Source organism: Sciurus vulgaris (assembly GCF_902686455.1).
Source record: "Sciurus vulgaris genome assembly, chromosome: 13".
Taxonomy (NCBI): domain Eukaryota; kingdom Metazoa; phylum Chordata; class Mammalia; order Rodentia; family Sciuridae; genus Sciurus; species Sciurus vulgaris.
In genome coordinates, this window is record NC_136474.1 from 86,707,646 (window position 1) to 86,765,874 (window position 58,229).

Genomic DNA, 58,229 nt, shown 5'->3' on the forward strand with positions numbered 1-58,229 from the left:
ATACCAAAATAACTGACTAAAAGAGCTTAAATGATTGCTTTTGAGGAGTGGGATATGTGAAATGGGAAATTAAGAGCACGTATGGCTTTAGTTAAAAATTTAAAAATAAATTACAAAATTGACACATAAGAACAGACCTGATGAATTTGATCTTCCTTCTCCCATTCAACCATTCAGCAACCAAGAAAACATGGTATTACCTGGAATTGGCCCTTCCCTTAAAAGAAATTAATTTAAACAAATGAACCAATGAGGATGAGGTACCACTTTTGTGACCCCTTCAGCATGCTTCATAATCCTTGGATACATAAGAAGTTTGTTGCTCCAGAAATAAGTACTGTTTGTTGGGGGAGAGAGAGAGAGAGAGAGAGAGAGAAAGAGAGAGAGAGAGAGAGAGAGAGAGAGAGAGAACAGCAGCTCTTGCTCTTGCCATTCAAAAACTGGGCTACATTAATTATTCTCCTGTTAGACTAAAACCATGTCAGAGAATACCAACCTCAGACAAGTTTATTCAATGATCACAAATAAGTTCATTCCATAATCTTGTCTAAGTACAGATAAAAAACAAGTTCACTGTCCTTCCCATATAATACCAAACATCTACTGTCTCTCAAAGATAATTAACACTACTTCTCTTCCATTTATAACTCTGTCCTCCTTGTAGTCTGCCATCCTTGTGGATGATGTATATTGAGATACCAGTTAAAGAATTACCCCCACTTTCTGGCAGCTCCCTCATCTATAGCAAGCTCTTCCATCGTGGGGATGGGGCGTTAAATACTGCCTAGGCTGAGGCGCCAAATGCACAGGAAGATCCAACTTAGCACACGTACTGAGGGCCTGCCACTTGTTAATTTCACTGCGAGGCTCTGGGAAAATCAGGAGTATGATTCTTTCTGTTATGGAGGTTTAAGCATTCCTTAAGCAATTACAGAAAGAGAAGAATGCATTTCTAAACTGGAAAGAGCATCAAAGGTAATATCAGTGAAAAGAGTGTTGACCTCAAGTAGTTGGGTTTAATCTGATCTTTCACCATTCATTTCCAGTTAGCCAAATCCTTCGACTATCTCTCTCTTTTTTTAATCTGTACAACATTCATTTATATTACTCACATGATTGTTGAGAATATTAAATAAGATAATGCACATTGGAGTGTTTTATAAACTTTAGGGTACTATTACAATGGAAAGAAAGGAAACTCAAAGAAGTGAAATGGCCTACCTAAGACTGCATATGGCTATTACCAGATGTTGGTGTAACACTCTAGTGGAAGTAACTACAGAAATACTTAAGGCAAGTAATACTATCAAGTGCTTATGATGATTAGATATTCTGATTAACACTGTACCTATATTACTTCATTTATAACAACAACTCTTCACTTTTACATGTGTAGGATAAGACTCTTTTCTCATCTGTCCTTCTCCATTATTTTATCCAGAGCGCTGGAACTCAAGATCACTGTTATATTTTAAGAAACAATATCAGAAGTTTTGGAAATGCAGAATGCAAGCTTAACTTTCTGTTATCAATTAGATAAGAAGAAAGAGGATCTTACTTCAGCATTATGATGCCATCTTAGGAATTGGGCAATGCTATTTCAGTTTGAGTCACAGACACAGAGGAAGGGACCATGACACTTCATTAGAAAAATGTGATGACCAAAGGTTCTTCATTTAAGCTGAAGTCTTCTGGGGGAAAAAAATTGAAGTGAGTTTTATTGCACTCAAGTCAAAGGAAACAAAATTCATTGTGGGGTCAGGGTGGTTAGGCATCTATAACTGAAAGAGATGGTCACAAAGATATACAGACTTGAGCACTGGGGACATCTACATCCCATCTGGAGCTAACTTTTGATTACTCTCCATGTCTCTACTCATTTGGGACTCTTAGCACTGCTTGAAGATATGTGAGATTAATACAATGTGTAGTCAATTCTGATGAGTCAGAGGCCTTGAACACAAAGTCACTGCTTCAAAAATGTTGAATTATCATATCAGTACTGTGCCTTGCCTGTGTGTGAAAAGAGGGAGAAGCAATTTCACAAGGCATAGGCGTATGGGTGTGGATACTGAAATCACCCAGAAATAGGGTTGAAACAGAGTTTCAAGGATGCTAAAAGTGATATTTTTCACTGAGAAATAATACACACTGAGGATAGTCATTCGTTTGATTCAGACTTCAGACAAACAAGAGCTTTGAAGGGACAGATTAAGTATCTAGAACCAAATGAAAAGAAAAAAGAAAAAGTTGTCACAAGTCCTGACCTGATTCGAATCTGAGATGTTCTGATCTTTGCATGATCTCATTAGCTCATCACTTCAATGCCAAACACATAAATCATTTGCACAATTTCTTTCTCCTAGGCTAATGCTCTTACAAATCCTATGTAATCTATTACCTGGTATCTGATGTTTAGCAGCATTTTCAACTTTATTTTCCTATAAAAAGTGTTTTTACTTCTGTTTGTAGCCACACGTTCAATTAAAAAAAAAACTTAGAAAATGAAGGCAAATGGAAGCGCCTCAGAGCAGTCAGCTCCTCTGACAGCCTTTAACCCTTGCCATCAACACCTCTGCCTCCTTCCTTAGGACTTGCTCACTGCTTAGAATTATTGGGGTCCTCACTGCTAACTGGAGCTTTCATGCCTGTTTCAGTAAGCCATGATCAAGGCTTCTGTTCCTTTGCAGAGAAGTCCTACCCAGAACTTGCCACTGCTGTTCCCTGAACATCCTGGACTCAAAATCTCAATGTTCATCTCACAACTGGTTCATGGGACCCCTCCTTAACTGTTTCCTGTCCTAAGAAGAGATTCCTCGATCCTCACAGCAAAGCGGAAGATCAGGAAGGCCGTGCTGTGAGACTAACTCAGTAGTGCTAGAAAGCATCAAAACTGGGATGCAAAAATTTGTTTTCAGTTTAGTTAAAAAAACATTAAGCAGGCATGTCCAGTGAGCCATAGTGTGTTAGGTCTTTGATCATTAAACATGAAATACACAGCTTCCGCTCCTAAAAGCCTTACAGAAGAAATAAATAGGTAAAAGCAAAACTTGGATACAGTTTTCTAAGTATATTAATAGAGGTAAAAGTAATTGTAATCATTAAGGCTAACAATTTTTGGGTGTTGACTGTGTACCAGATATTATGATAAAGACTTTGGATTATATGGAGTAGTTAATGAAATTGGAATAAGGTGAGTTCACAGATTGCCTTGGATTCATATGAACCCAATTAAGACTTCACCCTGTGTTTAATGAGGCCATATTAAAGAATATTAATAAGTCAGAACTGTGTTATATTTGCACTGTAAATAAATTGAATTTATTCATTAAGGGACAAGACTCTAGAGATCTGCAGACCAAGCCCAAGATGACGAAGACTAGGGCCAGGAAAATAATATTAGACACAAAAAGAGGAATACATGGACTTAAAACATATTTGAAATAAAAAGCAGTGGGACTTGATAAATAATAGCAGATATTAAAGTGTATTAAAAATTGTGAAGATTGTTGCCTTGATTTTTTTATATCATTTCATTTTTCACTGGTAATTGAAATCAGGAGTGCTTTACCACTGAGCTCCATCCTCAGCCCTCTCCTCTTTTATTTTTATTTTGAGGCCCAGCCTATCTTCAAACTTTTGATCCTCCTGTCTCCACCTACCAAGTAAGTCACTTTGATCTTAGCTTGAGTGACTGGTTGATGGATGAGAATTAGATGAGAGAAATAGGTCTGGGAAAATGCTGGAGACATGATGTGTCCAGCTCAGACCGATGAGAACTGGAGCATCATGGGAAAGGTAGGAGGAGACTCCTTGAGGAGGTTCAAGATGGTGGGCGAGGTCAAGGCTGGGGATAGAGCAGCAGAGTGAGGAGCCTTTCCTTTCTTCCTTCCTCCACCCCCACTCATCTTCCTACCTACGTACTCAGTGCGTGGTGACTAATCAATAGGGGAAAAGCTGAGCAATCGTTTATTCTCCCTCCTCATTTTTACTCAAGTCTAAATAAGGCTGTAGCGATTGGAAGGAGGTGCAAATTCTCTGGTCCAACCCTGAGATAAAATGCATGACTGCCTCACAATTCATTAAGATTTATCTTTGGCATTTCCTTCCTAGAAATCAAGGGATTCCCCCAGTGACTTTATAGAGGACCAAATCCAAACTCTGTGTGTGTGTCATGTTTGTATTTCAGTAGCAAACATTGAGTAGTCTGGTCTTTTATCTCCCCTTAACAAAAAGAGAGACAGAAAGTCACAAAAAGATCAAACTAAAGTAATTGACATCTGAATTTGGTTGGTATCCTGGTATTATTTGATTACATGTTTATCTTCTGAGTATGTTTTATGAAAGTTAACATCGAAATGTGCTGCTTTTAACATTGAACTGTGCTACTTTCCCTAAGCATAATGGGAGGAACTAGAAACATGCTAGATGGGACAGAGATTAAATCGGGCCTTGTTAATTAACTAATATAAATAATCCATTTACCCATAAGCAATCCACAAAGACAGTGAAGTGTTGAGTGAGGCACGAAGTTAAGACTCTCTGCGTCCGACACCATATCATCAGACCCTTAAGGAAAAACTTGGTTGTAAGTACCCGGTTTCACGTGCTGTAGCCAATGAGTGGTCCAGTAGTACTAAGGTGCTCTGGAAATGGCAGTCTCCTTTGCATGCTTTTGATCTGACAAGTCAGGACCTTTATTGGCTTTTCTCAAAAAGCTGAATCATATGAATCCTGGATCTGTGTTCCCACCGCTTAGCACGGTGTCTCTGTTGGGGTTATCACTTGGTAACAAGATAAATAGCTCCCTCAGAGTGTTACCCTCCCTAATGACGCTTGTTTGTCATGCACACTTTCTCACACTCGTGGCTGGCCTAGGGCTATGTCTATCGTAAAACAGTCAAGGTGTGCTTTCTGTTGCCCTGGATTTTTGGGAAGTTCCCTCTCTGTGGCCTGGGCTCACCTGCATGTAAAGCCTTCTCATTCTTAATCTCTTCACACGCCCAGAAACTCCTTGCCTGACCACTTGTCCCCACCCAAGCTCTCTCTGTAGGAATTCAGATCCATGTAACATTTCTCCCAGAGTCATTAACATGCTGTTCTGTTGGTCATGTAAAAGTAGATGTCTCTGCTCAGATAAAGATATTTTAAGTATATAGTGAAGGTGTTTTAGCCAAGGCCCCCCCAAAACACACCATAGAGGCAACTGCCTTCCCTACTCCAGCTTCCAGCCATAACTTCTTAAATTTACAGAATAAACCATGCTATATAAATGCAAAAGGTAACACATTATTCATGATCTTTGTTATAAATTAACAGTGTTTTCGTATATCTAACTGAATGTCATCAGTAAAATAAGATTATTGTATGGAATTTTATGTACTTCTTTTTTTTTTTTTTTTTTTTTTGTGGTACTGGGGATTGAACTCAGGGGTGTTCTACTACCAAGGTAGATCCCAGTCTTTTTTATTTTTTATTTTGAGAAAGGGTCTTGCTAAATTGCCCGGGCTGGCCTCCAACTTGGGATCCTCCTACTTCAACTTCCTGAGTCACTGGGATCCCAGGTGTGTGCCACCAGAATATATCTAATTGAATGTCATCAGTAAAATAAGATTATTGTATGGAATTTTATGTACTTCTTTTTTTTTTTTTTTTTTTTTTTGTGGTACTGGGGATTGAACTCAGGGGTGTTCTACTACCAAGGTAGAGCCCAGTCTTTTTTATTTTTTATTTTGAGAAAGGGTCTTGCTAAATTGCCCGGGCTGGCCTCCAACTTGGGATCCTCCTACTTCAACTTCCTGAGTCACTGGGATCCCAGGTGTGTGCCACCAGACCTTGTTTATATACTTCCTTTTTGACTGACAAATGTATCATTTGGATAATTTCAAAACATGACACTTTGATAATATAAGAATATACTTTGATAATATATTTTTAAAAATATTTTTACAGACTGCATTTTGATTCACTTTACACGAATGAGATACAACTTTTTGTTTCTGTGGTTGCACATGATGTAGATTCACACCATTCGTGTAATCATACCTGTACATAGGGTAGTGATGTCTGTCCCATTCCACAATCTTTTATGCCCCAGCCCCCTCCCCTCTCTCATTTCCCTTCACGTAATCCAAAATTCCTCCATTCTTCTCTCACCGCCCCCACCCAGCCACCCTCATTGTGTATCATCATCCACTTATCAGAGGAAACATTTTGTCTTTGTGTTTTGGGGATTGGCTTACTTCACTTAGCACAATATTCTCCATTTCCATCCATTTATCTGCAAATGCCATAATATTATTCTTGTTTATGGCTGAATAATATTCCATTGTGTATATATACCACAGTTTCCTTATCCATTCATCTATTGAAGGGCATCTAGTTTGGTTCTACAATCTAGCTATTGTGAATCAAGCAACTATAAACATTGATGTGGCTATGTCACTGTAGTATGCTGATTTTAAGTCCTTTGGGTACAAACCGAGGAGTGGGATAACTGGGTCAAAAGGTGGGTCCATTCCAAGTTTTCTGAGGAATCTCCACACTGCTTTCCAGAGTGGCTGCACCAATTTGCCACTATACCAGCAATGTACAACACCTCCACACCAACCAACATCTACTATTGCTTGTGTTCAAATAGAAGAAAAAGTAGGCCCAAATCTTCATCATGTTGGTTCAAGATCAGACTTCCTTAATAAGACTCCTAAAGAGCAAGAAATGAAAGCTAAAATCAATAAATGGGATGGATTCAAACTAAAACACTTTTTTTCAGCAAAGGATACAATCAATAATGTGGAAAGAGAGTGAGAGAAAATCTTTGCCACACACACTTCAGATAGAACACTAATCTCCAAAATTTAAAAAGAACTTTAAAAACTTTGCATCGAAAATACAAAGAACCCAATCAACAAATGGGCCAAGGAACTAGACAGACACGTTACAGAAGAAGATATACAGGTGATTAACAAATATATGAAAAAAGTGTTCAACATCTCTAGTAATTAGAGAAATGCAAATTAAAACCACCCTACAATTTCATCTTACTCCAATTAGAATGGTGATTATCAAGAACACAAACAATAATAGGTATTGATAACATCTTTCTGGTTTTTAAAAGTAATGCATATCTATTAGGGAACATGTGGAAACACTTTTTTTTCCCAACACTTGGGATTGAATTGAGGGTCCCTCTACCTCTGAGCTATGTCCCCAGTCCTTTTTATTTTATTTTAATTTTTAAATTCTGAGACAGTCTCAGTGACTTTTCCAGCCTGCCCTCAAACTTGTGTCTTCCTGCCTCGACTTCCCAAGTCGCACACCACTGTGCCCGGTGCGATCTCTATAAAGTCACCATCCAGAGATAAACACTGTGTACCTTGTGCGGTATTTCCCTCAAGTCAAATTTCTGCACCTATTTTATTCACATAGCGGAGGTCAAATTGCAAATGTAATTTTATGCCCTTTCTCTTCTTATCATTATCTCATGTGCTTTTTCCTAGGCAATTGGAAAATAAAGATGAGAGTCTTACTGTGTTGCTAGTCTCAGTTTCCCTAAAAGAGATCTGGCCTACCACGTGGCAGACAGTCCACATTACTTGGGGAATCCTAATCTTATTTATTTTATAATGATAGAGAACACTTGGGGAGACTCCACTCCTTCTCCTAGTGACATACTAGCTGGGTTGCTGCTGTGACCTCGTAAGTCTCCCACCTTGGAATTCTTTCCCTTCCAGGCAGTTTTAAAGACACCACTTTTTACAAGTCACTTCCCATCTCCGTCACTCTCAGTTGTCTGTCTTTAGATTAGATCTTAACACTACTGCACTCAGAGGCTCCTCTGTAAGATCCTTCTTTTGCTCCTTCCCTCCCCTGTTAACACCAACTCAGCTGCTGATGACCTCAAGAAGGCATTCAATGACGTAGGCTTCCCATTTTGGTAATTTTAGTGCCTTTTCCATTCTCTCTTTTCTTCTTCATATAGCTCCATCCTTTCCTCAAGTCCCTTCCCTCCCTCTCTCCCAGGATACCAGTCAGTTTGGCTCTTAGTTCTATATTGTCTTTTACAACTTTCTCTAGTTGTTAGGTGTGTGAAATTCTTGCTTTCTTATTCCAAGCTTGTGAAACCACTCTAATTTAGGCAGGAAGGCAACTCCCAAACCTGATCACCAAGAGCTACTTGGTTATCTGGCTAACAATATGGCGCACTTACCATAGAAAGGACAGTACCCTGAGTACTGGAAGGAGACCTTGTGGGTTTCTTACAAAACCCTATGTCACTGAGGAATGTCCTGCCTGCAAATGACCAAGGATCCAGGGTGCCTGACAATGCTTAACCAACATAGACTTATTATTATCTCACATAACAGGAGGAACAGAAACTGGAGGTGAGTAATTTCTGGCATTGGCTTAAGAGCTCTCTGATGTCAGGGCTCTGGTTGGGTATCTCTGAAAATTTCTCAGCCTTCCTCCATGATTGTAACATGGCTGTAGCACCTTCTTGGGTCACATCTTCACACAAGCATGCTCAAAGTGCAAGGGGGATGGTGTAGGATGTGGAAGTTCTTGCATACTCCCTTCTTATCAGGAGGGAAAAATTCCCCCAATTTCCCCCAACAAAATTCTCCCATAAATAATTTCCCAGAACTGGGTTTATCAGTCTATTATTCAGAGATCATGGTATCTCTGAATAATGTCAGAACAAAACCAGATAGATGGGTTGCAGCATGAGATTATTTGGTGTAGGCAATCAACAGTACCCGCTGTATAGAAGGTATTAGGAAATTAAAGTTTAGAGAGGCTGATGAATATGTGTGAGATTATCTGACTTGTAAGCGACAGAACAGTGGATTGAAATCAGACATTTCCAAGTATTTCAGAATCCCAGTCCTTACTCACCACACTTAATAGCCTCTCCAGAGGGTTTTCAGCATCTTACTCAATTTACTAAAAACCATTTAGCAAGAACACAGTTGGTCCTTAACTTTGTTCTTGCTACTGAAGGGGAACCAAGTGTATTACCTAGTTAAGGATACAAGCCTAACTCCAGGGACGCAGATAGGGTACATGAGATTATTGCATTGGAGACACAGTGATTGGTGCTGTGTTTCTATGTGGAAGGAGCTCGCTGAGGGCTACCAGTCAGAGCAGACTCGATGGGAGCCATGGGGTACAGAGAACCTCACAGATTTGGACGAGGGGGGAGAAGGATGGCTTGAGTGAGAGCAACCAGGGGGGAAGCGGCACCCTGGAAGAATGGCTGGAGCAAAGGGTGGCTGTGCTCTGGCTGCGTTGGTGGGATCTGCAGCAAACCATGGGGCTGCCAGCACATGGTTAAGAACAGTTGACCACGTTGGTCACACACACCTCCGGGCTGAGGTTGAAAAGGGAAACAGACCTATCTGCCTAGCTCCCTGGAGGACAAAACCGAGTACCGAGGGATGATAAATCTTGCAAAAGAATCAGTAGCTCCCTAAGAGTTTCCTTTGGGCTAATGGATCAATTTAAGAAGTGGAAAGATCTTCCAGAAATTAAAAATCAAATGAGACACATATGTTATCACACACCTGGGCCCGGTTCCTCAGGGGTTGAGGCAAGAGGATTGCAAGTTCAAGGCCAGCCTGGAATACCTAGGGGTCTAAAAATGAAAAAAATAGCTGAAAATATGGTTCTGTGGTAGAGGGTCACTGGGTTCCAGCCCTAGTGCTGAAAACAAAAAAACAAAACACCCACAAATAATTTGGTTCTTGAGTGCCAAGCAGATTTTGAAGAATATGCCTATCCTATCCAGCTGTTCTTCAAATAATAAAAGGGTTTGAATTAAGTTATCCCACGCCTTTGTGATCAGAGACTCACTTAAGGGTAGCATCCAGCACTGTGGACCAAAGCCAAGCTGAAGTGCTCACGCAGGGCTCAAACCCAGTCTTGGCCTCAGGGACACCTCAGTGTCATGCCGCTCTCCAGGAACAGGCAGGAGCGTGCCATGCCAGCTGAGGAGCACAGTGATATTACCGCTTTTCTACCCTGTACACCCAGTAAAGCCCAGAGAAGAGAGACTTTCTTTACGAGGTGTTGCTGACTCTAGCAAGATGAACGTTTTCAGATTTATGATTATATTTACTTATCCATCATTTTTTAAATCTATTTTCATTCCAAAATTCCTTTCGTTGAATCTAAAAACCTGGTGATTTTCTCAATCGAATTTTCAAGATCCTCATTTCCAATCAACATGTATGATTTGTCTAGAATTATAAATCAACATGAGCTGTGGATTGTCACTGTTTGCAACAGGATGAGATCTATGATTTAATTAAGAGAAAGTTCTTTGGGTGTGGCTCGTGACAGGAGGTTAAAGCAAAACCCAGAAATATTTAGGATATTATAGCTTGAGAAAATGTAAGAGTGTGACATTTCTAAGAAGGAAAAGTTGTGACTTTCTCTTTCTTTTCCTGTCCAAAGTGTCACTTGGTTCTGCCTAGATTCAAAAGAAAGATGGTATTGTTGCTATCTATTTCAAAGAGCTCATGAATCACGACTTTCCGAAGGTGGAAGGAGAACTGTGGGATTTGATACTCAGAATGAGCAGAGGGGAGAAACTGTGGGGGGGTGGGAGGAAGGTTTCAGCCAATTTTGACAGGCTCCTGTAGATGTTGCTACATTCTGACATTTCTCATTGATGTCATACCCTCAGTAAGTTTCTTCAGCTGTGTCTTTTACAGAAAGCATTTTTATTCCAATGAAATCTGAGTAAAATGTTGAATCACACAAAAGATACACATTAAAGAAAAAAAAAAAAAAAAAAAAAACGCTGTGTGGGAGGGGCAGAGCCTTATAAAACCAGTCATTACCGTGTCTAAGCTGTGACAACTCTCCAAGGAACACTTCCAGTCTGACGGCAGCTCAGAGAACAAGGTATTTCAGCCACCTCCATGGCCATCTCTATGGGCTACGTGGTTTCACTGTTTTCTTCCTAGAACTGGCATTGATTCAGATGTAGGATGTTTCCAGAGGGTTAGATTTGAAAAATATAGTCCTGTATTGATTAGTTGTTTGTTTAACTGAAAATATATTAGTTCAAGATCTGGATTAAAAATTTATAATAACATTCGACTTTGAATCTCAGAAGTCACCAAATGCCTATGTAGCATTAACCAAACCAAAATGTACCTTCACTCAAGTTGTGATGTCAACTTTACTGCACAGGTTAGAATATGCGTATTCTGCATGGGCTATTATGGTGGTGCTGAATCAGATGGAAATAGCTACATAAATAAAAATATTTTCACTCAAGCAATGAAAATATTTTTAAATAAATAAAAGGAAAAGAGGGTTCTGTTTCCTTCTAAAATTAACTGCCAGAAACTACAGAAATAAGGCAGAGATTTGAGCTGGTTCAATCCAACATCAGAATATGTTTCCTGAATTTAATTCAATAATGGATCAGTTTTGTGAAAGAGAAAATTGAGCTAAACAAGTTGTTGGGTTGACTAAGTAGGCTATTTCATACCTACAAACAGATAATTATTCATCACGAAAATTGTCAACCAACAGAAACGGCTTTCAATTTGTGGGGAAAATAAGTGGTAATTTTTGATGGGTTGTTTCCTCATAACTATTATGATTTTTTTTGTTTTTATTGGTTTTTGTGGTCAATTTCAAAATATTTGCATTAGGTAGTCATGCAAAAAAAAAATGTTTAAAATGCTGCAGCAAACTCTAACACCCAGACTTGGTGTCGTGTGCCTGCCACGACACAGAATAAAGAATCTGCACAGAGTTAAAGAATCTGTACCTGCCAGATTCTTTATCACCTCGGCCAAGTTTCAGTGGTGCAGTTGGCAACCTGCATTTCAGGAACTAACGCAAACATCAGGAAGCCCAGCCCTGCCCATGATTTTCATTCATTCATCCCAACGGCAATATTAAACATTGACGGGAGTATGTGTTTGGAGGTTGATGATGTGATGTGACTTACTCCACTGTCAAGCAGTTCACAAGAGGCTTCCTGTTCTGGGAGGCTCTGTAACTGAGATCATTCCATGATTTCCATTTTGCATTGCCTTGGCAGATTTCCATCTAAACATAAGGTGTGGGCTCGTCTGAGAGTCAGGAAATCGGGTATGCAGATGCCGTCCTAGGTTTCTAAATTGTGAGCCTCTCAAATCTTATTTGAGACGTTTGTAAGGAAGTCACTAGATTTGTAATCAGAAGACTGGGCCAGCCTGGCTCTGGAACCAAGTGGCTGTGTAATCTGCATCGTTACGTTTTCATTAAATTAACAGGAATTCCTAAGCTTTACCGGGCAAGTAATTGTGTAAATTAAACAGAAAAGGTAGCTGAAGAAATTAGGTAACTGCAACATAGACATAAAATAGTATTATTTATTTTCATTTTATTTTATTTTGCAGACCTGGGGTTTGAGCTCAGTGGCACTTTATCACTGAATTACATCCCCAGCTCTTTTCACTTTTTTAATTTTGAGATGGGTTCTCATTAAATTTCTCAGTCTGGCTTTCAACTTCCAATCCTTTTCCCTCAGCCTCCCAAATAGCTGGAATTGTAGGTATATGCCATTGCACCTAGCATAAAATATTATTTCTATGTTAAATATGATAAATGGAACCTAATTTAGAAATAGAATTCAGAAGAGTTTTTAGAGAAGTAAATGAATATAGGACAATTTGATTCTATTCTTATTAACATTTTGTTCTTTATCAATTTATCTGAAATCCTAACTTAGAATAAACTGCCCTTTCTGATAGTTTGTCTCAACACTTAAATTTTACTAATGTCAAAATGACTGGCTGAGCAGATTATTACAAAGAACTACTTTTCTTGTTCTAGTCTCTTATTTAAATTTTCACATGGAAATAGAGAAATATTTTATTTATGTTTTTAAGGCCCAGCTTGTTTCCAGAAGGTGTTGAGGATAATTCATCCAGAAAACGTCTATGTAAGTCTAGCTATAAAACTTTTTAATTAGTACAAGGAAGAAGAAACAAACCACTGAGCCCTCCATATCAATCTAGTCTAGGTGACGAAGCAAGAGAAAAGAATTAGTGCTTTTTAAAACTCAATGAACTTTCTAGGAGCTTTGCAGATTTGTTGCTTTCCTGCTTTTATTTCCTCTTTCCAGCATTTCTCAAGCTGTGACTTACCTAGCTCTGACGTGTCTCAGTGGAGGTGCGCACCAGCAAGCGAGAAGCCCTGGAAAGGGTGGCTTTCTGAGTGCAGCCTGGTCTTGGAGCCCTGCCCCGTTACAGACAAGCTGTGTGACCTTACCCGAGTTACTCAACCTCTATGAGCATCAGCACGTGATCCAGACACGAGGGGTACGATTACCTCATGTGGAGACTGTAAAGGTTGAAAGAGGAGATGAGAGGAGAGGACAAGTTTTTACTTAATTTACCATTTTGTCTTGACAAAAACAGGACTGGATCATATTTCAAATGAGAAATTTTGATACAAATTTCAATTACTTTCTTAAAAAAGAAGAACTTATCAATCAAGGATTGACATGAGACACACATGGATTAGAGAGACAAAGGATGACGGGTCCTGTTGGGAGCCCTGGTAGGCAAGGGGACAGCGGCAGGCATGGATCATCATGGGCGCCTACCGGGCCCCTCTCAGTTCTAGGAAGTCATTGTCACAAGAAAGTTTCCCCAGAGAGGTTGTGTCAGCATTGCTTGGTATATTTATGGATTTTGGTAATTATAGGGTGTGCTATAAACTGTGATGAAAGAAAGGCAACTAGAAAGATGATTGTCCCTCCGAACACACACACACACACACACACACACACACACACACACACACACCCCTTGGGAGTTTCCAAGCATTCAGTTGCACACAGAACCTTAGGCCATGGAGGTATGTCTGTCATTTATTTTCAGGTGGGTGATAAATCGAGTGTGCGTGTGTTTTCGTACACCTGGGATTATCCCTGCCTTCCTGCCTGGTCGACTTTCTACCTGGCGGTTGGGGAATGACAAAAGGGAGCCCTTTCTGTACTTCCAGTAATTAACTCCCCAGCACAGGAACTGCTTTTAAGGCAAAGCTGTGGTTATGTGTGTGTGTGGGGGGATTTGTAGGAGCTGGGTGACAGTACAGAGTCTCACACATAAGCCACTCCTAGGAGCAGGGGACCTGAAAGAGCGCTGGATATCTCAACTGGAGCCAACAAGAGTGTGCATGTGGCATATATTTGAGTGTGTGTGTATTTGCCTGTGTGTGCGTGTGTGCGCATGGGGTGCGTGTGGGTGCAGTGTAGCATGACCCTGCAGCACCTACTTGGCTCCAATTCCTACTCCTGCCATATACAGCTGAATGACAAAGGTCACTTAATATCTGCATTTCCTTTCTAAAAAGAAGTAGCAATGCCTTCCTATAGGATCTCAGTGACAATGACAAGATTCGTACAGGTAAAGTGTCCCGAACTCACCTGTTAGACAAGAACTCGATGAATGCTATTTATTATGACTGCTATTATTATCAATATTCTTATACAGAGTAACACAAAGCATCACTGCTTATCATAAAGTTGTTCACTGTGTCTCAGAATCGTAACATCATTTACAGGATCCGGTGAAAAGTGAGACTGCAGGGGGTTTTAAAGTTTTTCCAAGATGGGCACAGATCAGTCTTGCACCAGCATGGGCCCTTTGTGACCGCACAGGTCACATGACCTTGAAGTTGTCCTTCTGCGCCCTCCTATTATTCCATGGAGGAAGAACAGAGGGAAATCCTACCCTATGTAGGGAACATCTGTTGACCTCACCCAAAATGCTGCACCATTTTTTAGAGTAGTTTTTCTTTTTTCCATCTTTATTTTCCTTCTAGATTGAAGCAATGGAAGAACTTTATGTGGCAAACACCATCTTTGCCCTCAATTTCTTCAAGCATCTAGCAAAAGTGAATGCCACCCAGAATGTCTTCTTCTCTCCATGGAGCATCTCCTCCACCATGGCCATGGTCTACCTGGGTTCCAGGGGCAACACTGAAGACCAGATGGCCAAGGTCAGTTTGCATTGAAGCTTCCCATTGGGTCTGAGTGATTCCTGAACTGAATTGTAGAACTGCTTGTGTTCTATGTTCAGGTCTTTGACTCTAAAAAGACAGCGATCGTGCATGCTAACAAGTCACCAGCCCTTACGACTCGGGTTCCTTAGACTTAAATGAACAAAGCAAGCAGGAGAACCCTCAACCATAGATAGCAGAAGGCATATCAGAGTTGATAGTCTGCAAGACTAAAAGAGTTAACAGTGACATCTTTCATTTTAATAATACAGCATTCATAGTATTCAAAGTGAGTGTTTTGCACACTTTCTCTCACTTGGTTTTAAGGTAAGTATCATTTTATAGATGACAACATCGGCAGTGTGAATGAAGAATCTATCCCAAGGTCACCCATGGTATTCTAACTCCTAGTTCAGGCTCCTTCCATTGCTCTGCCACTTTGGAGCATCTGTTCTCCATACCTGTGAAGAAATCCTAATGGCTTCAGGAAAGTCACAGAGAGAAAGGAAATGCACCAGGAGACAGAGACACCTAGGTAGATGTGGCTGCAGAGGACCTCATCATGTAATCCAGCCTGTGAGCCATGGGGCCTGCCATTGTGTATGGCCGGCCTTCAAATCGAGGTGGACAAGTGTGCAACAGCATTGCCAGATCCTCTTTTTCAAGGCCTCTGCTTTCCTTCCCAGGTGAAAGGACATAGATCCAGGCAGGGGACCCTTTCCACTGTGGCTGAGGCCTTTAATTTGCTGAACTGCTTCAATTGCCCATGACCATAGACTTAAGGGATTCATTCAGCACATTTAAGATTCTCATGATCCTGTTTTTCCTAGATCAGCGATCTGGACATGGTCATCATGTCATTAAAATTCCTTTGTGTTAACATCCGTACTGACATTAAAATTGAATGCTTTAAATACAAGCAGGCATTGTGCTTTCAGTCACACCAAAATGCCACTGGCTGATTTCTGGATTCTCATGAGAATTGTACCTGAGTACAAATACATCCCTCTCAGGAACAGGTGACCCATTTAGGGTGGGCCTCCTTAGAAGTATGGTTTCACAGAGAGCACATTGGCCAGTCCTGCTGCAGGAGGACAGGAAAGGACCTATCACTCTGTGCTTATGGCAGTTAAACATCGAGACTTATGACAAAACCCAGTTGCTCAACTCTGGTACCAGCAGGATTTGGCAACATTCCTTCCCCTTTATTTTCTTTCATCTGGAAAAATAAAAATAGTAAACTGCATTGAAAACCTTTAAAGACATCAAGGTTTTACATTTTTTTAATGTAAAGGAATTAGAAGCAATACATTTGAGGGCAAATGCTAAGTAAGATGCTCTGGGTTGTTAAAGTAAAAAACTTGGTTTTGATGCTAAAGAAAAATGAATGCATTGGTCACTCTGGCCTCAAGACACCTTTTCTGTATATCAAGTGTTTTCAGAAATTGGGACTGTGGAAAGATTTTATGTAATCTTCTTATAGCTCTGCTGCATGTGCAGATTTTCAAATTCTAATGCTTATTTGATTGCTTCCTGAATAAAAAGAATGTGCAGTTCCTTGGCTTGGAGGAGAAAGCCATGGACTTCAGGGACAGGTCCGTAAGTGTTTGAGTCCTGGCTGTACCACTTACTACCTGTGTACAGGCCTGGAAGCCCTCTGAGCTGCAGTTTTCTCATCTATAAAATGGTAATGAAAATGCATAACTTGTAAGACTGCTGAAAAGATTAGAGAGAACATGTAAAGCACCTAGCCACACTAGTTGTAATAATAGTTCATACTGGTGAGTGTCATAGCCAGACACCTCTCTAAGAATGTCTTCAAAATTCTATGAGGTAGTCGCTGTGATTTTGCATTTTGCAGATGAGGAAATTAGGGCAGGAGAAACCACCCAATTGGGAGCTGTTGCAGCTGGAAGAGGTAGCGTAGATGAAATGAAGGAAACTCCTGCAGAGCAGAGGTCCACATGAGATCAGGGTGCCAGTGAGGAAGGTTTCTGCAGCTCTTATCTTAGGGTGGGGCCATGGACCAAGGATCTGTCCAGGCCAAGCTGCCTCAGGGTGGCCCAAGGACACCTCACATCCCCACTTTTGCAGGGACATTGCCTGAGTGACTTTGCAGTGAATAAGGATCAATTGTCTTGGAAGGGAGGAAACCAGAGAAGCCACTGCAGGAAATATTCTTCTCTCGCGTGGGTACAGAGGGGGACTACTCCTTTTCAGAGAGTGTGGCAGAATGTAGGACATATGTCACTGGGGGGCAGTTTAAGGTCCCTGAAGTGCTAACACTGCTCACTCCAGTCCAAGAATTCACCAACTGGCCGGGTGTGGCAGCCCTTCTTCATCAGCAAAGCCCCAATCATCCGTCCATTTACAGGATTGGCTTCTTACCACGGGCCCTGCAAGGAAGTGCAGCAGGTTTTGGGGTGAGGGCCCTGCAGGTGCTGAGACTGACAAGCTGGACAGGCGACAATGCCGTGGCGAGGGGGCCTGAGCAGCTCCGTGGAGGCCTGTCTTCACCTGCCAGCTTCACTGTGGGATCTCAACTGCCCACTTACACTGTGGATCCATCTTGTTATCATATCCCTGTAATTTTTCCCCTTCATGGACTATAATTTCTCTCTATGTACATATGATATGTGCTAAGATTTTGGATGATCCCTGTTTACTACTGACAATCTGTTTTTATGTGTAAGCTTATTTTTACTCTCAGTTTTTGACAGATGAACGAGAGGATAAGAGGGAGGTAAAAGGTTCTGAGTTAGTTGTTTTCTCTAAAATCCTGACATTTTTTTCAAGGCAATTTATGTGCTGAGTGATAATCTAGATAATTTAGGGAAAGGGTCATAAATCCTCTCATAATAACAAACATTTCCAAAGTGGCCAGTGTGTGAGTTAATACAACCCCCTCAGGTGGTTTCCTTGAAGGGAAATTAAATTGCTGACCCTTCCAGATCACACAGCAGGGGTATATGGAGGCTCCCACACACCAGGCAGGGAACCAGGGACACTTGAGTCCAGCAGGGGAGTGTCACCATCCCCCGTTTCTGATCGCAGGTGCTTCAGTTTGACAAAGTTGGAGACTACAGCGTCGCCCCAGGGGCCTGGCAGAATCTCACTGGTTGTAACTCCATGCAGCAGACACAGAGGGGAAATTATCCTGATGCTATTTTGCAGGTAACTGACTCATTTCTTCATCTTTCTTTTGTATTCTATTTCTAGGGTCTTCTTTTCTCCAAATCAGAGTGTTAGGCTGGGAAGGGACCTAGAACAATTTCCTTCAGCCACTCAGAGTCATGAAGTAAATATCCCAAGGTCAACTGGTAACCAAGGGCAGGGCCAGGGTAGATTCCAGACCTTAGGCCAAGGTGGTTTCTAAATTCTACCATATCTCTCTGCCATTAATTATTTATAGGAAATTTATTTTCAAACTATTCTCTACTATTGTAGAGACATCTAGAATACACATGTAGATGGAAATTTCCAGAGGAGAGAGGGTGTGGGGGTGTGACAATAGTTCAATGGTAAAGGCCATGCCCATGTAGTGTGTGAGAGGCCACTGACTCTCAGGGATCTATGTGTCTATATGTCTGTCTGTCTATCTATCAATCTATCTATCTATCTATCTATCTATCTATCTATCATCTATGGTAGTATTAAATTTTCTCAATTATCTAGTTCCTTAAAGATCATCAGCTGTCTGACTACATTCTAGGAACTGGTAGTGATGTGCTCCTATTGGTAACCAGCTTCCATGCTTATAGTCATGAGATAGATTGTGAGGAGGTGTCTCCCATAGCTTCCTTCCTGGACATGGTGATGCTCCACCAACCCATCCGTCACGCAGGGCATTATGGACTAGAGGAGGTGGAGAAGGCACCTAAACCTGGAGCTTTCACCAGGTGTCTGAAGTCCATCTGGAGGGCTCCTTCTCTGCTGCAGTCCCAGCTGCTGCTGTGACTGAGCACAGTGTCTGTCACAGTGCTTACAACTGTGGGTTGGGCACTGGAATTCCCAATCACTTTCATGGTTTTCTAAAACCCAGATTTTCCACTGTGTAGGCTACCCTATAAAATGGGTAACTATAGAAGCCGTATGAACCTTGTTAGATCATTACCAAGGTAACATGTTCCCTGTAGCTTTATCAAGAGCTTTGCAACTGACAAATTGACAAAAGTTGTATACACTCTAGTTATGCGATGTCATGATTTGATATCCCCAGACATTGTGAGATGATTATCACAGTCAAATTAATGCACCATCACAACTAGTTACCATGTGTGTATGGGGGAGCAAGGACATTTAAAATATACTCTATTCACAAACTGTTAAGGAAACAATATGGCATTTTAAACTATGATCAGCATGTTATACTTTAAATCCTCAGAACTTATTCATTTTATAACTATAATGAAAATTCCTTACAGAACCTGAAGTTTAGAAACTAGAAAGGAATCTACCTTTCTTGGAGGTTGTTAGTGACTCCTGGTTGAATCTAATCTATAAAAGGAATAAAATTTGAAACAAATTTAATTTTATCTCATTGGCTTTATGAACCACAAACTTATCAAAACCACTTCCTCAGAGATTCCTCTAAAGGATCAGAAAAATTATGCACAATTATGGTGTCTTATTACTATGTTGAGAAAAACTATCATTGTTTAAGAAATACCTTGCTTAGCAATCCTATGTTATAAAAAGAAAATCCCTTTCTTGTGTTTAAGGCACAGGTGAGGGACAAAGTCCACTCCTCCTTCCACTCCCTCAGCTCGGCCATCAACGCAACCACGGGGGACTACTTATTGGAAAGTGTCAGTGAGCTGTTTGGCGAGAAGTCTGCGAGATTCAAGGAAGTAAGTGAAGCCCGTGACCAGGATGATGGGTTCCAAACCAGCATAAAGGCTCTGTCCAGGCCCCTGTGTGCAATTCATGCAGAGTCAGGGTTCCACACCAGCTCCCTGAGGCTGGCCTCACATATCCACTGTTCCTCCTGTTTCCTATGTCTCCCCTCAGCCTCCCAATCTTGTCAGGAAACCCATAATTCAAAATCACACCCTGGCTTGTTCAATATATATTCTATGTAAACTTTGGCATTTTCTGCATTAAAGGAATACTTGCAATTCTGTAAGAAATATTACTCAATGGAACCCCAGGCAGTAGACTTCCTGGAATGTGCAGAAGAATCCAGAAAAAAGATTAATTCCTGGGTCAAGACTCAGACCAAAGGTAAAACTTATGAAATATTTTCTTCTTTCCACTTAGAAAATTTCGATCTATCTTTTTAAATCATTCTTGAACTTATCCTTCATTCCCTGAACATTTGTCCAACTTGAGTCACTTTGTTAAGTAACTTTACTCATGTTTAGCTTAATGAGGTTTTAAGAAAAAAAGAAATGAGGTCCAATAATAGAAGACATGTTCAATACTTATATATTTTGCTTGTAGATATTACCAGAGTATAAAATATAAGAAGACACAAAAGTTTCAAGCAGGAAAAATTAGAATTGAAATAATTGTGTCTCTGGGTCACTGTGCACAAAAACAAAGAAATAAGGACTTGTCCCTCAGGGGAGGAGCTGGTGTGAGCTCTAAAGAACTCTGGCCATGCTGCAGGGAAGGGCCATGAAATTCTTTCTATGCTTTCTTCCTTCACCAAGCAAGACCAGTTCATTGTCGAGTTCTTTGGTCTCTGCTTCATCTCTTCTTGGTTTTCTAAGTCACCTATAGCATTTTAATGCACGTCCTTGATTCTTTTCAGAGGTTCCGGCTTCCCTTTGCATTTTCACAAGGACTCAAACTTAATTAGGTCATTCATTCGTTGTTATCGAATTCATTTGTGAAGTCAATAAATATTTATGTATCACACAGTATGTGCCAGGCAGGCCCTGCGCATGGAGATGAGGTTAAAAATGGTAAACCAGCCATCATGGAGCAGTTGTGAGGTTGAATGACAGAATGCCTTTGAATGGTGGGAAGACTTTGGAGCAGGTGCTCAATAAATGGACTGCTTCTTACACTGTGTTTTTAAAGATTGCGCTCAGAAGCTGTTGTTTCTAGAACCTTCTCTGGCTCACTCCTTTAAGCCCTTTTCAGCATCATCAGACTATTTCATAACTGGTTTTGAATGTCTCTTCCAGCACTCGAACCTCTTCAGAATGCTTTTTCCTTTCTCATCCCTGTACTCCTCCTACTTCATCTCCACCACAACTTAAAAACGTTTTGGAAAACCTGTTCACCTTTCAGATTCAAGACTGGAGCAGGTCTAGAAGAACTAAGTGGCACACCACAGGTAGCCATTGTTACGTTCACTGGAGCCTCTTTCACTTCCTTCTGGGTCCAATAACTGTCAGAAAACCATAAAATATTGAGCAAACACTTTATATAAAGGGAAGTGAAAATCTCCTTTCCGAAGTTGATAGTACTTTTATACTTGAAATGCATTATTCTTTCATTTTCTCTTGAATTTCTCAAATCTTCTGAGCTTTGAGTAAATTTAGAGAAAAAAGAGTTGAGCGTGAAGATCAACGTCTCTGCAGAGTTTGACTGCTGTGGACACCCAAAGTGACAGATTCTTGAAAGGTTCAAGAAATCCTATGTTCACGGTTCTTGATTACAAATCCTAATCCTGCGCTGTGTTTTCTGTAGGCAGAATCCCAAACCTGTTACCTGAAGGTTCTGTAGATGTGGAGACCAGGATGGTTCTGGTGAATGCAGTCTACTTCAAAGGAAAGTGGAAAACTCCATTTGAGAAGAAACTAAATGGGCTTTATCCTTTCCGCGTGAACTCGGTATGAGAAAACAGGATGCACTTCTCTAATCATATATTTTAGGGCTTCAGATAAAACAAAGACAAAAAAATTAGAGAGAACTCATTGATTCTCTTCCATGACTTTCTGGTTACAACTCATGCATGTCAGACACTGACTTTTTCAAGTTACTGAGCATCATTCAATAATTTCCTAAGAGACGGTATTAGTAGAGGTGAGGACCATGGATTTTCCAGCCACACATTCCTGAACTCAAATGCTGGCTCTCCCACTTACCAGCTGTGCATTTCATGGTTGGTCTTTTATGCATTCCCTGGTTGGCTTATAAAACAAGGATAATATAATTTCAGTGTAAAAGGTTGTTGTAAGTATTCACTGAGACTTAGCAGAGTGGTAGGTACTGAACAGATAGTAATTTTTTTCTTTTCTTTTTTTGATACTGGGGATTGAAACCAGAGGGACTTTACCACTAAGCTACGTTCCCAATCCTTTTTATATTTATTTTGAGATAGGGTCTTGCTAAATTGCTTAGGTCTTCACTAAGTTACTGAGGTTGGCCTCAAACATGCAATCTTCTTACCTCGGTTGCTGGAATTATAGATGTGTGCCACAACACCCAGAAAACAGTCATTTATTAGTATTGTTGGGTATTATTATTGTTGTCATTGCTATTGTTGTTTATCTTACTGAATAAGAACATAATCTTGAAAAAATAAATACACACTGAAGGGTACGCAAATGACTTGTTTTTTAAAGCTATATTTCTTCAACACAAGAGGAGATTACGTTCTCTTTTATGTCTATGTGTAAATCTCTTGGCATCTTAGAATTCACTTTCACCTTTCACTTTTGAATAATTTCAGACTCAGCATGTACCTGTACAGATGATGTACCTGCACGAGAAGCTGAATATTGGGTACATAGCGGACTTGAAGTCTCAGATTCTAGAACTCCCATATGCTGGGGATGTCAGCATGTTCCTGTTGCTCCCAGATGAAGTTGCCAATGTGTCTACTGGCCTAGAGTTGGTGAGGCTTTACCATGTCAATCGTTTTAAACTTCTGAAGCTGAACTTATACTTTGTGAGATAAAAAGTAGAAAATCTACAGATAAAACTGATGTGCAGTTTCTCACAGAAATCTGTGAATTGGTTGCTAGTCCCTGTGGCATATCTTGAAGTTTCATTCAAAGCCTTCATCATATGTTATACATGTTACTTTATTGAAAAAATTTGACCAATCTCTTAAATTTTTACCTTACCCACAATGCGGCAAAGTCACTGATTTTAACATTAGATTCAGCGCTGTTTTCCTTCCTGTCTCCAACTCACTATGTCTTTTTGTTTGTTTTGTTCTGTTTTGCAGCTGGAAAGTGAGCTAACCTATGACACACTCAGCAAGTGGACCGGCAAAGACACCATGGCTGCAGACGACGTTGAGGTCTACATGCCCCAGTTCAAACTGGAGGAGCGCTACAGGCTCAAATCCATTCTGAGGAGCATGGGCCTGGAGGATGCCTTCAACAAGCACCGGGCCAATTTCTCAGGAATGTCAGAGGGGAATGACCTCTACCTTTCTGAGGTGTTCCATCAAGCCACGGTGGATGTCAACGAGGAGGGCACAGAAGCAGCGGCTGGCACTGGGGCCATTATGACAGGGAGGACTGGTCATGGTGGCCCACAGTTTGTAGCAGACCATCCTTTCCTTTTCTTTATCATGCACAAAATAACCAAGAGCATCCTATTTTTTGGCAGGTTCTCCTCACCTTAAAATTGAAAAATTCTGGTTTGACACAGGATTTTGTGGCATGAGCTATTGGTTTCAGAATTGCTACATCAAATGCCAAAAGTTTAGAGACTCTTAATATTTCTATTCTTCTGAACAACTTCCGCTACACGCTAAATACAAACTCAGAAATCAATACATGACTGTCAGTCATAACATTACAACTCTCTTCATCATTTGATCTCCTAAAATGAGATGATACACATTAAGTTCTTCCCTGTTGTTAGTTTATATCACAGCAGTAGCTTTTTCTGTTATTTATTATTTTATATAATAGTGGTTTTTAAATTATTGTCCACTGTCTATTTAATGTAACTGATAAAGTTACAGAAGCAAGTGGTCATCTATCTAAAGAAATGCACTCACTTGTTTTTATAATGAAGGATGAGTATGTGTTCTACCATGCTCTTCCACAGAAATATCTGGAAGAAATCATTGAACAAAAGGCAGATGTATGTTATGCACATTTCTAGCATTATGTATCATACATGTGCATGTGCAGCTCATGTAAAAATACAAACACGCGATAAATAAACATGTTTATGCTCAACTATCCATTTGTTGTCATTCCATTAGGTCTGCAGATCATAAGACCAGTGATACTTTTGCACGTCAGTAAGCATTCCATTACTGTGACAATATACTTGTGTAATCCACTTTAAAAGGGGAAAGGTTTATTTGAGCTCCCACTTTCAGAGGTTTTAGTCCACGGTTTGTGGCCCTGTTGGTTTTGGGCCTGTGGTAAGGCAGTACATTATGGTGAGGAGCACGTGATAGAGTGGAGGTGCTCATTTAAGCCAGGATGGGATGTAGCTCAATAGTAGAGCACCTGCCTAGTACACAAAAGCAAACAAACAAGCACCACTGTTGTAAGGTCAGGATGCAAAAGAGAAAGAAGAAAACAGCATCCTGTAATCCCCTTTGAGTGCATATCTCCAATCACCTAAAACCTCCATCTTTTAAAGGCTTCTACCACCAAGTTGGTTTCCAAGCTAACCAAGCCTTTAGTACATGGACCCTTGGGGGACATTCCAGATCCACACTATAGCACCTTGATTCCCAGGAGTTGAGCATCATGACTCCTTTGCAAGAACCCAGAGGCATAGGTAGGATAAAGGGGCCAAGGGCATAACCAGCCATCCTGCAGAAAGATGGTGTTGAGGGTGAGGGGATAGGGTCCTGTGAAATATGCCTCAGAGCTTCTCAGAGCAGCTAGCTGAGAAGAATAGTCTGGGTCAAAGTCCTTCGGTGGCACCAGTGTCTAAACTCAGTGATACCAGGCACACCACCAGGTCTGGTGCTCCAGACACAGAATCGAGGTCGCGGTGACTGAGCTGAGAGTTCAGAGCAGAGGAGATGGGCTGGGTGTAAGCAGGAGGGAAACGTGAGTGGCTCCTCCTGCGGGTGTTTGTCTGGAAGGGCACTGGATGCTCTGAGGAGGGCAGGGGCAGGGCAGAGCTTAATTCAGCACCTGGGAACTAAGACAAATCGTAGGTTTGGGGACGCCTGACTGGCAGCAGAGCCTGGCTGCAGAAGTGGGCGGGATTTGTGGAAGTGTCTTCCTGGCTCCACTCCTTGTGATGTTGACCCATGAGGCGTGGTGGCTGAGGAAGGCTCCTTGAGACCCTGACAGTCTGCATCCAGACCCCAGTTCTAACACCTAGAGCAACTGTAACCGTGCGACAAGTGTGGTGTGTCTTCTCACTTTGGTTTTCTTTCACTGTAAAAGTTTTTCATGAGGCTGATATGAACTCATAATTAAATAAGTGCATACATATTATGCAATTACAATAGATTTGGCATATGTAGTGTTTCATAAATATGAAATACACATTTAATAAATAATAATGATTATGATAATTGTTGCCTTTATAACTATGTGTGGCTGGTTAAACACAGTCACAGAATTCCAGAAAGTTGTTCAACGAATTTTTCTTTTTGTTTTTTATTCCTAGGGATTGAACCCAGGGGCACTTAATCACTGAATGGCATTCCCACATCCCCAGCTCATTGTACTTTTTATTTTGAGACAGGGTCTTTCTAAGTTGCTTAGAGCCTTGCTAAGTTGCTGAGAGTCTTTGAACCTGATATATATATATATATATATATGTTTGGGGTGGTACTGGGGATTGAACTCAGGGATGAGCTATATCCCCACTGAGCTATATTCCCAGTCCTTTTTTATCTTCTTTATTTTGAAGCAAGGTCTTGCTAAGTTGTCGAGGGTATCCTCTAACTTGTGATCCTCCTGTGTCCCAAATCACTGGGATTACAGGAGTGTGCCACTGTCTCTGGCTTCTCCTATGTATTTTATTATTCATTTTTTCTATGTATTTTAATAATTAATTCAGAAAAGTGGTAGTACTTGCTTTCTGAATAGTTTTGATGAGTGTTGAAAGATCCATCTTTCACTACCATTACTGAAAACAGAATCCAAGCGCAGGATTTGAGGTCCAAAACTTTTCCTCACTTTGAGGATTTGAGGCAATGATCTTCTGGCTCTCAAGGTGCTGGTGAGGGAGTTTATGTCAAGGTGGTTCTGGTACCTGGTACTTCTTATAAGGTCCTTTCTGGTTCTTGTTTTCTTTTTTTTTTTATCTTTTGGGATTTAATTGCTTTAAGAGTATTGTTTTCAATTGAGGTAGTGTTGTTTTGCTTTTCAAGTTATCCTGTTCCTCTCACCAGCAGGTTTTTGCACCTGTAAATCTGACTCTTGCTTCAGTTCTCAGAAGCCTTCAGCCACTGCTATGTACTCAATGCTTGCACCCCGCCCCCCATGCTGGAAATTCATGTATTGAAACTCTGATCCCCCTAACATGATGATGTGTGAAGGAAGGGGGACTTTGGTAGGTGGTTAGTTAGGCTGGGGCATTTGGGCAAAGTCCTGCGATGGGGCTGGAGCTCTCACAAGGAGACAAAGGGGTCAGAGGCTTTTCTCTGCCCGGTGAGCATGCATTAGGAAGGTAGCTGCCTGCAGCCAGGAGTGGGGGCCTGCTCAGGCACCGCCCATGCTGGCAACTGACCGGGACTTGCAGCCCTCATAAACGAGAATAGATTTATTTGGCAAGAAGACTGCTGGAGTTCTGTGACATGGATGCATGGATGTGGATCTGCCTGTATCGAGAAGATCATGCATGTGTGTGAGAACATGATCCTGTGGGAGAGTAAATGCTTGCTGGTTAAGCTGCCCAGCCAGTGTATTCAGCTACAGCAACCTGCACAGACTAAGACAGCCCGCATCTACCTCGTGGTCACTGCCCCACTCTGTCTATCCTCTTCTTCTATAGAATGATTTAATGCACCTGGAACTCTTCTCTCTACTGTTTCTTGGATACCTTATAAATCCACACCATCCACTGCGTCAATATCATAAAAACACTAGTGTGAATCTCTCCTTCCCATCTTATTCCTCCTTCACTTAGTGTTCTCTGTTCTCTCTCCCTACTGGCGACATAAGTACATAATGCTGCCAATACAAGCTTAACAGAGGACTGACCACCTCTTCCTCTTTTTCTACCTCCTAACAGGCAACGAAATAACATACAAACGTGACATAGGTAGTATTTCTATAAATAGGGGTTGAATCAAGAGGTAAGAGGGAAAGGAATCTAGAAAGGGGTTGGGGGAAATGTGAGTAAAACTGTCTGTGACTGTAAGGAGAGGGAACAGTTTCTTGGCCGATTAGGCAGAATCCACCGTGATGTGTTTAGCGTCACCTAAGAACTCTGCAGCCTCCTTGCTGAGCAGCCATGCAGCTCAGGCCGCTCTGCTGAGCTGCTGTGGTCAAGGCAAACAGGCCCTCTATCTGGAGCCTCCACGTGATACTTCCAGCTAAGAATAGTGCTGGGGCCACCCGTGCACACTCATATCTGCCCGCCCTGAGCCAAGCAGACATCCTGGATTTCCTCCCACAGGGTTCATTCCCCTGTGAAAGCCAGAGCAACCCTCCACTGGACTCTACACCAACTTTCAAATATTAAACTTGGAGCCAGTTTGCCAGGTCTGCGTGCTCCTGTGAAGAGAGAAAATGGAAACCACAAAACAGAACTGGCACCAATGTATCATAGATAGAGAGGGTCCTTCTCCCCCTTGTGCCTTCGGGAACCCTGGTCCCTGTCTTCCCTCCCCTCACAAGTTCTCCATGCACATGCAAATCCAACAACTGTCTATTGTTTTTCCCTTGTCATAAATATAAACTCACACCCAATAACTGTGCCCACCACACTGGCACAACCCCCTGGTCCCTGGCTGCTGGTGGGAGAACTGACCCCTACTCACTGGAATCCCACTCTGGATTCCACACCAACCTCTCAGGTACAAATGGAGAAATTTCCTGGGTGCCCCCCACATACTGTTCTAAGCGCAACTTTAACAGACTACCAAGGGAACAATTCATGGTTAATACTTTCCAGTTCATTACTCATCGCTAGTCAACTAATTTGAACGCTTCTGTTATTATTTTTATTTTTTTAAGTCTACCCGGGAAACCATGTTCATTGTCCTCATTTGGCAGTTGACACAGGAAATTTGTCAGGACTCAGGTCTCTACATGTGGACCACATGGAAAATGTAGGTAATTAAATAATTCAGGCAAGGCCTCAACTGTCTCTTTGTCTTTTTATTTAAACTTCCTGCTAAGATAAGCCCCAAAGGAAGAGTACAATGGCTTGTGAAAGCGAATCAAAGGGTGGGGCTAAGCAGTGGTAGGTGTGACAATTTTCAAAAAGAATTTCTTCTGTTAAAAGTTCCCTGATTCTTCAGCCACAATCCTACTAACGGAACAACTTGCCAATTCTGCTCTGGCAGAAGAAAATAAGGTACTGTACATATTTCTGGGGTTAAAATGTTTGTATGTATTTCTCTTCTTTGTCACAGGGCTTAAATAACAGGATCAAGACCATCCCAACTTTCTTCGCCCCCCCAAAAAAAGTCCAGAAATAATCAGTAAGGCTCCATCCCCTCAGAGTTTTTCTGTACAAGTCAGAGTCTTAACCTTGAGCTGGTTCAGAGTCCATTCTGGAAGAAAGACTGAGGGGAAAGAGTGTTCATTGTCAGTGTAGTTGATTAAATTGTGGTACTAGGCATTGCGAAGCCACCAACTGGGTGTCCTCCCATCACATCTGGATTTGCAACCTCTGTACCTTTCAGCTGAAGTAACGAGAAATAGAGTGCGATTCCCCAGCCTGGGCCGGGACTCTTGTAACTCTTCAGCAGAGCAGGCGTGGCAACAGGAATCTCTATCCTGGCCATTCATGGAAGGAAAGATGTGACTTTCTTAACTGTCCACCTCCAGACATGCGGCCTCCTGCCGGCCACACTGCATGGGCCAACAGGGAATATCTAAGTTCCTGATCCTACCTTGGATGAGGTGCTCTTCAAAATCACCCCAAATAGCACCTCCCTCAGAGGGAGCAGAGAAGTGCTGGGGCAGGAGGAGGTGTATTGACTGTATGTTCAACTCCATGAGGTCGGCAACAGCACCAGCCTTATCATCAGCAAGTCAAGAGGTCGGGTATTCCTCCCGAACGGAGGACAAGAACATCCTTCCCACCCCAGCCTCTCCCTTGCCTTCTGATCTTCTTTCTTTTCCTGTTAGTCCCTTTTCATTGCCCAATCTCTCTTACCATTTAAATCTTAAAGGCAGCGAGCTGCATTGGTTAAAAAAAAGAAAGAAAAAAAAAAATGGGGGCGTGGAGAGTGCAGTTTTGGCTCCCTGTTGGTTGACTCTGCATCCTTAGCCTGCTCATTCAGCCTCTCTGGTCCTGAGTTTCTTAGTGAATAAATGGGAATATGTTAGGGACTTTAAGGTTCTTTCTAACTCTGATATGTTAGAAGTCTGTTTATCTACAATGAGACGTTTGATGAGTGACACTCTTCTTGTCTTCTTATTCCTCCTCAGCCTGTGTGTGTGCGTACGCATGTGCGTGCGCATGCCTAGTCAATTTACAGCTACTGAAAACTACAAAAGAAAAAGGAACCATTCACTTTGAAAATGACACAGGTTTTGATCTTGATAAACTCTTTCTGGCAAAATCTAATCACAAAATTATGCACCTTTCAGAAAGTGCTTTAGATTGTTGAATTAGAAGTTTGGCTTATTATTTCCTAAATTTCTTAAAAAACAAAAAAGAAGCAGGGATTGTTGCTCTTGTATGTTTTGGGCTGCACCTGACACATGAATGATGACTTATTGAGGTTATTAGTGAGGATAAGGAAAACTGGAGATAAACTCATAAGAAGTTGGCTTTTTCATTAGAGAGCCGTATTGTTACCAGGAATTTGTCAGAGGTGAATCACTCTAGAAAAACCATAAATCTTAAGTAGAAAGATAAAAATTCCAGGTCCTAAAATATTACTCTCTCTCCCCTTCATGGTGAATGTTGTTTGGTCACAAGGTCAAACATTTTCCATGTTAATGTAATTCATGAATTTTAAAAAGATAAAGCTTGATATATTGACTTCCGCAAACCTCATTTGAATGAATATGTTCTTAAAGGATGCAGAGGAGTTATTTCCAACATGGCGTTTCGTTTGAAAAGGAAAAGTAAGGCAACATTTTAGGAGGGTGTGGAATTATTACAAATCTAGAGGGATTTTTTTTTTTTTTAATCAAATACTATTGGCCTGTGATCCTCAGGAGCCTTGGGAGGAGGCAGAAACCACACCTAGGGCGTGATTTAGAGGCTGGGAAGCTGTCTGGTTAAGTGTAAGCCTCTCTGGGAGGGATCAACAGTGTTATTGTTAACTCCAAGTCATGAAACCAAAACTCTCTAGCCAGCCTCGCCCTTGATTCAATTATTTGACTGTAGAGAAGCCTGGCTAAAAGCTGGTTTCTCAGAGACAGGAGCTGTAAGAGCAGGACCAAACTCCACACAGCGCTGATGCTAATGAGCATTCCTAGACCTAGGAATCTGATTTATTTTTAGTCATTTAATCAATTTGAGAAAGTATTTGTTTACAAAATGATAGTATATTGAAACTTGCTATGTCTTTGATAGTGATTTCTTCAAATTTTTAATTTTAATTTAATCTCATAATATCAGGGTTATAATAGGTGAAATTTTGTAGTTGAATGTCATATCAAAAAGCTGAGAAAAATAGGAGTCTCCTTGTTCAAGATTAGTGAGAATAAAAGCAAGTTAGTCTTAATTTGTCACTTCTCTATAAGCATTTTCCACTTAATTGTGCCTGATTTCCCGTTTCAGTAAATAAAAATGTGGCTAATGCCCAAATACTGAATGTGTATTTATAAGTACCTATTTTGTGCAGTCCTTGATGAGGTGCTCTTGGACGTACAAAGCAGTATATACAGAAGATTTTACTCCCCTGGAACCAAGAAAGATGAGTTATAAATACATGAAAACCAGTAGTGCTATAAATGTCAAAGAATCAAGTGGCAAAATAATAATCTGGATTAGAATTCCACTAAAATTCATTAAGTTCTTATGAATATATGTATATATACTCACATATGGAAGAATACATTTATAAAAGTAAAATGTATGGGAAGGATTTAACATTCTAATGTTCTTTATCTTATGCTTTATTTTTCTTAGGTTTTCTCAATGGATTCTCTAACAACATCCATCAACCAGTTTGCCCTGGAGTTTAGCAAAAAGCTTGCTGAATCTGCAGAGGGTAAAAATATCTTCTTTTCTCCCTGGGGTATCTCCACCTCCTTGGCCATGGTGTATTTGGGCACCAGAGGCTCCACTGAAGCTCAGATGGCCCAGGTGAGTGGAAAAGGTCAGCCGTCCCCTGATGCCCTTAAACTACACGCTTTCTTCATCTTTTAATTTCAGTTTTCTTCTGAAAACCCAATAACCCACATTTTATAACAATATCTTCCAATTCAAGAGATACAACTAAAAAACAATAGATCACAAAATGAGACCCAGTGAAGGAAATAAATTTGAAAATTGTTGATAGAAAAAACATTTTAAAAATCTGTATCGTTTGGCAAAATGAAATGGAGAAATTATGAGGTTTTCAATTTTAGTTCAACACCAAAACTAATTTCATTTTGATGACTAAAACGTTTCAAGAAGTAATGAGTCAAACTTTAGATAATAGAACTATTATCTAAATAATCATCAGCATGCTTCTACTCTCAGAAGACTTTTCTAGACATACAAAATAAAAGAATAATTTTGTTCTTCATGCCTTGTTGGTTGTTTCTTTAATTACTGGTAGTCTAAATGAATCTAAAGAACCCACTAACAGCATTAAAGTATGAAACATTATTATTGTATAAAAAGCTATTGATTTAATGTATGCATCTATAAACCATATACATGTGTATGTATATACATATGTCTAGCCATAGATAGCAAAATATATAGCAAAATAGTTGTATGTTTGTGTTTACAATCACATATATATGAATAGACATGTATGCATCTGTCAATAAATAAGTATATTTTGTTGCTAAAAATAAAAAAATAAATTCAGCCTTAAATATTACAATATCAAAAGGATAAGTGATAGAATTTCCACTCAAAATGGTTTTCTCTGTGCCTAGTGTGGAAGTGGGCACAGCCAGTCATGTGTTCTGTGTGTCGAACCTAGGATCCCCCGACTTTGGCCTAGGGTCCCTGGTTGACTCTTGAAGCTCACAGGATATTGTGTGGTTTACAAACAACGACAATAGCATCTTAGCCTACTTCTAAGTAATGGTTGGCTTCCTGGTTAAAAAGGATTAAGTGACAGGCTTATTCTCAAGTGAATTCCAAATTGGGGACATTCCCTGTAAATACATCCCTAAGTGCTACTTGTCCTTGTTTTAAATATTAGTAGCCTCAGTTGCAAATGAGCCTAGTGAATTGGCCCTGCATTTCTTTTCCCAGACAGGTGCTCCTTGTTCTGTTACTAAGTGTTGGTGTGACCCTTGAGAAGACACACTTCATCCTGTGAGCGGGGCCCAGGATGTGGGAGATGGAATTATCTGTTGCCTTCTGTTCTCTATTGTACAATTCGGGGGAAACAGAGATGGCCACATCCTTCCTGTTAACTTTCAAAGGAAATGTTGGGGTGAACGCAAAGTTTACGTCTATGTATCTCAAGATGTGTTAGACAATGAGAAATGAAGCACTTATCTAGAAAAAATATAAGTAAAATCCTTGAATTTTCCAGATAATTGTGGCAATGATGGCTTTTGCTTAAATTACTTAAGTGGTGATCTCGATTGAACACCTAGCCCTCCCTTTTTTCTGTTATTATATTTTAGTTGTCTATCCATTATACATGCTGATGATCCATTGCACATATTATACATTAGAACTTAGACATATTGTGATAACTTTATACACGTCAATCATGTGTGATGAACAAACCAGCATAATTAGTACTTCCTGAGCATTTATGATTTCCTTGTGTTGGAAAGCTTTGAACTACTGTCTTTTAGTTCTTTTTAAAAGGTGTAATATATTTTTGTGAAACAGCATCACTGGTCTATGCTGCAAAACACTAGAACTCATACTTCCCATCTAACCAGGTGTTGGCACCTGTTATGCAACCCCCCCCACCCCCAACCCCCCCACCCCAGTTCAAGCATCTAGTCACCATCATTCTGCTGAGGACATAGAGAAAAAACGAACTCCAGCTCAGTTTCTCTACTGACTCTCACAATTGTATCAATCTTGACACCAGATGCGTGGTGACACACACCACTCAGTCAGTTTGGCAATGAACGCCAGCTGTGTGTGGTCCCATTTAATATGACAGTGTTAGATCCCACAGGTTGAGGACTTGGTCCCCAACCCGACTGGTGGAGTAGGGTGCCTCCTCCACCCCTAATCCAGATGCCAGTCACCAGCCCTGGCTGCTCCCCATGCTTCTGAACAGCCTATGAATTCACGTTCCCACACCCCCTCCTCGGGTTCACTTAATTTGCTAGAGTGGCTCTCAGAACTCAAAGAAAGACGTTTATTGGTTTATCATAAAGGATATTACAAAGGCTACAAGGCAAGAGGTGGAGCCAGGGCACAGGGTTCCATGCCTCGCCCATGCCCCACCCAGCCTCGTGGTCAGCTGTCAGAAGTCTTCAAACCCTGTCTTGTCTGTGGAGTTTTTAATGGAGACTTCACTGTGCAGGCCAGACTGGGGGAGGGACAGCTTGTAGGAATGTGACTGGACAAGGAATGTGATCTGCTGCTAGTGGACGCTGGCTGCTGAGATTCCTCTTGTCCCTTCTCTGCAGCATTCCTTCCTCAGTGACAGGACAAGACCCCTTCTGAAATGGGCTCAGGCTCTGCCAGTCCAGGTAGATTAGAGAATATCTTAATGGACAGCTCAAAGACAGAGAGGTGAAGGAAGATTAGAGTGTGTTTTTTTTGTTTCTGTGACTCATAAGGAGGAAGAGGAATTCTTGTTTCTGTGGCCTGCCTGTGGGAGAAAGGGCAGCAGTGAAGGAGGGCAGGAGGTCAGCGGGAGAGAACTTCTCTTTCGGAGGCTGCTTCTCAAGCCAAAGTGCCCCAACAGTATTTTAGTCACTTGGGGAAGAACACAGACAGTGGCAGCAGCGAGTTGGCACTGTGGACAAAAGCAGAACCAATCTATTGTATGACATCTGATCTCCATTTCCATGACAGCGACCTTTTCAGCTTCCACATATGAGTGCCTGGTTTATTTCACTTATAATGTTCTCCATCTCTGTCTGTGTTGTTGCAATGACAGGCTTTCTTTCTTTTATGGCTGAATTTATATGACTGCATAATATTCAATTGTGCACATGGACTATTACATACACACAATGTAATATTTCCCATTCAGGTGTTGGTAGGCACCTTGGTGGACTCCACACCTTGACACCTAGACTTATATTCAAAACAACCTTAGATTAAAAGTAAGATATGGAAAACAAGAGGATTTCTTTTCTCTTTCCTTTTTTTTTTTTTTTTTTCGTACTGGGGATTGAACTCAGAGGTGCTGTGCCCCTGAGCCACATCCCCAGTCATTTTTATTTTTTATTTGGAGCCAAGGAGATAGGATCTCACCAGGTTGTTTAAAGCCTCACTAAATTGCTGAGGCCGGCCTGGAACTTGCAACGTTCCTGCCTTAGCCTCTTGGGATTGCAGGTGTGCACCACAGCACCCAGCTTAAACGGAGAGAATTTTACTTCAGGGTATTCCCAACATCGCCCCAAATTTCCTATAAAAATATTAAAATTAAAAGACTAGCAATGTAAATTAGATTTTTAAAGCAGCTTTTGAGTTATTCTATTAGTTTAATTAACACATTATTTAAATTAAATCAGAGCCTCTGTTTAGTCCACGATATGTTCTGTATTTATAAGAATGGCTGACTCGTATTTACAGATCTTTATTCCATGTGATTATTTTCCTGCAAATTGTACTTACTTGTCTTTTTATTGAAATTATAGGTACTTCAATTGAACAGAGACCAGGACATCAAATCTTGTCCTGAAAGTGAAAAGAAAAGGAAAATGGTATTTATCTTTTAATATCTATTTAACAGTTAAGGGGAAGGTACTTTTAGAACATGTATTTTAGTGGTTGACTTTTTAATCAGTTATCTTTCTTAGAAACTTGCTAAAATTATAGAAATGCTCTTCAGGAAAGAAAATATTGTATTTTTTAGAAGAATCTCTTATCTTACCTCTTTTTTCAATTTCTCTCAACATTTCTCTGCTTTTGAACTTGCTCTTACCTGCCTTTGCAAAATGCTTGTGTGGAAAGGAGACCCCACTGACAGTCAAATTTACAGTCATTGAAGAGACATTTTGGTCAAAGTTGGAATTATTTTCAGGGTTTGTTTGCAATACCAAATCATTTCAATTAGCTACAGGTTGAACACATAGGTAGCTCTGGTTCAAGATTGCTTTTTTAACTCCCTTTCTTTTAAAGGAATTTGCATCCAGCAAGACTGAAGAAACATACTCTGACTTCCGGACACTTGCTGCAGAAATCAAATCCGGCCATTCCTATATCCTTAAAACAGCCAACAGAATATACAGGCATAATGCATACCCATTTCTCGATGTGAGTACAAATGGCTTATTTTAAGTTAATGGAAAAGAAAGAACCACATTTCTCTAGGGAATCCCAGGGACAATCTTAATGTAGTCAGTACTTCCTGGTAAACCATTATCTAGAACAAGCACTTAATTTCTAGTTGTGAAGGAAACCAATAATGGGTCTCGAATCAGATGTAGTGATCAGGGTTCCATGGACTGAAAAGAGGATGTAGTCCCAGAAGTGAGAGTAGGGAGCAGTTTTTACATCAGAACTTTAGAGGTGCTGGGGACTTGGAACATGCCACAACACCAACTTACTCCTTCACTAATGGCTGAAACCTCATTAGTGCAGACCAGGAAGCCATGTGCCTCTCTCGGTCTGTCCATCAGATCAGAAAGGAACAGGAGGACCGGCATCCGGGGCACAGAGCAAGGAAGTTAGATAGGGTAGAATGATAGCAATAAGGTAAAAGACATTTATTTTGTGGTTTTGATCAATACTATCCCTGTCCATCTCCAGGGAATTCTGGGAGTGCAGGACTTGGAATTTGTTATTACAAAGGACATAAAACCATCCAAATGGGGTATTAAAGACAGTTTCATTCACGGTAGTCTCATGAACTTCTGTTTGATTGGGACGTAGGTGAGATGACTGAGCTCAGTGGGCACTTGGAAATGAGGGGACACAGACATACAAACATCATTTTACATGTCCACCGCCCCGAGTTAAGACAGGGAATGGTGCTTCCTGAATAGACAAGTTTTCTTTTTGTTTGATTAAAAAAAATCTACAAAATTTGGACTTCCTAAATCTCAAACCACTTCCCATAAACAGAATTAACCTGCTATTCTTATTCCTTCAAGCCCTCCATGAAGGAATGCCACAACTGTATACAGTAATGAATTATGCTCCCAAGGCAGGTGTCCCCATAGTAGCAACCTCAGTGACAGCCCACTTGTGCTGACTGCCACCAGGTGGATATCAAAGGGCCACAGGGAGGGGCCTGCCCTGGTTCCTTGGAATGCCGGATAAAAGCTTTAACCACCTTACAAATCAGATTTCATGGCAGAAGGTATTTTCCTTCAGGGACCATCCAAGTTCCTAGGGGTTTAGAGGCCACAGGAGGCAGGTGCCAGACCGTAGGGCCTCACTGCCACAGAAAGGCAAGCTCAACTCCCAGCACCCTTGGCCTCAGGAATCACTCCTGAGATTTATAGCTTCTTCCCTTTTTGTCTTACCCTTGTGTTCAGGTATAAATAAAAATAGACACTAAGAAGTTGTGGAAGACCCAGAACTGTGGGAGGCAGATCTTCCTTCTGCACCCGGTGTTGTGCATAACTTGACAAGGACTTGCATGGACTTGACAAGGGATGTGTTGAGATTTTGACCAAAACTGGGAGTGAGGAAAGAGAGAGGGAGTGAAGGGGTGGGAGTTTGAAATCGTGTATCTCTGTAGTTTTTTTTTTTTTTTTTTTCCAATAATATAAATAGATTTGATTTCTCAGTTTTAGGCAAACTCTATAAAAGAAGATTTTACCTATGTCTTTCAGAAATATTTAGAAGCTATGAAAATGTATTTTGATGCGGAACCACAGTCTGTTAACTTTGTGGGAGCTTCTGACCAAGCCAGGAAGGAGATCAACTCTTGGGTGGAGAGTAGGACTGAAGGTACACTGTCACCAAAGGGCTGGGTGGAGGGTTGTCCCAGCTTCGCTACATACTTGAATTTGTGCCATGTTTAGATCTGGACGTGATCTAAATATTCAGAGCTTCTACATGTGTTTATTCCCACACTTTTTAGATCCTCAGCTTCCCCAATGAGTCCCAACTGAAACCTAGAATCCCGGTCACTCCTTTACCCAGTAGACACAAGAATGATCAGAACCCACTAATTCCAAAGAGGCATCCAGGGGTAAAAAGCAGGAAAGTGCAAAGAAGGAAACGTGAAATGCTGCTGTATCTGTGGCCTTTAAATAAATAATAACTACTAATAAATAAGAAAAATGTGGCATCAAGTGTGCTACATGATCTTAAGTAGTTTTCAAAATAAGGCGAGTGTGGGCTAAGAGGTGTATTCTCTGTGTTCTGGAGACAAGATGTCCAAATCCAGCTGGTCATTTTATTCCTCTGAAGGAATAAAATGCTATTTTTTAGGAATATTTTGCAATCATCATTTTTACAAATGTGACACATCACCAGGATGTAACTATTTCACTTTCTAATTGCTTATTTTTAGAAAATGAGGAAAAAGAAATTTTTGTGTAAGAGTAAACTCAACATCTGGACATACTTTGTTAGTTTCACTCTTCAGTTAATTCTCCTTGCTTACCACATTACCTGCAAATAGTAATTTTTTCTCTTCCTTTTTTATGATTATATCTCATTTACTTTTCATGCTTTATTACATTAGTTACCATTTTGATAAAAATGTTAAATAATGGTACTCTTAGCAGACTATGAACATTATTATTGTTTTTTGGTAAGCATAATTATAGAAGTTTGTTGGATAAAAATATTCTTTTTCATATTTAGGAAGTACTCTTACTTTTTAGTGTACAAAGACATAATTTAAAAATTAGAAATAGTTGATGAAAATAGATAAAAAATATTTTTATATCCATCAAGATAATTTTTCTCCAATCACCCACCAGAAAAATGGTCTCAATTTGTTTGGGCTGCTATGATAAGATACCATTGCCTGGGTAATCTGTAGATAGTAGAAATCATTTCTTACGGTTCTGGAGACTGGCAGGTTCAGAATCAAGATGCCTGGGTCTGTTGGGGGCTTACTCTTTGCTCCTAACAGGACACCTTCCTGATGCATCCTCACACAGTGGAGGGACAAGCAGAACCCTGGATTTTGCTTGCAGGAGCCCTGATCACTTCTGAGGGTAGAACCCTCATGACCTACTTACTCCCCACGGGCCCCACATCTCAACCCTGTCCGGTTAAGTATTAGGTTACAACATATGAGTTTTGGAGGAACACAAATATCCACACCATAACAGCAATGCATTATACTAACAGATTTCCTGATATATGTTTCTTACATTTTGACATAATATTAATTAGATTTGTTTTCTAAATTTAATTTGGATTTTTTGTTTATATTCACAAGAGAAATTGGTTTATAGGTGGCAATTTTGTGCTTCTTTTGTGTTTTCGTATTGGGAGTGCTTGCTTGATATAAGTAATGAGAGGGCTTTTCATTTTTATGCTCAGAAACTGTTTAATAGTTAGAACGCTATCAGTAATTTGAAAGTTTAACAGAATCCATCTGTTTAAATGTCTGGAGTGTATTCCCTGTTTTTTAAAGGAGGTTTTCAAATTCCCTAGGAGGTAGTCACTTGGTTGTTTTGATATTTTGGGGACTTTTTGCTGTTTTTCTTTTTTTGTCTCCCTTCCTTTTGGGTTTTCTGTTAATATATTCCTGAAAATTCATTTGTAACACCTTTTTAAATGAAGTATGATAAGCCATCCCTTCTAATTTAAAAAACCTCTTCCATGTCTGTATTTTGACAGTTGAAAAGACTTTAAATAGTTTCTATTTTTGGGGGAAGTTGGATCAGGTGGAAGGTTTTTTCAATCCAGTTCTATCTCCAGTTATCAAACATGTTGACTTTCTAATGAACCTCTAAACCTGATTTCATGCATTTTAATTAAATCTTTCATGGTGCTTTAGTGGGGAGTTTGGACAGAATGTATCAGGGGCTGCCTGTCAAAGATCACTTTAAACAGTGGCTAGATCAATCTGAGGTGCACGATTGCAGAAAACAGTGTTTTAGGGGCCAGAGGAGGCACTGTCACAATCTTTCAGATATTAATCAGAGAAGTTCACAGTGTGTGGTTATAAACAGAAGTGAGAGAGAAGCAGCATTTGTCTTCTTTAAATAGAGGTACAAATCAACTCATATTAGAGGGAAGTTTTATCATTGAAATGCAAATTTATTCTTAATGTGAAATAATATTTGTTGGCCACTCAGCATATTATTTCTTCAGTGTTTCCCTCTTTTCTCAGAGCTATTCCAAACAGAAATAGTACTTATTCCTGTCTTGACCTGTTTCTGGAAAATCTGAAACAAGAACTTTTAAAGAAAATTTTATGGTTCCAGAAAAATGGAAGTCTGATTGTATAATGAAAATAGACATATGTCCACTAGTCATTTGAAATCTGTCTTTTTACTCTTGTAGGAAAAATTCTCAATCTCCTACCTGATGACTCTGTGGACTCCATGACCAGGATGGTTCTGGTAAACGCCCTATACTTTAAAGGAATCTGGGAACATCAATTCCAAGAGCAAAATACCACAGAAAAGCCTTTCAGAATAAACAAGGTGGGAACTTGTGAAAGATCTGCTTGCATTGTCATGTGGCATTGTAAGATGACCCTATTTTAAATTCACTCTTCTTTCTGATTATATATTCCTCTAAACCAGAACTCTGATTAGGGAAGGCATGACTAGGCTAAAAGCTCCTAGTTCTCTCCCACACAGAAATTCCCTGTCACTGTTTTTCTCCTGGCCATGTACATATTTTATCATTTGGTCCTGCATGAGCTGGGTAGGGTGTGTTTTATAGTTATTTCTCAGTTGAGAAATGCAGAGTGTGTTTATAGCAGCTCAATTCACAATAGCTAAGCTATGGAACCAACCTGGATACCCTTCAATAGATGAATGGATAAAGAAACTGTGATGCACACACACACACACATACACACACACACACACAATGGAATATTACTCAGCTTTAAAGGAGGATAAAATTATGGCATTTGCAGGTAAATGGATGAAGCTTGAGAATATCATGCTAAGTGAAATGAGCCAATCCCAAAAAACCAAAGGCCAAATGTATTTTCTGCTATGTGGATGCTGATCCATAATGTGTAGGGGCAAGGGAAGACTGGAGGAACTTTGGATTGGGCAGAGGGGAGTGAGGGGAGGGGAGGAGGCAGGGGAGTGAGAAAGATGATGGAATCAGATTGACAGCATTACCTTGGGTACTTGTATGATTGCATGAATGGTATGACTACATCATGTACAACCAGAGTAATGAAAAGTTGTGCTCCATTCACATATAAAATAAAATAAAATAAGAAATACAGGGTGGCCAAGGAACTAGAGGCGTGAATGAGTTGGAAGGAGTCCAGAACCAGAACCTTCACTACAAGTTCTGTACTTATTCTACTAAACCAATGCAGTCCTCTACTAAATTCTTACCTTTCCATAAGTAAAAGCAGCAAAAATGCTAAATTGCACTTCATTCAGTTTCTTTCTATGGGAGATGTAACATGCTTGTCCCTATTACAAGTAACAGGAATTCACTTCAGAAAACTAAAGTATTCAGAGTATTCTGAAAATACTTTAGAGACACAACTTTAAAGAGGGAAAGCGTCACTGTGGCTCTTGGTTTCAGCCCCTGGTCACTTTTCCATGGTCACTGTGGTGAGGCAAGACATCATGGAGAGGGTGTGTAATGGATCTTACTACTTAGCAGCCAGAAAGGAAAGAGAGAGAAGGGTCTAGGATTGTTGTTCCCTCCTCAAGGGCATGCCCAATGACCTAAGTTCCTTCTGTTAGGCCCTAACTCCTAATGGTCCCAACCCCTCCGAACAGCACCAGCAACTGATAACCAGGCCTTCAACACATGGTCTTTGGGGCTATTTAAGATCCAATGATAATAGGAAGAACGTGGCCGGGTCTTGGCATATGAGTGGAAACAAGATCCCAAACGTCAGGATTATTTTCTCTATCTTTTCAACACCATTTCCTCTGTCAGTCTTCTCTCAGGTGGAATTATAAATCTCTCTGCTTTTTGATCCACAGTAGCCATAATGGCTACCTACAGCCTCCTCATTTCTAGAGGCCAGGCTGATGCAGCCCATCTGAATTTTTAGGAAGGCCAAGGTTTGTTACAGTTGTGCAGGCCAGGGTGGGTCTTGGGACACAAACAGTGCTGCTGAGGACCTAGCGCTGAGACTGTAGATGTGTGTAGCAGGGATTCTTTAAGGATGGGGAAGGCAGGACACATAATGCAACAGGCTAATGAGAAATGAGCTGAGTAGTTACCTGGGTTAGTATATTCACCAGGTATATTTGGTTTCAATGACAGAAAAGCTTCCAAACTAGCTCCATCAAAATGGGAATTAGCATTATGCCCTCAGAGGAACTGGGCGGTCCAGTGAGTGGGGTCTATAGAGTCTCAAAGGTTATCTGAGTTGTCTCTTTTCACCTCCTCCTTCTGCCCTCATCTATTCTTCTCACCTCTGGTTGTCACTCTCATTCTGTGATCCTGAAGATGGAGTCTATCTAAATGACCAGTGACTGTAACTGCTCCATTTTTAGCCCCCGAGTTCCATTCTTCTATTAGAAATGGAAAGTCCTACCTGGACTCTGGCTGGGGTCAATCTTGTGCTCCCCTGGAAATAGTCACAGTATCCTGGAATGTTCCCAATAAATGACCCTGGTCACAGGGCCACCAGCTTAGCATAAAGGTGGTACCTTGGTATTGACCTCAGCTCTATATAGAATGGATAAATAACATGTGTGCACAACATCTGGAATGCAGAAGGTTTTGTTTTGCAATTGACTTTTATTTTAAAATGCTTTATTTTAGAGCATTTTTTTAAAAAGTTTAGAAAATTTTTTCAGAAAGTACAAAGTTTCCATTTGCTGCCCCTTCAACACACATAAAATTTGCAGTATTATTAACATCTTGTATGGTACATTTGTTATAACTGGTTAGCTAATCTTGATACCTTATTATTAACTCTCTGGAGTTCATAATACTTTCAGATTCACTCTTCATGTTGTGTTGTTCTATGATTTTGACAAATGTATAATGTCACGTAACCACCACTGAAGAATCCTTCAGAATAGTTTTACTGCTTTACAAATGTCCTGTGCTCCACCTGTTCATTCCTCCCACTGAGGCTGGGGGAACCATTGGTCATTTTATTGTTTCGAGAGTTCTGACTTTTCTAGCCTTTTCTGGCCAGCTCATTTCACTTAGCAATATGCATTCAATGGTCCTGCATAATTTTACAACTTGATAGGTCCTTTTGCTTTATTGCTAAATAATTTTCTATTGTGCAGATGAAACCACAGTTTGTGTAACTGTTCACCTATTGAAACATGTCTTGTTTCCTTCTAGTTTTGGGTAATAATGAATAACATTGAGATAAACACTTGTGTGCAAGTTTTTGTGTGGACACAAGCTTTAAACATATCTGAGTGAAGACCTAGAAGCACAATTGCTGGATTATATGAAAAGGCAATGTTGATCTTAGTAAGACATTGCCAAATTGTCTCCCAAAATGGCTGTTCCATTTTACATTCCTACCAGTGATGAGTGACAGTTCTTGTTGTTCCATATCTTTGCAAGCATGTGGTATTGTCAGTGTTTGGATTTTTGCCATTATAATAGTTGCTTTTAATTTGCAATACCCTAATGAAATATGACTGAGCATTTTTCATAAGCTGGAGTTTCCCATTCAGATATTTTGCCAATGTTTAAAACTGGATTGTTTATTTTATTTTTGTTGAGTTTCAGGAATTCTTTGTATACTTTACTACCAGTCCTTTGTTAGATACATTATCCAAATATTTTCTCTTAGTCTATTGTTTGCCTTTCCTGCTTAGTGAATTTCAGTTCTTATGATACTTTCTCAGATGTTTGCATGTGAAATATACCCTTTTCATTTTCTGGATTATTGGTATTTACATAGTTAAACATGTAGTTTTTGAAATGTTTGGTGGAATTCATCTTGCTATGATTTATAGAGGTTGCTGTACTAGCGTTAGAGATGGAAGTTTCCTTCCTATTCACCTCTCACTGGTGATATTGTTCAGGAGAATTTCAAAAAAGCAAGGTCTGGATAACTTTGGCATTTAGCAGAGGATGGTCAGTTTTACCAGTGTCCTAGACAGCTGAGAACCAATAATGGTTAAGAATTAAGAACTTGGTGGAAGATCTCTTCAATGGCTTTGTTACCTATTTTTTTTTTTTTTTTATAGACTGCAAGCAAACCAGTGCAAATGATGTCCATGAAAGAGAAGTTCCAAATTTTTCAGATTGAAAATCCACAAGCCACAGGTCTTCAACTCTACTACAAGGGCCGTGACCTCAGCCTGATTGTGCTTCTACCTGATGATGATAGTGGCCTAAAGCAGGTAAATGTGTCAGTGTCTCTGAGGTGAAGATGGTGCCCGCATTCACCCTGTCTTCCAGGGAGAAACTAAGGACTCAGCCTCACTGTTTCTTAACTCCTGTTAAGAAGGCAGTCGGCCAACTTGCACTGAGCTCTCTGTACCTTACCTTCACAGTGTCATTTAAACTTTATAAAGCCCTGTAAAGTTGACATTACTATTACTCAGAGAGGTTAAAGAATCCACAGACACTTCTAGCATGGGCTGGTTACACAAAGAGCCACATGTGCAACAGAGACAGATTTCCTTTGCAAGGCACAGAGCTCTGTGAACTAATCGTAGAAACATTTCAGTTAGTCTTGGTCTCTTGGTAGTAGAAACTGTGTAAATCAAGATCTGTGTGTGTGTGTGTGCGCGGCGGTGCTGGGGATGGAGCCTAGGGCCTCATACATGCTATGCTAAGCAGGTGCTCTACCACTGAGCTATACCCTCTGCCCAAGATTAATTGTTCTAATCACTCACATTTATTTACGTGTGTGTATGTGTGTGTGTGTGTGTATATATATATATATATATATATATATATATATATATATATATATGGTGTGTTCCACAACTTTTTAACCTTTTTTTCCAAGTCAAAACTTTCACTAGAGATACCCCATATCAGTGCCATCTTCAGATATTATTTAAGCTGTTTATCAACCAGATTCTATCAGGCTGGTTGTGATTTTGGCCAGACCATGTTTCTGAGCAACTGCATGCCTAAGAGAATGAACATTGGTTTCTTGTGCAGATGGCTTTTCTTTGCACTGGGCCTAATTGTTCATTTATGCCAGACTCAGTTGTGAGTTTCAATGGCCCTATCAGTAGGTAGAAAAGATTTCCAAATTGTTTCATAAAATGTGTGAAACTGGAGAGAATGGAAAGGGACCAGTGTAGACTAGTATTCATCAGGGTCACAGCCAAAGGTAATGCCCTCTTTTTAGATGTGCAGGGCCCCAAACTGAAGATACTGTCATGCTATTAATGTACATCATATATAAGCATGTCACTGACAGCTAATGCATGTGTTTGGAAACTCTCAAAATAGCAAAAGTGTGTGCTTTTGAAATAAATATATCATTTAAAATTTCAAACATATGCATATATAAATACACATATGTACATATACATACATATATTTATTATTTAAAAATTCAGAATATAAATATGATAAAAGTACCTTCATACTTAATATAAAAAATTTTTCCTAAGACCTGGAAGTTTCCTTTCTTTATTTTTCTTTTATGGCATAGTTTATAGTTATTAGTTTTATATTACTCTTATTTCTAGAGTATGGAAATTTTATTTTATCCCAGATTTTGGTTTCAAAGAATTTTCTCCCATGTTGAAGAAAACTAACATTTTGTTCTGGCTACAACTTGACCTAGAGTGTGTGCTGTGTATTTGTGTGTATAATTGATATCTTGCACACTTAGAAGCACTTACCTTTTGAAACAACGTCTACCTCTCCTGGGTCCTGAGAGCTGTTAATTTACAAAACAAAGATTCTGCAGGTCCACAGCACAAGGGTCTCATTACACAACCAAAAGGATTTACATCTGTGTGTGTTTTGTTACCCTGGGTGAAGGGAGAGATTGCAATTCACCTGTGGGATCCTTAGGGGTCGCCCTCCATCCCTATTTCCCTCTCCTGACCTTGGTTCCAATCCCCAGCTGGAAAAGGTGGTCACCTACGAGAAGCTGAAAGAGTGGACTAGTGAAGACATGATGGAGTTGTATGAAGTGCAGCTGCATCTGCCCAAGTTCAAGCTGGAGGAGACTTATGATCTCAAGTCCACTCTGAGCAGGATGGGGATGACCGATGCCTTTAGCCAGAGCAAAGCAGATTTCTCAGGAATGTCTTTGGAGAGAAACCTGTTTCTGTCCAATGTTTTCCACAAGGCTTTTGTGGAAATAAATGAACAAGGGTCAGAGGCTGCAGCTGGAACTGGGAGTGAGGTGGGCTTTCGAATTAAACTCCCCTACATTGAATTCAATGCAGACCATCCATTCCTTTTCTACATTAGGCACAACAAAACCAATAGCATTCTCTTTTATGGAAGATTTTGCTCCCCCTAAACCTTGTGTCTCTCACCTCGTAAGACTAGCTTAGGTGTGAAAAATGAACCATAGGAAAGAAAATACAATTATTATGGAATTTAATGTAGCCTACACCCTTTTCACTTGTAAATAATGTTGGTAAATAAATCTTGAAATAATGTGTTCTGGCGATCCTGTCATGTCTGTGTAGCTAGAGAGAATGAAGTTTTTTATTTTTACCACAGAAGCAGCAGTTTGTCTTAATGTGACTTTTATTTACATTGCAGAAATGCTATTATTCCATCGAATACCTCGCAGTTCTTGAACTCCCCAATCATTGTATTATTGTCAATTACATTTCACATTCAATGGTTAGTGTAGAAAATTTTATAAATGCAACATGATATTGATAAATAAGATATTGTCAAGAATATAATTTGATGGCTTATAAAATCCATCATAAAATTAGTTCCCCCATCTGCTATTTTAAATATACTTATATGGACATTAGTGAGAAACCTAGTGAAATGCAGATGAAATCCATGATTTAGTTAGTAGCAGTGTACCAATCTTGATGTCTTAGTTTTGACAACTGTACTTTGATAATATAAGATGTTAGCATTAGGGGAAATTGCATTGAGAGTGTATGGGAATTCCATTATTTTTGCAATCTATTATTTTTGCAGTTATTTTATGAATCTAAAATTATTCAAAAATAAAAAATTTGTTTAAAAATAACTGTGTAAAAATTTAGTCACACTTGAAGTCTTAATTTTAAAATTTTTATGAGCTAGAAGAGTGAATTTCTTATTTATATAAATGTGTTCTGTTATGTATAAGATCATATTTTATAAAACTAAAATCTCCAGAAAAATTGGTGTGCTTTTATAATTTATTTTATGCCTTATTGGTGTCCCATCTTATTGCTTACTGGTGGTCTCATCAACTGTTATTCTAATTTTAGAGACCAATTTTTATCATTCAAAGTTTCTTTCTCCCTATTCATCTAATAAAATGAAAGATTGGATCTCATGGATAGCATTAGTATAAAATCTCTTTTCTGAATGAAATCTTGGTCCTGTGTGATAGGATACAAGACGTTCTATGCTTTAGCAAAAAACAGCTAAAAAGTTGTAATATATGTGATATTGTATCATACCTTTATGAAACATATTGCTTCTATCACTAATATCCCACATTTAATAGCAGTGAAAGCAATCCCGTATTTGTATTCTAGGGAATTAAAAGTCGTTGTACATCAGTGTGAACTAGTAAGTAAGCAAGTTAATTATGTGTTTGGAAATCAAGTCAGATGGAAGAGAGGCACACATACCACTTCTCTCAGAGGCTGCCAATCAGAAAATAATAAAAGCAACATATTTCAAACAAACAGCAATAACAGGAAAATGTTGATCCGAGAAATTTCAGATCAGTAAGAGTCACCCAGGCAGTCATTAATTCAAAGTCTTCATTGAGTAGCTTCGGAACAAAAACAACCTGCTGGTACCCTGGTGGCAAGGAGCTCACACTCTAATGGGGGGAAAAAAAGTGGAAGTTAGTGAAAAGAATGATGCAAAATAAATTGCAATATTCTTGGAGATGTGAGTGTGTGTGTAGGTGTATGTGGTGTGTTTAAGTGAAGAAGCTTTAGTAGAGGGGTTTGCTCAAGTTACATGTTCTTCTCCCTCAGTGCAAATGTCCGTAGCTGTCTTTTTAGAAGAATCTCAGAACTTCAGGATCAGCAGATAATTAATCACAGTAGCGAACCTCATTTGTTCTCAAGCAAAAACGTTTTAGGGTATCGTCGGAGAAGGGTCTAAGTTCCTGTGGGGCATTATTTATTTATTGTGAAGGGCTTCTTTTATAGGTGGTATGCCCGTTTAAGTGAAATATAGACATTTGCACATGTACATATTTTAATGCACAGAAAGCCATCTGGTGGAGAAAGGAAGTGACACCACTCTTTACTTTTTATAACTTGGCATTGCTCGATTTTTGTTACAATGGCACGCACCGCTCTTACATTTGCATAATACAATGTGTGAGAATCGTCCTCTAAGCTGAGCTCGGGGAGTGGAAAGGGAAAGGCGCCAGAGCAGAATTTAAAACAGCAAGAAGTGTAAGGAGTGGCGCCACCAGAGGGCGCAGTAGAAGCCCACCCTCTGCTCTCCCCGCGGCCTCCCGTCGCCGCCCCGGGAAAACCAATTACAGCTGGTACACACCTGAGTTTAAAACAAAGGCTGTGACTTCCCCTGGGGTCCCGCAGCGGCGGAAACCCTTAAGCTGAGGGCTAGAAAAACGCGCACCTCTGGCCGGGACCCCCACTTCGAGCTGACCCAGATGCTTGAAGTCCCTGGCCCCGGCGCGACCAGTTGCAGTTTCTAGACTGGAACGTGAGGTAGGACTAGCCAGGCCAGCCAAGGACAGAAAGTGGGGTGGGGCTGCAGGCTCCTTAGGTCCCTGAGGAAAGCACCAAATTTGAGAGGCTTCACAGTAAGCAGCCACGCCGCAAGAGACATTCCACTGCCTGCCTCGCGGAAGGAGCCCCAAGCCGGCCTTCCCACAACCTGGGTGCGCCCTGAAGTTCCTCTCAAGGCCCATTTAATAGGCGCATCCTGGCAGTTACAGGATTTGCAAGCCCTGCAGCAACCTGGTCTTGGGGCGCCATCTCGTGCCATAATGGAGCCATTAACTCTGAGTTAAGGGAACCCAACCTTCTGCACAAAACCCTCTAGACAGACAGAACTTTAAAAGCAGATACAAACCAGGCTGGACCTTGAAGATTGGAAAAAATACCAACTTTTTCAGCGCAAAGCCATAGAGGCGCATCCAAATGTCCCCATCAGAAGGAGATAGAAGACCTTGCAAACCAAGAATTCAAAATGACTAGAGGAAACTGCGAACTCCAGAACACACAAAAGCAATTAAAAAAATTATTGAAGAAATTGAGCAAAGAAATTAAAATAATTTAAAATGAAACGAATTCTGGAGCTGAAAATTTAGAGTTAATGAACTTATTTTAATAACGGGGGCGGTAAAAGAAGAATGGAGGAACTCTGGATTGTGTAGAGGGAAATGGGGTGGGTGGGGTGGGGAAAGGAAAGATGGTGGACTGAGACAGACATCATCAAACTAAAACATTACAAGAATGGTATGAATCTACATTGTGTACAACCACAGAAACAAAAAATAGTACCCTATTTGTGTACAATGAATCAAAATGCAGTCTGTAAAAATAAAAAAAAATTTAATTTAAAAAGACAACAATAATAATAATAATAAAAATAACATAGGATCCTTGGGACAACATTGAAAGAGTAAACCTAGGGGTCATTGATGGGATAAAGGGACTTGAAAATGACAAAAGGGTGAATTTTTTTTAAATAATAGCAGAAAAAGGTTTAAACCTCAAGAGAGATTAAGTGTCCAAGTACTGTGTGCTAGTCATCTTTCCATTACTTTAACAAATACTGAGATAATCAGCTTACAAAGAAAAAAGGTTTATTCTGGCTCATAGTTTGGGACCTGTGGTAGCACATGGTGGCAAAAGATGTGACAGAGAAAAAAATCCTGCTCACTTCATGGCTGGGAAGTGACAGACGAAGAAGAAGACTGGATTTCCTCTATCCCTTTCAAAGGCAAGTCCTCAGTGACTTGAAGACTCTTCACTAGGCCCACCGCTTAAAGTTTCCATCCCCTCCCAATAGTGCCAAGCTAAGAAGCGACCTTTAACACATGGGCCTTTGGGGACATTCCAGATCCAAACTACAACATACCAAAGATTGAAGATCACCAGCTTCAAACCAAATAGAGCTACCCCTCAAAAATTATCAAACTATCAAACTATTAAAGGTAAGGGAAAAGGAGAGGATTCTCTGAAGGCAGCAGGAGAAAACAAAGTAAATAATACATAAAGGTTGCCCAAGACACTTGACACCAGATGGCTCAGTGGAGACCAAGAAGACAGTGGGGTGATTTCTTCAGAGTCCCAAAGGACAAAAACCTGCCAGCCAAGAATACCCAACCCAGGGAGGCTGTCCTTCAGAAATGAAGTGGAGAGAAGACCGTCCAAGACAAACAAAAGCAGAGGGAATTCATCCCAAGACCTGTTCTGCAAGAGATCCTGGGAAAGTTCTCTAACATGTAACAAGCAAAGAACTGAAGGCATAAACTATACTTGCAAAGGTAAGCACACAAAGGAATTCAGAATACACCCATGTGGTGACCACGGACTGCAGTTCACTTTTATCCTTAACATGAAGGCAAAAAGAACTATTAAAAGGATTGCAACTATGACACATTTTCAAAGACTAGGCAATATGAAAAGATGGAAATTGTGACATAAAAATTCAAAGTGTGAGTGTAGGGGTGGACCTGAGGTCTTAAATTTTTCCTTTCTTTTCTTTAAACAGATAGTTTTAAATAACCTGTTATATCCGTAAGATGTATTTGGCTAGCCTCACGGTAATCACAAAGCAAAAACATAATAAATACGCTAAAAATAAAGAGCAAGGAATCAAAACATACAACTACATAAAATCACTTAACAACAAAGGAGGAAAGGATGGAACAAACTACGAAGCTAGAATACAAGCAACAAAATGCCAGTCGCAAGCCCTGACTTGTCACTGATTGCCTTGCATATAAGCAGATTGAATTCTCCAGTTAAAAGGTATAGAGTCAATGAATGAATCAAAACAAAACAAAAACCGAGACCCAGATATATGCTGCCTACAGGAAAGTCTTCACCCGTAAGGACACGCATAGACTGAAAGGGAAGGGAAGGAAAACACATCCCGCCTACACGGAACCAAAAGAGGGCAGGGGAGGTTAGACGCGTATACAACAAAACGTCCTTTAACTCAAAAACTGTCCAAGTAGACAGAGAAGGACAAGGTGCGATGAACTTCCCGCTTTGATGCCTGGGGCAACCTCCCCGCTCCCCCGGGGGGCAGGCCGGGCTCTCTCACTCCCTCGCGTACTTGGTCAGGTCTAATTCATACCCCAGCTGACCGCGCACGATTCCTCATTTAAAATATCTGTTCTGCGACGTGGCGTAGCAGAAACTGGCACTCTTCTGGTCACAGAGGTTGGGATTCACAGTTCTCTACCAAGACGTTAACTCGTGGTCAGGGTTGAACAGAATCCTTCCCCGTAGAAAACTCCCCGGAGCCGGGACCCCTCCTACCCGAGCGCCAGCGGTGCTCGGCGCGGCAGGCGCAGGGCTGCGCCGGGGGAACCGCACTGCGCACGCGCCCCGCCCCGCCCCGCGCGGCTGCGTCTCCATCCCGCAGCGCACCCCAGGCCCGCCGGGCAGTCGCGCCGAGGACTCGGGGTGTGTGTCTGGCTCAGGCGCTGCTCCCGCACGTGCGCCTCGGGTTAACCCGCTCTCCCGGCTCCGCTCTGCACTCTGGGGCCGGGGGTGCCCGGAGGGAAAGGGCGTGGCTGCGCCTGGCTTGACTCTGAGGTCCCGGCTGGGAAAGTGGGCGCTCAGCGGGGGTCGGGGTGTGGGGTGGGATGAGCGGCCCAGCCGGGCGCGGTGCAGGAAGTGGGTGCGGGCGGTGCGCAGGCCACCGCGGCCGCCACCCGCAGGAGGGGCCCGGGCCATGGGACCACCAGGTCTGATCCGGTTCTCTGCGCACCTCGCACTCGGGAGGAAGCAGAGCTAGAAAATGCCGGAGGGGACTGAGGCCCCAGAGAACAGGTTGGAGTTATGGGTCCCAAAGGCAGCGGACCTCAGCTCCCTCATTCCTGCGAAGGAACAAGGCACGATTCCCGCGCACTCTGGTACCTGAGTTGGAGTCTTTTATCCGCCTGCCTCTCCTCTAACTCAATTTGGAAAACAAGTTACAGAAAGTAACTGGGAAAATTAAGGGAAAGCGGGGCAGACACTGGCATTTCCGCTTCTGGAACCTGACTATGCTGGCGATAAAAGCGCGACTTCAAACTGCCCTACCTGTTGTGTTTCCAGCCCAGTGACTTCCCCTACCCGCTGTGGAACCTGAGTTCCTGCATCAGGGAGACACACAGCAGTCCTGGGGTCCTCTCTTTAAACTATAAAAAATATGGTAATTTAGTAATTTAATTTTCCATATCGAAATATTTTTAGTAAATTTGTGAAATTTTGTGATTTAGTTTTTCATATTGAACTATTTTCGAATTATAATACGTGCAATCCTGTGCAACACACCAACCAATCCAAAGACAACTTCTATTTTAGTCAGCTTTTTCACTGCTGTGACTAAATGGTCTGACCCGCACAATTATAGAGGAGGAAAGATTCATCTGAGGGCTCACGGTTTCAGAGGTCTTAGTCCATAGAAGGCCAGCTCCATTGCTGGGGACTCGAGGTGAGGCAGAACATCATGGGGGAAGAGCATGGCAGAGGGAAGCAGCTTGCATCATCAGGAAGCAGAGAAACTCCCCTTCCCAGGTAAGAAATATATGTACCCATAGCGACACCCCAATTCCCACCTCCTCCAGCCACACTTTAATTAATCCTATCAGAGATTAATTCACTGATTAGGTTAAGACTCTTACTGGGTTAAAACCCAATCGTTTCTCCTCTGAACCTTACTGCACTGTCTCCCATGTGAGCTTTTGGGGGACACCTCACATCTAAACCATAACAACTTATTTTCTAATTCCACCATCAAGAAATAAAGTTACTCATCATGTGGGTATTTTTCCATACCTTCTCTGTGTTTATGAACAGGTATTCAGATAGGTTCCTGTTTTTTTTTTTTTCTTATGACAAAATGGGATCATATTAGAAACATTATTATTAATTTTTTCACTTCAATATTGAAAGCATGCAATATAAAGTTGAGAACTCCACAGTTAGTGTTTCATGTGTATATTTACACTCAATGAGCAAAAGTATCAATCATAACTATAAACAGTAAAAATATAACACTTGGAAGCCTGTATTTATGCAATGTTGTTTTTAAATCCATTGTTTCAGATTTACCATCATAGAAGCAAATGGTACCTTTGCTTTGAATCTTTTGAAAAAGCTGGGTGAAAACAACTTGAAAAACATACTTTTTTCTCCTATGAGTATCATCTCTGCCTTGGTGGTGATCTTCACGGGGACAAAGAGAAACATCATTTCCTAGGTACATAGGTACTTCAAGTTATTTCAAGACAAGAAGAGCTACTGCAAGTATATCAACTGAGATGACCTTCACTTTTCAAATCCCAAAGAAGTGCCCTTAACAGATAGCTATTGTCCGAGGGGCGAGGATAGGGAGTTGGCAGGATGGAGTATGGTGTCACTGCCTGGCCATCCTCATGGGCCACGGTCTCTCAGTGGGAGCTGCAGCAGCTGGACTAGAGGTCCAAGTAGCTGTCACACATATGCCCGGGACCTTGGTGCTGGCTGAAAGCTGGGGCCTCACTTCTATGAGGAACAAAGATGCCCTGGCACATGGCCTTTCTTGGGTCAGCTTGGACTTCTTCACACCATGGTAGTGAGGTTATGAGAGTGAAAGGGGAAGCTACCAGAATTTTTAAAGACTAAGCCTGGAAATGTGTCACTGGTCCTGCATTCTGTTGTTCAGGGCAAATTTCAGGGCCAGCCCAGAGCCAATGGGAGGAGCTGGAGACTTCAGATTGTGGTGCTGGGAGCTGCATGTGTATGTCGAGATGAGTTGTGTTGGCAGCCATGTTCACAGGCCAGTCACCATAAATAGCAAGCATTAGAAACCTGGGAACTCTGGTTTCCTGCAGGAAGTGATTATAGGGAGGCCTGGAAGAGTTCTAGGTAGGGCAGCTGTAAAAGTTTGGAAATGTCTCCTCCAAGATTTAGATGTTTCACTGTGACAGTACTAAGCAGTGGGTTCCTTAAGAGACGGTTAGGCCATGAAGGCTTCTCCCTCATGCATGGGATTAACGTGCTTTGTGTAGTCTTCAGTTTGTTTGCCCTTCTGCCTTTAGACATGTGAGGACTCAGTGCTCCTCTCTGGAGAATGTAGCCCTCCTCAGACTCCTGAACCTGACAGCACCTTGATCTTGGGCTTCTGGAACTGTGAGAGATAAATTCATGGTGTCTATAAGTTACCCAGTCTTGGGTATCTTGTATAGCAGTACAAGACAGACTGATAGTGTTTGTTTGTTTGTTTGTTTGTTTTAAGACACATCTCATCTTTAATTAGACGAATCATCTTTTAAACAGTAGTTATAATGTGTAAGGCTCTGAGTTTAGTGTTGTACCCATGTCTTGAAGTCAGGGAGTACTAAAAAATATTTATTTTGTTCTGTTTGTTAAAATTTATTTTTTTATTTCAGACACTTCTTATAGTAAAGTCAGAACTGAAGGTGGGGTATTCCCCAAGGTTTCCAGTTGCTTCTCACTGAAATTAACAGAACTGACAGCAACTGCTTAGAATGGTCAGCAGGCTATTTGGAGAAAAGTCTTGTGACTTCCTCCTGGTAAGTCACATGTGTTTTTCAGTAAGGAAGTGAAGACAGTGATGTGACCAGGAGTGGTAGGAAGAATGTGGGCTGTGAATTTATACAGAAGTCTGCACTTAGCTCTCCAAAGCTCACAGAGCCTCTGTTCCAGTTTTATCTTGTGTAAAATGGGGCTTGCAGGGTTTTCTGAAGCTTCAGGGAGATGCTATTTGTAACAGAACTAACACAGAGCATAGCATTGTCCAATGATCAGCCCAAACCAAGTAGTGATGAGAATGGAATATTTTTAGTCATTGTGGTGCAGATATTGTTATTTTTTATGCATTGTGACACTTGCTTAGCTTTTTACACATGTAAATATTTTGATTGGTTTCTCAGGGAATGAACATCTTTCTGGGTTTATTTTTGGCTGATTGCAATGGCTGTGTTTTTTGGCAATACTTTCATGACCTCTTTCATTTTTTTATAAAGCAAAACTATCCAAGCAACTTCTTGAATGTAAATGCAAATTAAGTAGATAAAACAAGAGTCCTCACTGACTTCTTTCCAACACTATTACCCCAGTTCCCAGTGTAAGAGCTTTTATGGATTTTATGTGTATCCTCCCTTGAATATAGAAATTTTACTTTGTGGAATTATTTCTACCTAGTATCACTATATTGTACAACTTGTTGGTAATTTGTTTCTTTTCACTTCATAATCTACCTTAAATTCAACCCATGCCAGCACACAGGATGGATATCCCTCTTTGTATCTGCTGTTTGATATGCCTAAGTATGGAGGTACCATAAAGCAACAAAGCAGTTTCCATCAATGGGCATGTAGGGTTGTATCCAGTAAGGGTCATTACAAGCAATAACACTCTTGTATGTGATTTTGTGCATATGTTACTAACAAAGATGGATTTGTAAAAGGGAGGAAGGAAAGAATGAGGCTTTGAAAATGTAATAAATATTGCTAAATTGCTTTTCACATTGATGTTCTCACCAGGGTATTAGTATTCACTTTCATCCACCATCAGCAATGTTATTTGTTGTTATCCTTTCTGATTATTATTATTAATCAGATCAAAGAACTTATCTTATGTATATCAAGCATTTATATCTTTTGGGTAAATTGCCTATTTACATAATCTTTGCCTATTTTCCATGGGGCTGTGTGCCTTTTTGTTATTAATTTATAAGTTATTTATATGTTTGGGATATATACTATTATTTTATATATAATTTTTTCATTGTTTTTCAAACTCACTTTAAGTTCTAGTTTTTCAGAATAAATTGGTATAAAGTGAAAGTCATCAGTCATAAGTTCAAATAGTGGTGAGATTCATATAAGATAGCATGATTTTGCAACCTGTTTTTCTTAGTTTCTATCTTATCTGCTTTCCAGGTTACTATCCCAAATTTCCATCAAACACAAAGAATTGCCTGATTTTCTTTTCTTTTTTCGTATTTTTGTGGATATTGTTATTTATAATGTTATTTTGATATTGGAATATAAGATATAGAGATGAGAAATCTTTGTTAATTTTTTCTCATTTATTTATTGTTTCAAGAACCCAATAGCAATATATAATTAGATGTTTATTTAGTTTGGTCCTAGCTCATGAAATAGTAACAAGTGTCTATTTTAGCAACTTAAAATGTGTTTACAAGTTGGGAAGATGCTGGAGGTACAGCAAGCCATCAGTATAAGGGTAGTCGATTTGCTTTTGCATTATTTTCTTAGATTGAGAAATTATAAAAATTTCGGAGGCATTGAAAACAGAGATAACCACATTGGCAAAACATGAGTTGTGGAAGAATGGAATGAAATGATGTGTACAGGTCACTTAGTATAGTCCTGGAAACATACTGAGACTCCAGTCACGTTCCAGGAAAGCGTAATAGTGGTGGTAATTCATCAAGGACTCTCACGAGGGGCAGCCATTACTCCTTCCCCACTCCACACAAAGAACACGCAGATAGGAAGAGACTGGAAGGTCCTACAGCTGGTAAAATCTCCTAAGTTGTGTTCAGAACTACTAGTCATATTTCTTCTCTGGTGCTATATTCAAGCAGAAGTGTACAATCCTGTAATTTAAAAATGAATTCTGAAAAGGGGAATTAAATAATCTAGTTATAAGCAGTTGGAGAGAAAGATTGGAAAGCCATTCCATAGTGCATAATCAACAAATTGCTCATTTCAATCCATTTATTTTCCCTCAAATTGTCTGCTTTTATATGGCATAATATAGGTGTTCATTAACATCATTATTGTTTCATCGAATATGTTAACTGAGTATTGTTTGAATTTTTTTCAAGAGTTGATAGTAGGCTAAGACATCCAGAATGGTAGCCACTGACCCTATGTGTAGTTATCAAAATTTCAATGTAATTAATTAAAGTTTATATAAATTTAATGTTTAAGCTCCTCAGTTTCCACTAGCTGTACTTCAGGTGCTCAATGGTCCTTTTTAACACCATTTGGACATTGCAGATTTATAACACTTCCATCATCACAGGAAAAAGACACTGATTTTTAGTCTGTTGTTCTAAAATATAGAGGCAGCCACAGAAAGTGCTGTATTAAACCTCACTCAACAAATTCACTGATTTGCAAGAGTGACATTCTGTGGTTGCCACATCTCAAAGTATTTTTTTAACTTTGTTTTAGATGACAAAAAATTGAAGTAGAAGGTATGAATAGCCTCTCCCATTAATAATCTCTCCTGCCAGAATGATATATTTGTTACAACTGATGTGAATTGATTGACACATCATCATCATCCATAATCTATACTTTTTAAAATTATAATTCACTCTTTTCGTGTGTTCTGTGGGTTTGGGTAACGTATGATAACATGTATCAAGCATTATAGAATCAGTGTATTTTCATGCCTTAAAAATCCTCTTTTCTCCTTCTACCTGTTCATCTCGCTCATCCCCAACACCCCACAGTTACTGATCTTTTTACTGCCTTTATAGTTTTCCTTTTCCAGAGTGTCAAACAGTTGGAATGGTACAGTATGTAGCCTTTCCAATTGACTTTTTTTTTTTTAGTAATATGCATTTATGTTTCTGTCTTGTCTTTCATGCCTTCTTAGCTCATTCTTGTTAGTGCTGAATGGTACTCCATTACTGGGATGTGTTGGGGGCTATGCCCAGCGGAGGGCACCGGGATGGCGCCTGGCAGCTAGCCAGAGGTTGCTTTGATCACATTGGTGGTGAAGAGGTTGATTAACATAAGCACACCCAGGTGATTTGTCATTGGCCATATCCAATTAAGTCCAAGCACACAGTGTGCACAGGTGTTCCGAAGTGCTCCTGATCGCGCCTGCTCATTTTGACCTTTACCATGATTGGGCAGCTAGCTCCTCGCCTAATCTTTGCATAATTGGTGTCAGCCCTACCCTTCACCTCCTAGAGGGGATATAAGCCGGCTCTCCTTGAGCGCCCGGGGTTCGAAGTTCGAGGCCCCAGGTTCGAGGTTCCAGTCCCCGGGTTTCCTGAATCTACAATAAACCGTTCTGAATTCAGAAGCCTTGCTATTCGTTTGTCTCCCGCACCAAATTGATCTGCTGGACGGCGTCAGGGATGTACCACGGTTTACTTACACATTCATTTATTGAAATACATCTTGGTTGTTTCCACTTTGGATACATATGAATGCAGCTGTTATAACCATTTGTGTGCAGGTTTTTTCAACTCCATGGGGAAAATACAAAGAAGTATGATTATTGCATCATATGATAAGGATACTTTTAGTTTTATAAGAAACTGCCAGCCTGTCTTCCAAAGTGGCTACACAGCCTTTTGTGTCCCACCTGCAATGAACAGGCACTCCTGTTGCTCCATATTTTCACTAGCATTAAGTATTGTCAGTGAATTTTCACTATCATTTAGTTCAAAGTGTTTTTTAAATACCTTTTGGGATTTCTTCTTTGATGCACTTGTTATTTAGAAGTGTATTGTTTAATTTTGAAGTATTTGAGAATTTTTTTTATACTGCAGACTTATCTGGAAGAGCACACTAGAGTTGCTCCTGTGGAGGGAATTTATGACAGTTG

At 40.5% G+C, this 58,229-nt stretch overlaps 2 protein-coding genes across 2 annotated transcripts; both read left to right on the plus strand.

Moving 5' to 3' along the window:
* Nucleotides 1-10,862: 10,862 nt before the first annotated feature.
* SERPINB2 (serpin family B member 2) lies at nt 10,863-24,132 on the plus strand. The gene is made up of 8 exons (XM_079109389.1): nt 10,863-10,908; nt 14,839-15,015; nt 18,070-18,189; nt 19,737-19,865; nt 20,121-20,238; nt 21,658-21,800; nt 22,643-22,807; nt 23,144-24,132. The coding sequence occupies exons 2-8, from the start codon at nt 14,848-14,850 to the stop codon at nt 23,546-23,548; spliced, it is 1,248 nt and encodes a 415-aa protein (XP_078965515.1). The 5' UTR covers nt 10,863-10,908; nt 14,839-14,847; the 3' UTR covers nt 23,549-24,132.
* A 4,122-nt stretch (nt 24,133-28,254) lies between these two features.
* Nucleotides 28,255-46,640, plus strand: SERPINB10 (serpin family B member 10). Its single transcript, XM_079109392.1, has 8 exons — nt 28,255-28,380; nt 31,120-31,296; nt 34,944-35,009; nt 35,428-35,562; nt 37,089-37,206; nt 39,730-39,872; nt 43,551-43,706; nt 45,401-46,640. Exons 2-8 carry the CDS (start codon nt 31,129-31,131, stop codon nt 45,803-45,805), a joined length of 1,191 nt encoding a protein of 396 aa, XP_078965518.1. The 5' UTR covers nt 28,255-28,380; nt 31,120-31,128; the 3' UTR covers nt 45,806-46,640.
* The last annotated feature ends 11,589 nt before the right edge of the window (nt 46,641-58,229 follow it).

Bases quoted from the DNA above. Each gene is read 5' to 3' on its own strand.
- SERPINB2 (XM_079109389.1), top strand. From the start codon at position 14,848: ATGGAAGAACTTTATGTGGCAAACACCATCTTTGCCCTCAATTTCTTC. The intron at 15,016-18,069 runs GTCAGTTTGCAT...TTCTGATCGCAG, and splicing joins CTGAAGACCAGATGGCCAAG to GTGCTTCAGTTTGACAAAGT. The intron at 22,808-23,143 runs GTGAGGCTTTAC...TCTGTTTTGCAG, and splicing joins TGTCTACTGGCCTAGAGTTG to CTGGAAAGTGAGCTAACCTA.
- SERPINB10 (XM_079109392.1), top strand. From the start codon at position 31,129: ATGGATTCTCTAACAACATCCATCAACCAGTTTGCCCTGGAGTTTAGC. The intron at 35,010-35,427 runs GTATTTATCTTT...TTTCTTTTAAAG, and splicing joins GTGAAAAGAAAAGGAAAATG to GAATTTGCATCCAGCAAGAC. The intron at 39,873-43,550 runs GTGGGAACTTGT...TTTTTTTTATAG, and splicing joins AGCCTTTCAGAATAAACAAG to ACTGCAAGCAAACCAGTGCA.